This window comes from Lutra lutra, chromosome 6 (assembly GCF_902655055.1).
Source record: "Lutra lutra chromosome 6, mLutLut1.2, whole genome shotgun sequence".
NCBI lineage: Eukaryota > Metazoa > Chordata > Mammalia > Carnivora > Mustelidae > Lutra > Lutra lutra.
The window spans coordinates 115,453,578-115,525,666 of record NC_062283.1 but is presented as its reverse complement, the minus strand read 5'-3'; positions in this window follow the sequence as shown (position 1 = coordinate 115,525,666).

Genomic DNA, 72,089 nt, shown 5'->3' with positions numbered 1-72,089 from the left:
AGGAAAAATAAAAACAAACTAAATAAAACATGACTTTAAAATACATCTCTCAACCTGAGATAAAGAAGTATCTAAATAACTGAGCATGTAGAAGCCCTAAACAGTATAGTCAGTAAGGGAGATTACACACACACAACACTGGGGAACATATGTATAAGTAATGAATGTACCTTCTTTCAGGTGTTCATGGAATATTTGTAAAAATTAATCCTATTTGATTTTCTATGTGTCAGTCTTTGTTATAGCACAAAGAAAACTTCAATAAGATCCGTAATATATGTCATATAAACAACTTTTTTTTTTACAAACAACTTTTTTTTTTTTAAGATTTTTATTTATTTATTTGACAGAGAGAAATCACAAATAGTCAGAGAGGCAGGCAGAGAGAGAGGAGGAAGCAGGCTCCCCGCTGAGCAGAGAGCCCGATTCGGGGCTCGATTCCAGGACCTGGGATCATGACCTGAGCCGAAGGCAGCGGCTTAACCCACTGAGCCACCCAGGTGCCCCACAAACAACTTTTTGATGCCAATGCAATAAAACCTAGAAATTAATAACAACTTAAAATTAAAAAGGTACCTTCATCTGGCAATTACAAATTAATGTCTCTTAAATATTTTTTAGGTCAAGGAAAAATAATATGTGGTTAAAAAAATACAAACTAAGCTTACAAAATTTCTAGACAATAATTACGAAGTTATATATAAAAATTTATGGGATAGCTAAAGGAATGCTCATAGGAAATTGTATAGATTTAAGTAATTATATTAATGAAGATGAAAGACTGAAAAATAACCAGATGAAACATACAACTCAAAAAAACAAAGTAAGCCAAAGTTAGGGTTTAAAATCTGAGATCAAGGAGGTCAAAAATGTAGAAACAACAAAACTAACATAGGGGTTAAAAAGCCAATTCTTTGAAAAGATAAGCAAAATAAACAAACTATTATTAATTAGTTAAGCTAATCAATAAAAATAGAATAAATTAAAAAATGAGAAAAGGAGATGATGTTTGAAGTGGAACAACTAAAAATATCACAAAAGTCAGCTTTATACAGCTTCAGGCAAATACTTTTTAAAACCTGAAAGAAATGAGTAATGCCAAGATAGTGGTAGGAAGAGATGGCACACTGGGACTAGGTAAAGAATATAGTGATCAAGCAAGAGTTCTTGGAGTAAATTTTATGTACTTTCTACTTTTTAACTAGAGTAATGTTTCACATGAGAAAACATGAAAGTAATATCTGTATTACTAACATCTGTAATAATGGACAATTACAACTTGCTCTAAAACATTGACTAAATAAAACTCTATGAGTCTTCGGAGAAATTCCAAAAAGAGAGGAAATGAAGGAGAGCTATCAAATGAACACCTTGAGCCAGCTAAGCTTGAAGACAGTTGTCCACCCCTGGACTTTTAATTATGTGAGCTGTTATTTTCAACTTCTCATGTTGAGCAAGTTTGCACTTGCTTTCTTTAAATGCAACTGAGAGTTTAGATTAACATGAGGGTTTATTTCAATATATAAGGAATTATATTTACATCTCTCTTTTCTGCGTATCATGTTTTAGGAAAAATGATTAGCAAGACAAGTTTATTCTCATAGTGAACCAGATGCCTGAAGATAGAATACTGAACTACTATATATATATATAAAACAGTGCTGGAGCATTCTATTTTGTACCCATTCTATTTTGTACCAAGCTTTTCACAAGGGAGAGATTTTCACAAGCACCATGCAATTCCCTGCAATTTCAACCTATACCTGCTCTGAGCTGCTCGAAGGGTTTGAAGGTATTTCATAGTTGACATATAAAAGCAGCTGATGGTGTAAGAGACATCAGCAGACATGTGGTCAATACCAGCAGAATTTTAGAAGATAGATTTCCCCAAGGTATACCTTGTGATTTTCATGTCATATCAAAAACTAACTCTGGATCCAAATTGCAATTTCTATAGAAGTGTCTCTACAACTATCACTAAGAAGTTAGACGAAGGATCTTGCTAAGGAAATAGAGTTTGAAGTTTCAGCAATAAGTGTTGTAAAGTATGTGGTTGCCTGAGCAGGGAGAAACCAGCTATGTACTTCGGAGCAGTTAACACTAACCGCTCTGGAGAGAGGTAATAACAAGGACACCTAGGGTGGAAACTCTCAGACACTTGCTGCCTATACCTACTCTTCAAGATAGAGTTAAATAGTGGGTAGTAAACAAAATTTCCCTTTTTTTTTTTCCTTCTCATATCTTAAATCAATTAATTACTTAGGTAATGGAGCTGTTTTTGCTCCGTTTCCCTCTCAAAGAACGCTTTGCCTGCAATACTCCAGGCAATTCCAGCCTGGAATTTCTCCAGAGAATATAGTTCATGCTGAGAAATGCTGCACTGTCGGCATGTTCAGTAATATAGAAAAATAGATACCAGAGTCATACAGAATCATTGGATCAATATATAATATAAATTTAAATTGCAGAAGATCCCAAACTTTAATATAAAGCTCCACTATGAAGCTGCCTTTCATAAATAAAAATAGAATAATGCAAGTAATACTCAAAGGTACCTTAGATAGTCTGCCCCACCCCCATTACAATGTAGTGAGGGCATTGGGACGTTATCTAATAAACTGTGTATCCAAGACAGAAAGGAAGAATGAAGGATAAAGGAATGGAAAGCAGGAAGACAGGTAAGACAGGAAGGAAAAAAGAACAACAGGCAGGCACAAAGGAAGGGAAAAAAAAAAAAAAAAACAAAAACAGAAGACAAGAATTTTAAAGTTCTTGAATGATCTTTATTCTTTCTTAAAGATAGATAGATTGACTGATTGATTGATTTATGACCGAGAGAGACATAGCGAGAGAGGGAACACAAGCAGGGCGAGTGGGAAAGGGAGAAGCAGGCTTCCCGCAGAGCAGGGAGCCCAATGAGGGGCAGGATCTCAGGACACTGGGATCATGACCTGAGCCAAAGGCAGAACCTTAACAACTGAGCCACCCAGGAGCCCCATATTTATTCTTTCTTTAGCTTAGAAATAAACTAAGGGAAGTGGTTGAACAATCCCACTGTAGGAAAAAAAATTAGAACAATATTATTTCAAATTTAAAGTTAAAATCACTTAGAAAACAATAGCTCATAATCTAGAAAATATTATTTTGTGACAATAAAACTTTTCTGGATTATTTAGTTCCTATAAAATATAGTAATGTGCAAAAGATCATCTGCTGAAAGTTTTAGAGTACAATAATCACTTAACTTTTATAAGTTAGAGCTGTAGTGGAAATTCCGTATCAAATGAATTTTGTCATTCAGATGTGGTTGAAGTGCATTTGGATCCCTGGAAGTCATAATTCCAGGAAGTTTTTGAATAGCCAAGTAACTTTCAATCATAGGCATTCTAAGCTTTTTTTAAAAATTGTGATTCTTGTGTACCCTGAAGTGAGTTTTGATGCCAGGAAGACTTCCTCTTTCTGAAAAAACAAGATTCTTTCTTGAAGACAAAATAGTGTATATGTGAACATAAAGCTACAAAAATCATCCAATTTTATTCCTTATGTTACTGCAGACAGTTTTTTTGAGGATAAGACATAAATTAGAGACACACAGCTCCTTTAGAATTGACTGCTTGAAAGATGATAGTTGTATTTGTGATTTAATCTCTAAAGAATATGGGGGGTTACATTTTTTCAAAGACCTAAAGGATTATTTACTATTCAGATAACACCCTCAGTAATGCATTTTTACAAAGTTTCCTGGTAAATTGATAAATCGTTCATGTCAGATTTACAACGTTGTTAATGTCAGGTGTTTGAGTATTTGATGTAGAATTCTCCACCGTCTTTTCACTGTCTAAGGGAATTCTATTCTAAACTATTACACTCTAAATAAGTGATGTTTTCTGGCATGGTAAAGAGCAACAGAATATTAACCTGATTAAACATTTATAAGCACATGACTGTTTTCTCACTCTATAGAGTCATCTTCCCTGAGCAACCAAGCTGTAACAACTACTTTGTGCAGAAAAATTCTATGATGTTCCTAATAGAGTATATTTCTACACTTGAAAATGTCATTATTACCCATCCATCAACCCTACTGAAGTTATGAAACTTCATTTCACTAGAGGCCTTGACATTACATTGCTCACTGTTTGTTCTGCTTGTCAGCACTTTATGTCACTAATGGACAAGCAGTCGAATCCAAAATCTCAATTTTTTTCTTAATGGAGATTTTTTTTTCCCATTCAATCATCTGCTCATGTGGTTCATAATATGCCTGAGGGTACACAGCTGAATCTAGGTAATAAGGTCTGTTGAGCTTGACTGAAGAATGGTATTGGCTGATGGGGCTAGTTTTTGTGTCCCCGATAATGCAATATTCTGTTATATTTATATGTATGCAGTTAATACAAAAGACAAACCTGGATATGTGCATTTGAATTTAACTAAAATAAATAGTTATATAATCAAAATTATTCCTTTATTTTGTATACAGAATTTGGACACCATTGAGGGAGAGTCATTTTATTACTGCAAGTAAATGAATATTTAGAATAAGGAAAAAAAATCTCCAGAACTCCTGCTGCAATAAAGACAAGTAATATTTAGTAAAGTTGTTCCTAAATAACTGTTTTAACATTTGAACTATTTTACAGAAAATATTTATATTATAACTTAAAGAAATCAAGAGCGAGTATAGTTTATGTACACATACTCACGAGGTGTTCCTTCCGAGTTTCTGAATATTATTTTGATTTTATCCAACTAAAATTTCATGTCCACTCAGATTTCTTTTTAAGACAGATTCTCAAATCTTTTCTTTTGTATTCTCAGTTAAGGGATAAAGTATGTGACTCATACACCAAAAGCACAGGAGGAAATGGTATTAAAATGATGTATTAATTAACAGTGGTTAATATTTAATGGTTTATACTTTTTAAAACTATTTTATTTTATTTTATTTTTTTTTAATTTTTTAATTTTTTTCAGCATAACAGTATTCATTATTTTTGGACCACACCCAGTGCTCCATGCAATCCGTGCCCTCTACAATACCCACCACCTGGTGCCCCCAACCTCCCACCCCCCACCCCTTCAAAATTCTCAGATCGTTTTTCAGAGTCCATAGTCTCTCATGGTTCACCTCCCCTTCCAATTTCCCTCAACTCCCTTCTCCTCTCCATCTCCCCTTGTCCTCCATGCTATTTGTTATGCTCCACAAATAAGTGAAACCATATGATAATTGACTCTCTCTGCTTGACTTATTTCACTCAGCATAATCTCTTCCAGTCCCGTCCATGTTGCTACAAAACTTGGGGATTCATCCTTTTTTTTTTTTTTTTTTTTTTTTTTTTACAGCTTTATAAACATATATTTTTATCCCCAGGGGTACAGGTCTGCGAATCGCCAGGTTTACACACTTCACAGCACTCACCATAGCACATACCCTCCCCAATATCCATAACCCCACCCCCCTCTCCCAACCCCCTCCCCCCATCAACCCTCAGTTTGTTTTGTGAGATTAAGAGTCACTTATGGTTTGTCTCCCTCCCAATCCCATCTTGTTTCATTTACTCTTCTCCTACCCCCTCAACCCCCCATGTTGCATCTCCTCTCCCTCATATCAGGGAGATCATATGATAGTTGTCTTTCTCCGATTGACTTATTTCGCTAAGCATGATACCCTCTAGTTCCATCCACGTCGTCGCAAATGGCAAGATTTCATTTCTTTTGATGGCTGCATAGTATTCCATTGTGTATATATACCACATCTTCTTTATCCATTCATCTGTAGATGGACATCTAGGTTCTTTCCATAGTTTGGCTATTGTAGACATTGCTGCTATAAACATTCGGGTGCACGTGCCCCTTCGGATCACTACGTTTGTATCTTTAGGGTAAATACCCAGCAGTGCAATTGCAGGGTCATAGGGTAGTTCTATTTTCAACATTTTGAGGAACCTCCATGCTGTTTTCCAGAGTGGTTGCACCAGCTTGCATTCCCACCAACAGTGTAGGAGGGTTCCCCTTTCTCCGCATCCTCGCCAGCATCTGTCATTTCCTGACTTGTTAATTTTAGCCATTCTGACTGGTGTGAGGTGATATCTCATGAGGAAAAACATTTCTTCAGCATGACAATGGTCAGAGAAAAGGGGTATGCATTGCATGCCTTATTCTAATATAAATAATTTAATTTCAGATATTTTAATGCTTTTATTTTAATGGGTCTATGAGAAAAGTGGCCTGCTTCAAACAGAATTATCACTGACATCACAATCTTGTCCTATCCAATACCTCCTGCTCCTGATTGGATACAAGAATTGGCATCATCACTTATGCAACTTTTTAAGAAGCACAGACTTGGATTATCCCTTCCTTCCTTCCTACCTTCCTTCCTGCCTTCCTTCCTTCTTTTCTTTCTTTTTATTAACATATAATGTATTATTTGTTTAAGGGATATATGTCTGTGAATCATCTGTCTTACACAATTCACGGCACTCACCATAGCACACCCCCCCACAATGTCCATTACCCAGCCACCCTATTTCTCTCACCCCCTTCCCCTCCAGCAACCCTCAGTTTGTTTCCTGAGATTAAGAGTGTCTTACAGTTTGTCTCCCTCCTCAGTCCCATCTTGTTTCATTTTTCCCTCTCTTCCTCCATGACCCCTGACCCTGCCTCTCAAATTCCTTATATCAATGACATCATATGATAATTGTCTTTCTCTGATTGACTTATTTCACCTAGCATAATACCCTCTAGTTCCATCCACGTCATTGCCAATAACAAGATTTTGTGGGGGTTTTGATGGCTGCATAGTATTCCATTGATGTATATACCACATCTTCTTTATCCATCCATTGATGGACATCTAGGCTCTTTACATAGTTTGGTTACTGTGGACATTGCTGCTATAAACACCAGGATACACGTGCCCCTTTGGATTACTACATTTTTATCTTTAGGGTAAATACTCAGTAGGGCAATTGCTGGATCATAGGGAACCTCTATTTCCAACTTTTTGAGGAACCTCCATGCTGTTTTCCAGAGTGGCTGTACCAGCTTGCATTCCCACCAACAGTGTAGGAGGGTTCCCCTTTCTGTGCATCCTCACCAACACCTGTCATTTCCTGCCTGGTTAATTTTAGCCATTCTGACTGGTGTGAGGTGGTATCTCAGTGTGGTTTTGATTTGTATTTCCCTGATGCCAAGTGATGTTGAACACTTTTTCATGTGTCTGTTGGCCATCTGGATGTCTTCTTTGCAGAAATGTCTGTTCATGTCTTCTGCCCATTTCTTGATTGGATTATTTGTTCTTTGGGTGTTGAGTTTGATAAGTTCTTTATAGATTTTGGATACTAACCCTTTGTCTAATACGTCATTTGCAAATCTCTTCTCCCATTCTGTTAGTTGTCTTTTGGTTTTGTTGACTGTTTCCTTTGCTGTGCAAAAGCTTTTGAACTTGATGAAGTCCCAATAATTCATTTTTGCCCTTGCTTCTCTTGCCTTTAGCAATGTTTCTAGGAAGATGTTGCTGTGGCTGAGGTCAAAGAGCTTGCTGCCTATGATCTCCTCAAGGATTTTGATGGATTTCTCTCTCACATTGAGATTTTTCATCCACTTTGAGTCTAATTTTGTGCGTGGTATATGGTCATTCTTTTGCATGTGGCTGTCCAATTTTCCCAAAACCATTTGCTGAAGAGACTGTCTTTATTCCATTGGAAATTCTTTCCTGCTTTGTTGAAGATTGGCTGACCTATCTCTTTCTTTTTAAGGCATCTTTTCTTTTTGAGTGTGCTTTTTTGGAGGAAGAAGAAGGAAATGACAATGATGGTGAGGGTGGTGGAGATATTGGTTGCAAATGGGGATGATAATGTTATTGAACACTTTACACATAAGTGTTCTAAATATCTTAATTCTTGGGTGTCTGGGCAGCTCAGTGGGTTAAGCCTCTGCTTTCACCTCAGGTCATGATCTCAGGGTTCTGGGATGGAGCCCCACATTGGGTTCTCTGCTCAGTAGGGAGCCTGCTTCCCCCTCTCTCTGCCTGCCTCTCTGCCTACTTGTGATCTCTGTCTCTCTCTTTGTCAAATAAATAAATAAAATCCTTGGGGGGGGAAATAAATACATATCTTAATTCTCTTCATTCTCACAAAAATTTTATAAAAGAGGTATTACTATTCACTTTTTTTAAATAGTTGAGGACATTAAGGTATATAGAAATTAAGTAATTTATCCTCCTAAAAAATCTTATCACCAAGAAGCAAATCTTTCCTAAACATACTTTAACCATATCTTACACATCTTGTTGCCTTCAGTTGCCTAATTTATCAATCTGAACCTTTATCTTCTCTTTTCAAGGTCCTTTATAATTTGGCTTCATTTTATTTTTTTAAGATTTATTTTATTTTAGATAGCACAGTGGGGACGGGCAGAGGGAGAGGAAGATAGATCATCTCAAGCAGACTCCCTGCTGAGCTCTGAGCATGGAGCCCAAGGTGGGGCTTGATCTCACGACTTGAGATCATGACCTGAGCTAAAAACAGAGTGAGACATTTAATGAACTGAGTCACAGAGGTACCCATTTTGCTTCCATTTTATATATTCAAATTTTTCCTACACAACTTTCCAGCATGCACGCTCTGCAGATAAGTCCCTTCTTTTGCTTATTTATTAATTATGAAACACAGTGTGTGAGATATACAGTTCTTTATCTTCATAGCATGCACAGACATACATATACACAAAACAAACAAAAAATGAAAGGTTGTTTTGTTAGAAGAAGGCATGTGTGGAAAGATGATATTTCACTGGGTTCGCTGGGGATATTACCAATTCTCTCAGTGTGACAAAGTCATTGTGTGACACAGTGTATGTCATGCAAGGTAGACCTTGGTCCCTCTGTCAAATACACCACACATGCACGCAGTCATTTAACCCCAAGGCTTATACAGGATGGCTTGGTTGGGAGAACTTCCAAAGAGATCTGGTCTTTATAAGAAGGAGCCACCATCTATAAAAGTTCATATTCTAAAATTGCATCAGAAAGACTAGGACAGGCTTTCAGTCTCTCTTATGGTAAGTTTCATTAATGGGTGGGTATGAACTCTTTTCCTTTTTTGCCATCTTTAGAAATGTTCAAACATATTGAACCTCAAAGGGAACAGCTCTTGACCATATTCTTAGAAAGTCACCCTAGATAAATGTGCATACAAATGCATGTAGCCTAAAAGGCATCTGCTTTATCTGCTACCCATAGTTAGTCCTGTGCTTTCCCTGGAAGCAAGGAGCATCTTGATACACTCAGTCCTCTAGAATATCCCTATGAAATTTTTTTACATCTCAGAACTAAAAGGGGACAATAAAGATATTTTTAATATAGATAAGTTTCTCTTCTTTCAAAATGCTATCTCTATTGCTATGAAGAGGAAATGTTCAGGGGCACCTGGGTGGCTTAGTCAGTTAAGTGACTGGCTCTTTATTTTGTCTCAGGTCATGACCTCAGGGTCCTGGGGTGGAGCTCTCCACTTCCCCCCAGAGCTCCCTGATTAGCACAGAATTCACTTGAGGATTCTTTCTCTTTCTCCCTCTCCCTCTGCCCTTCCCATGCATGCACACACATACACTCTCTCTTTCTCTCTCAAATACATAAATCTTAAGGAAAAAGAGGTAAAAGTTCAAATTTTTGTGGCCAGAAAGTATTAAAAGAATAGGTAATTGATAGAGATGGAGTATTATTAAAGGATTGAATTAGAACAGGATGTGGTATTTCATTTGAAATACTCACCTCTATTCATTTCACTCACCTCTATTTACTGGAATCAAGATAGCCAGTTCACAGAGACTACCATGCAGGGATGGACTAAGAAGAGGCAGCATTGTTTGGAAATATCACATTATCATCCTCAGAGTGGTGCTTTTATAGAAATTTAAATGTGAAATTAAAAAATTTAATGCCAAAATAAGGGAGAAAGAAAAGTGAGGGGTTGTGTTACACAATCTGGTCATTGTGTGAGCACAAAAGGAAGTGGGAAAAGGTCTTTAGAGAGTTTCTTAAGAGTGGAGTTGACGCTATAACGTAACTCTCAGAATTTCCCCATTTCTCAGAATGTTTCTTTAGTTTTACCAAATCTGGTGGTATGAGAGTCTGGGTTGAATTTTGGATCCTGGATGATGGAGTATTTCAGCATAAGGCAAGGTTCCTGTATCTTTAAATCTTATAACACTTTAATGTGTAAGCTAGAGCACTTCCCATTGGTGATCTTGAGGATTTTCAGGAAAATGTTATATATTTATTAATTTAGTACATATTTTCTAACATTTCTATGGCTCCCATGGGAAGGCAGAAATTTTTAAATTTTTAAACTTTTAAATGGCATTAACTTTTGAGTCAAGGGAAGGCAGAAATTTTTAAATTTTTAAATGGCATTAACATTTGAGCCAAGGTTATTTTCAATAAAATAAATATAAATACATATTTGTAAATATTCTCTCTTTTATTATAATTCTTAATTGCTTAATAGTGAATTTATTACTATCCAATTACTAGTTAATCAGACATTTCTATCATACTTTACTAAAAATAACTGCCTTGATGATTTTGCTCTTACAATTACTAAATCTAAGAATTTGATTACATTTTGGCTTGGGATGCCTCCTAATATTTATAATGCATCTCTAGGTCAGGGATCAGGGAGGCTAGCTTCTCCCATTCTAGCATTTGCTACATTGCCAATGTGTATAAATATAAACCAGAAAAGTGATAACATCGGGAAATGAGTTAAAAAACAAATTAAGTAAAAAGTAGAAAGAATGCTCCTCTGTATATGATGTAACTTTGAATCACATTTATATTTCCATTTATACTAATAGCAATCTCATTTTCTTGGCTATGAGAGGCCAAGAATGCCAAATATCACCTTTGTAAATGGCACGGAGGTTCATGAGAGAATATCTATGCAGAATTACACACTATCCTAGAATTACTGTGCTTTTCTTAAATTTTTTTTTTTTTAAATCCTAAAAAGACACTGGATCTAGGCTGAGCTTATAAATTAGACTGGCATAAGGGGAAAATGGACTCTGAGCGTCACTACAAGAATCTCCACCTGAAGGTTTTTCAGGAAACCTTCGAAGGATGGAAAGCACAGTGGAACAGTAAATAAATGTTTTTCATTATGATAGCATACTGCTTCCTGAAAAGTGAAAGGCATTAATGCTGATAAACCCAGACACCATCTGATGAAAATCAAAAGAAGTACATCAAAATATTTGTGAGTAGAAGAAAGTAAGTGGTTCTGCCAAATTATTGATGGGAGAAAGATGGCAGGCAATAGAGTCAGAAAGTCAGAGTAGACCACCCTTCTTTCTCTCTCAATTCCTGCCCTCAGTGGCCACTGCTAAAGGCCTGGGTAAAGAAGTTAAGCCACAAACATGGCTTGTTCAGTAAACCAACCAGGAAACAAGCCTGATGGTGTTGAATAACAATGAAATGCATTGCTCACAGGTATGAAACAGAATTGGTGAAGCCAGGAATGTAGGTGATACTTTTATAGTTGTAAGGGAACAACTGTCCCATAACTTTCTTCTCACTTTACTTCCTGCATCAGACTTCAAAGTTTTTTCTTGTTTAACATAGAATATTTGGTGGAAAAAAAAAATAGATGACTTCTGCCAAGTGAAGTTTGTCCCAATTGGATATAGTTGCCTAGTAGAAAGCCTTCAGAAGACCAGGGTTGGATCCCAGATGTGCTTTCACTTATGAGGAAACTGGAATAAATAATGAGTTCTCTCTGAGGCTCAATTTTCCTATTTAGAAAATAGAGTAGTATAAATACCTATCCTATAATATTGTGAGAAGTATGAAATGGGTTAAGTACCATTCCTGGCAGGTACCTTTAACCTCCCTATAGTTATGTCAACTGTACATTGAGCGCCCAACTTCTCTAAATTATAAGAGGGCATTTGAACATCCTTCGACCTACTTTGGGGACTTCTTAGTAATCATTTTCATGATATGAATTTATACTTTACTGATTTCTGTATTCATCCCAAATGCAGAGAGATTCATTTGACTACTTTTACATGGACTTTTTCCTCCTTGACCAATCAGCTATAATTCTGTGCTGTGTGCAGAATTGAAAGTTGATACTGATTTTGATATTGGAGAAACTATTTGTAGAATCTTTTAAAAATATGTATTTAAGAAAGAGTTGTTTAGAGTTGGAATCCCAAGTCCTGGTTCATATTTTGACCCCAAAGCAAGAAAGATAGATATATTTTTTCTACCATTAGTTTTGGGTGAAAACACTTATTTCAGCAGGAAGTATTTTGGTCAATTTTTAAACTCTAGTGATTGGTCAACTTTGGTGTTAAGATAATAAGTTTGTCCCGTGCCTGGGTGGCTCAGTGGGTTAAGATAATGAGTTTGAAGTGTTAAATGAATGAGCACAATTCATTGAAACTTTTCAGTTTTGCTTTTACTTTTCACAGAATCATGCTATTTCTTGTTAATAGTTTATGTTGTTTTTAGTTATTACAAAAGCTTCTGATGATGGCTCCATATTACTACTAAGTATTGGGGTTAAATCGAGCATTTTATGATTAGTAGGTTCATCCTTGCTTTCCCTATCCTGATGAACACCATTGGCTTGTCACCTTCCTATTTTTCCAGATACATCTTCAGTCCACCCCAAAATGAAAGCCAATAGCTGTTAAAAACATTGTAATTAACTTTTACTCGAAGAAGGGTATAAACAAAGAGGATGCCATATCTTTCTGTTGTATTTGATATATTTTTCAGGCATAAATACAATTTAATATATGCATTTAATGTACTATTTAATTATAAAAGTATGTGCAACAATTAGGGTGAACTTTTGTCCTAATAGAAAATAAAATATTTTAAATGAATTCATTTAAAAGCTTTAAATAGCTTCAGTTAAAATTTTGGTATAAAATTTTACTGAAGTTTAATGCTCTTTTATTAGAGAAAAGAACAAACTATATTTTATACATTACTCAATTAAACCAATGAAGTATTTCCATTGTTCATCTATTTAAATTGAAAAGCTATCAAGTATGAATAATTATTCTATTTTTCTCCTCTATCAGCCTTTTAGGTATCATTTTTATTATTCTTTTAATGGTTGCCCTAGAGATTACAATATGCAGCCTTGACTTATTACAGTCTACCTTAAATTAGTTCTTTAACTACCTCCACAAAATGTAATCCCCTTAGAAGATTAAGTACATTTTACCTTTCCCATCTTTGTGCTATTGTTATATATTTTATTTCACATATAAACTCTTCAGGACATGATGATTAGTGTTTTAAGCATCAATATTCATTTTTTTTCACCTGTATCATTACCTTTCTTAGTGCTCTCACTTCTTTCCAGTGTCTCCTAGCTTCCATTTAGTATCATTTTCCTTCAATGTGTAGAACAAGCTTTGGTATCTTTGTATTGCAGATCTGCTGGCAATGAATTATAGCGGGTGGTGTGTTTCTAAATATATCCTCATTTTTATATCGGTTCTGAAGAATATTTGCCAGGTATAAGATTCTAGATGGGATGAATGGCTTTTTTTCTTGAAAAATTGTAAAGATGCTGTTTCTTTTCTTTTGGTTTTTGTAGTTTTCATTGGAAGGTCAGTGATCAATTTACTCTTGTTCATTTGAAGATAATGTTTTTTGTTTGTTTGTTTTTTGGCTTTTTGTTTTTTAATTTTCTGGCTTATCTTCATTGCCTTTTCCCCCCAGGAAGTTTAATATTATGTAGCAAGATATACTTAACCTTTATGTTTCCTGCTAAGAGATCATAGTTTAAGTCAGTGAATTGACACATCCCATTGATGTAGAAAGATTGACAGCTCTTATCTTGTCAGATATTGCTTTTTCCCATTCTCTTGTCCTCTTTTCCATGGGACTAGAGTCTCATTATTTTAGAATTATTAACTGTGCCTCACATATTTCTTTTATTTTCATTATCTTCTCTTTCTGTATATTAGCTTTGATATTTTCTTTAAAATTTGTTTCCTGCCCACTAATCCTCTTTTTTACTGTGTTCAGTTTGTCGTCAAGTTCATCCAGTGCTATTAATTCCAGATATTTTATTTTTCAGTTCTAGGACTTTGATTTTTTTTTCTATAGAGCTAAATTTACCATTAAAATTTTCTATCTTTACATTTCATTAATTTTCCTCTCCATTTTCCCAAATATATTGATCACGGTTACAGTCCCTGTCAACTACAATATCTATTTCTATGCCTGTCTTATTTCATTTTAATTTGTGGTCATGTGTTACTTGATATTTAGTATGTCTTTCATATTCAATATTCAGTATTAAACATTATTGATAAAAACTGAAGAGGTTTCTGATGATGGTTAATTTTTCTTTTGGCTGTCAAGACAAAATACTGGTGGACTCACTTGATCCTCTTAAAGGTTAGTTTTAAGCTTTGGAAGAGTTGATTTACTTCAATTTTGCCCTTACTCCTAAGGCATGTGCCTTACTCTGGATTCTGGTTCTTATTTCTGGGGTATAGTCTTTATCCTTAATGCTTAAGCTTCTGAAATTTAAACTGAAACTTGAGGTATTTATCAAGGTCATTCCACCTTGTTGGAAGTAAATTCCAGAATTTCTGTTCAATATATGAAAGGAGCTAAAAACCCTGCTCAGCACACTAATGTTATGAATGTTTTCTGTTGGGTTTCGGAGTGATACTTCATGAGAGCAATTTAAGATCTCACCAATGATTTTAGGAACACTGTAGATTTGTGAACTACTTCTCTGCTGCTCATTCTTTCTGACATATTCCTTCTCATGTCCCTGCCCTTTTGCCATTACTGAACACAGTCTCTTTTCTACTGAGACTTCTGATTTTACTTAGGCTTTTTTTCCCCCTTTGATTTATCATTTGGAAAATGCCCTCATGAAAAAGCTGTGCTCTAAGCCTATGCTTCTTTTCTATATAAAAGTACAGCTTATCTAGTCCTTCCTGTTTAGAAAATTGTCCAGTGCCATATATATATATATATATATACACACACACACACATATATATGTGTATATATATATATGCCATATATATGCCATATACATACATATTTATATGTATATCTCCCCCTTGGCAGTGTTTGTCTGAAGTATTAGTCTGATACAAGCTACACTGTAATAAATGGGACAACAAATTACTCAAGTATGAATAATTTATGTACTCATAAATAATTATTTTCAATACATCTTATACATTTTCTTACTACACTTTTCCAGTAGTGTGTCCATAAATATTTTGCTATTATAGAAATGAATTAAATTCATTTTTGCTTCTATCTTAAAAACTCTAGAATCTTCAGGAATTTAGGCTTAATTTCATGTTTTGAAGGTGCTAGGAGTGTGTTTAGATTTGTTTACTTAAGGCTTAAAGGCCAATATAAATAAAGTTGAGGAGATTATGAGCAAAATGTGTTTTCAGTATCACATAATTATTTACCCTCTTGAACTGGAATAAAATGAGTATAATTCTGCCTTAGAATTCTAAAAAAAAAAAAAAAAAAAAAAACACACACACAATAGTGCCTGCCCCAAGACAACTTTTCACGTAGGCCATGAAACACACTGGCTGAGGAGTGAATTCACCTTTGTGATAGATTGTTCCGTCCTTATTATTTTAAATTAGATTGTACATGGTGTATACCTTTCTAAATTACTTGTAAAATATTTGTTTATTGAAGATATTTAAAGTACACAGAAAATAACCTCACCCAGGATTATAGATGGTGTGATCCTTTATCCCACAATGGATTTTATATGTTACTGGAATTTATTAGCATAGAAAGCATCATTGGTCACTGAAGTGGTGATTTTTAATTTAAAAAATTTAGCTCCTAAACCAAATGATTTTTGATCAAATATTTGTTCTGAATTTCTCCCTTCTTAGTCTATCTCATAATTTTTATATACATGACAAGCAATATAGTGAAATGGAAAAATGTTTTTTTAAGATTTTATTTATTTATTTGACAGAGAGAGAGAGAGAGAGAGCACAAGCAGGTGGAGTGGCAGGCAGAGGGAGAGGGAGAAGCAGGTCCCCTGCAGAGCAGGGAGCCAGATGCAAGACTCGATCCCAGGACCCTGGGATTGTGACCTGAGCCAAACTCAGTAGCTTAACTGACTGAGCCACTCAGGCACCAAGGAAAATTGTTTAAATTATAATCAGCAGCTGGTGTCTCAGTTGGTTGAACATCTGCCTTAGGCTTACGTCATGATCTCTGGGATCAAGCCCCTCATCAGGGTCCCTACTCAGTGGGTAGTCTTCTTTTCCCTCTTCTTCTGCCTCTCCCCCCTACTCATGTTCTCTCTCTCTCTCTCTCAAATAAATAAAATCTTTAAATTATAATAAAATCATATGTATAGTATATATAGGTACATATAAAATATATATGTATCTATATTTTCACACATAAATAGACACAGACATACGGATTTTTATGTTTCTATCAATATATAACTTCAATATGATCTTATTCATTTGTTTGGAAGTTCAAGATGGGTTTCTACTTCCTGCTACATTTCTCTTTTTATATTAATTAATACTTGTATACATTCCCATATTGCAAGAAATTTTGATAAATTTCTTCTCTTTGATGGGGAGCCAGTACTCCACGGAAAATAACAAATACTCAGTATGGTATTTACAGTAGTTAATCCTGTGGTCCTGGTTACTGACCCCTTACCATTTTAGCTAGAACTGAGATGAAATATCTTAAGTGTAGGTAATGTAGATAATGGCCCAATCAGCCCCGGTAGCTGGTTTCTTTGGACAGATCCACTGTGGAGTGTGTTATCAAGACTGGAGTGAGTTTCTTAACTTTTTGTTTTATTTTGACATCCAAGACCATTTTAGGACACAGACTGGAACTAAGGGAAACCATACAGAAATGAATGTATTAATAATTTTAATAATAAAGAAGTCAACTATTATGCATATATTACCCACACTTTTTATCTAAATGACAACCTATATATTATCCATATATTACACTTGGTTTATTTCTCATTTCTCAAATGAATTACTTTTGAAAATTATCCCATAGTCTTGATGAGGACAATAGTCCCTAAAATCATATACAATTCTCAAAGTCCTGTTTACTCAACCAAACTTTGGGTTGAATTTGAAGGTCATAATCCAGAAGTTTTTTATCAATAAATTAAACTTCATTTAATGAAATATAGTACTCCTTCCAAATCGTCTCTTTGTTTGGATAATTGTGTTTATTTCTAAAACTGAGCTGTCCATGATTGCATTCATTAGTTGTTGAATTCCAGAGTGGTGGTTGAAGTATAGGCATGAATACATTTCGAGGAGAAGGGCTCAGTTGAATACTGAAAAGGTAGATCTGATCTGTTCACCTCAAAAAAAAAAAAATGTTATGACATAACATCTCATAATTTCAAACATCTTGCTGCTTTTTTAATGATTCCACTAAACTACATAATTACTTTATGATGGCATTAACAGAATTTTTATTATTATATTACCTATATTGTAGTTATTTGAAAATCTAAAGCAGCATTCTAATGTGTAAGCATGTAACTAGAATTAAGTATCAATTTTAGGGATTTTTCTTCTTAATGCAATGCTAATACCAATGGAATGCCTGGAGATGTGAATTGCCCTTTGATAACAGAAAATATCAAAGAACTTAGGTCTTTAATTGACACTGCTTATGAAGAAATAATTCCTTCACTACCAAATTATTTAAATAATTTAAAACAGGTGATTGAAATTTCTTCATTATTTCTGGATGACCTCTATTAGTTGTAGTGGCCTTAACAAAAGTTTTATAGACTTAACAGTCCCATACTTGCCCATTTATTCTTATAAAACATCGGTTATTACTAGTAACAAATCAATTGCTATTCTATTTCTAATACTTTTCAGAATTCTTAAAAATTATTTTCTTATTAAATTTTGCCTTAAAAGTGTTTTATATATATATATACTATATATAGTTATAAATACTGAGAACATTGAATTTCAGCAATTACTATTTACATAGTGTTTTATTTTTTCACAGAAACTTGTAAATATTAACTTAAAAACTAATTCCCACAATTCTACTTAAATAAGTGAAATAATAAATTACAAGATATAAGGATGTGAGATCATCATAACAAATGTGGAATTTTTGCATGTTATATTTTTTATGAAGAAAGAAACTTATTCAAAGCATTTTCTACATGTCTTCAAATATCTTTAAATAAATACAAAATTTTTCCATATGTTTTACTACTTTGTTTTTTATTCTAGGAATGCAATTATTCATTCTTTTTTTCTTTTTTTTGAAGATTTTATTCATTTATTTGTCAGAGAAAGAGAGAGAGCACACAAGCAGGAAGAGTGGCAAGCAAAGGGAGAAGCAGGCTCCTCGCCAAGCAGGGAGTCTGATGTGAGGCTTAATTCCAGGACTTTGGGATCATGACATGAATCAAAGGCAGATGCTTAACTGACTGAGCCATCCAGGCACCCCTAGAGAACCTTGATTGTTAGCATTTTAACTAAACCATAGAACCAAAACTAAAAGTAGTTTCTAGTAAGGGTGATGTGAGGTGATTTTAGTCGTTACTCTCTTGTCTACACGTGAGCCTTATCTAGGTATGACTTTTTAAACCAGACCATGGATGGTTGTCTGCAAATTTCCTTACAAGCAAACAAACAAACAAACAAACATAAACTTAGTATTTTCAATCCAGCTGGTAAGGATCCTTAAAGTCATCACTCTATCCTAAACAAAAAGGAAAAAAAAAAGGTGAACAAACTGAAAAATCAACTTTTCTGAGATCTATCAGAGAAGTGAGATTATAGGGCAAAAACTACCATCCCTTGAATTGAAGAGACTTACAGGAGAATACAGAAAATTATAACTTAGTGTGTAGCAGAAACCCACAAGCAGAAACCTCTGCAGGAACCAATAACTAGTTTCTTTTATCCAGTTCATTAGACCTGACTATGAAGAAAAAATTACAAAGACTGAATACTAAAAGACAAAAAAATAGTTTGAAGAGTCAAAGCAAAGCAAACCTCAGATAAGGCAGAGATGTTGGATCTACCAGACCAGGAATTTAAAATAACTATGGTTAATATGTTAAGGGCTTAAATGGATAAAGTAAACAGCTTGCAAGAACAGATGGGTAATGTAAGCAGAGAGATAGACATTCTAAGAAAGAATGAAGAAGAAATGCTAAAAATCAAAAACACTGTAACAGAAATGAGAAGTACCTTTGATAGTCTCCTTATTTGGTGAGGCATGGCTGAAGAAAGAGTCTCTAGTTTGAGGATATCTCAATAAAAACTTCCAAAATGGCAAACTAAAGAGAAAAAAGACTGAGGATAACCCAGAACATGATATCCAAAAACTGTGGAATAACTGCAAAAGGTATAACACTAATGTAATGTACATAGCAGAAGAGAATGAGAGCTAGGAACAAAAGCAGTATTTAATGCAACAATGACTGAAAATTTCCCCAAATGAAAGACACCAACCTAATGACCCAGGAAGCTCACAGAACACCAAGCAGGATAAATGTCAAGAATAAATACACCTAGGGGCTTCTTGGTGGCTCAGTCAGTTGAGTCTGCCTTCTGCTTGGGTCATGATCCCAGGGTCTTGGGATTGAGCCCCACATTGGGCTCCCTGCTCAGAGGGAGGTCTGCTTCTCCCTCTCCTCCCCACTTGTGCTCTCTCTCTCTCTCACTCTGTGTCTCTCTTTCTTTCTCAAATAAATAAATATAATCTTAAAAAAAGTGTGACAAACTTTAACAAAGTTATCTTAAAAAAAGAATAACTACACCTGGTCATATCATATTCAAGCTTCGGAAAATCAAATATAAAGAAAAAAATTGGAAATAATTCCTCAGAATTCATGTAAATAAGAAGAGAGTGTAGTGAAATATTTAACATGGCAACAACAATAAAACAACTATTAACCTAGAATTATGTATGCTATGAGAGTATCTTTCAAAACTGAAGGAGAAATAGACTTTCTAAAACAAGCATTCAATTTCTTGCCATTAGACCTGACTTTCATGAAATGCACAAGCAGTTTTTCAGAGAGAAGGAAAATAATGTAGGTCAGAAACAGATTTACATAAAGGAAAAAGCAACATCAAAAAGGAATAAGTGAATATAAAATGAGAATTTTTACTTTTCTTATTCTTAATTGATCTAACAGTAACTGTTCATAATAATAAACAAAATAATAACAAAAACAAATAATAATATAATAATAAACATAAATAATAATAAAAATAATAAACAGTGCAAAAATGCACTGAGTGATATATGCTATTTTTACACACACATATGTATATGTATACATATGCCTATGTATGTTATGTATCTCATTTTTATTGGAAAACTAAGATAGATAAATTCAAACCTCTTAAGATCTCCCTGAGTTACGGAGACCTAAGAGAATAGAATACACTCACACACATACGTATACACACACAGACATGTATGTATACACATAAACCTATATATGCACACATACACATATATATGATTATGTATGTTTATGTATATATGTATCTTACATATAGATGCATCGATTAGAATGGGTATTTGTGGGTTTCTTACAAAACTAAATATATTCATACATACTCTTATCATATGATCCAGCATACATATCCCTTGTTATTTACCCAGAGGTGCTGAAAACTTATCACACAAACCTTGCACATAGATGCTTATGGCATCTTTATTCGTAATTGCCAAAATTTGGAAGCAACCAGGATGTCCTTCAGTAGGTAAGTGGGCAAATAAATTCTGGTACACCTCGATAATGTAGTATTATTATTCAGTACTAAAAATAAATGAATTGTCAATCCATGAAAAGACTTGGAGGAAGCTTAAATGTATATTACAAATGAAAGAAGCCAATCCTAAGTTGCTACACATTATATGAGTCTAACTATATGACATTTTGGAAAAAGCAAAACTATGTAAGACTATAAGAAGACTGGTAGTTACTGGGATCAGGGAAAAGGGAGGGTGAATGGCAGAGGATGGAGGAATTTTAGGGCAATGAAAGTTTTCAGAATGATTCTGCATGACAAAATTTGTTGGATATAAGTCATTATATATTTGTTAAAATTCAGAATGTACAGCACCAAGAGTGAATCCTAATATCAGCTATGGAATTTGGGTGATGATGATATGTCAGTGTGGGTTCATTGATTATAACAAATGTTCCATTGTGGTGTAAGATGTTGATAGTGGAAGGAGTTGTTTGGGTGTGAGGGCTATGGGTACATGGATATATGGGAATTCTGGGCTTTCTGCTCAATTGTCTGAAAAATAAAGCCCATTATTTTATTTAATATTTATAAAGGAAATTACCTTTATATTTAAGATACTAAGTAATATACTCCAACAACCAAGGTTATATTTCATAATCAAAATCTAGAGCCTATCACTGAAAAATGACAAAACCCCACAAAAAACAACATCAGTTAATCGATACTTTTAAATAAAGGAAAGGGCTATCATTTTACCTTTATGTTTCTTAACAAAACTAAGACATAGTAAATAAACCGTGTGATTAAGTTTTATAATGGATATGTGATCTATTACCTTTCTATAGATGCCCTATGGAACAACTGAACATGGGAAAATAAACTGTCTTTTTCTTTTAAAGGCTGATAATTTAGTGGTAAATAAATCTGAGGCCTTGTAAACAGTGACAAGTATAAGTCTGAATTTTGTTTTTAATCTGGCTAAAGTTTAAGAAAAAAATTATAATTAACTTAAACCTTAACTTTTAGAGTTGAATTTGTCCTTTTTACTTAAGATAAAATTTAGGAATTTTTTAATCCCTCTATATTCACGTGACAGTGGGAAATCAGTAGAAATTTATTAATAAAATGCAAATATTAAAAGCTTGGTATTCTGAATCATATTTTGGCACAAACCATGCCCAAGAAACACTTGAATTTTTCAATGATTATAAAACTCTTATAAATGGTATCTGTCATTGGAACATATTAGGTTCAGTTAAAGTATGGTAACAATTTTGCCACATTTAATATATTCTATTAAAATTTATTCCATATTCATTAAATGTTTGCTCATCTAAAATCTACCTCAAAATCAAAATTCATGAGTATGTAATAATTTGTTTTTCAGGCATTTGTATAAACTTTCTGACATAATGATTATTAGTTTTCATTAATAAACCAAAACCATGAGCATGCTATATCTAAACTTTTAAAATGAATGCTGGTTTTTTTTTTTGATGAAAATAATGAAAATCAGACAGATTTAATGATATAACTGGTAGTTGAATATGAAACACATTACCAGAAACCAAAAGAAAATTCTGATGCTTAATTAGTTGTAAGCATAATTACTTTTGTTCAAACAAATAATGAACAAAAGCAGAGGAATTGATGCATTGCCAAATACAACTTTTCCCCAAGATGAAAATATTTTTTTTACAAAAAGAAATTACATATTCTAGACCACTCAACTCTAGCTGTGATAATATCAGTTACCCATATGGAGTAGACCAGAAAGAAATGTGTTTTGTCTTTGTTGTCGTTGCTCCTAATTTGAAAGATAAAAGTTCACTTGTAACATACAAAGGCATATGCTGCTCTGGAAAAGCCCAGGTTGTGACTTTTCAATGCCAAACATTTGGATGAAAATGAATGATAGAGTCAATTTACTAGTTGTATCACCTGTATGAACCCAAACTACCTGTCTGATTGGTTGACTCAACTCATTGCTTTTATTTTCCTTGTATAAGTAAGGTTTGTGGTGAGAACAATTGGTAGAGGCTATAATGAAGGTATTTCTACACCCCCTGGCGATGACTAAATTTAAAAAAGAAGTCATAGTTGTTTGTTTCTATAGCCAGCCAAGCTCCCCAGAAGTAGTGTTTTTTGTTAAACCATGCATAAGTTTCCCTAAGATAGAAATTTAGTGAAATTGTTCCCAATTCTTACATTGTGTATTAACCATAAGGAACTCAGACACTGGAGAAAGAATAAAAAAGGAACAGGAATCGTGATAAAATACAAAGCTGTTCATTTCTTCTCTACTCTTTCAACTAATATTTTGATTTCTAAGCATAGTTGAAGATGGTCTTTAAATTCTTTTCTTTTTAAGATTTTATTTATTTGAGAGAGAAGGAGAGAGAGAGCATAACTGGGGAGGGGGCAGAAGGAGAAGTAGGCTCCTCATGGAGCAGGGAGCCCAATGCGGAACTCCATCCCGGAGCCCGGGATCATGACCTAAGCTGAAGGCAGACACTTAACTGTGTATTGTCACCACACACAGAGAAAATAAGTGACACAGGAAACTCTGACAGGTTGGATATGTTTATTACCTTGATTGTGGTGATGGTATTATAGGTGTTTTCATATGTCCCAACTCATCCAATTGTACACAAGAAATTGTGAAATTCTTTGGTATCAATTATGCAATAAGGCTGTTTTTTTTAAAGGTTTAATTTATAAAGTCAGACTTTATTTCTAAATCTTGATTTTATCACTTACTAGCTGTTGATACTCAATTTTTCATTTAATCCATCTCTGCTCATTTACTCATATGTTTAATAAATAGAATAATAACAAATTGAGTATAATAAGTCACAATGTTGGAGCCAAGCCAGGCAGATAGCAGGTGCTCAGTAACGTTAGCTCCTATGATACCAATGGCAACACTGATGATGATAATGATAATCTTCTACACATCTCACTATGCCCCAAAGTCTCTCAGATGCCTTACGTCGCTCCTGGATTTTATGTTGTTGGTTTTTATTTCCTGTTTACTCATTCTTAAATCTAACCAATTTTTGTGTTTTTCCGGATCTGTGGTGAACTCCAACCCTACTTCCTGAGAAAACAATGATGGCATAATGGAAAGTAAATAGAACAAAACGTGATCTCACCAAACTGAAAAATTGTAAGAGGTGAATGCCGGGAGGGGATAGATGGGAACTATTGTACTTGCAGCATGTTACTATTGCAGATAGAAAAAAAAAAAATTGAAAAATGGCTGAGAACTCCACTGTCAGAGTTACTATCCCAAACAAATGGGCGGCAAGTATGGATATTATAGCTACATGGACCTGGAAGTTTCCACCACATGTTTGTAGTTAGATTCGTGGTTCTCAGAGTAGGTGTGACACATAGACATGTTATCGTACTTAATTAGGGCATTTCCTGTAAATGGGATTAAGTTCTTCATAAAATGTCCTGTCCTTTCTATATAAGGTTTTAACTTTGAATCTATTTTCTATCTTTGAAATGATTTCCTTTTGTCTCGTTTATATAGCATTTTAGTCACTGTGGCTTTGAATTTGGTTTTTGCTACCTGTCAGATTCCAAGGACTTGAAAATACTAGACTCTCTATATCTCCCTGAGACTGCTTTAATCAGGACCCAAGCTTCATCTAGATTTTGCTCTATGATTCTTTTTTGCTGATGGCTACAAGTGAAGGACAAAGCTACTCTGTCTCCTGAACACTCCATCAACCAGGGAGATCAAAGCAGAGACCAGAGTGCATTTCACTCTTCCAGAAAGGAACATGAACACATTTAGTCAAGTTTATTTCTGCCCAGAGTGACATGGGTTATAGGGCTATTCTATTTTCAAATATCTGGAAAGTTATTATATAAAGTAATCACCCAAGAAAACAAGAATAAGATAATGGGGAAATGTGACTTGGGAGTTTAATATAAGGGACACATTTTATTTTATAATGATTGCCACATTTTTCAAGGAAAAAATGTATATTTATAAAATACCATGTTTCCTGTCCCTGGAAGTATTATGGAAGGGACAGTGCGAGTTATCTGTCAAAAGATGTTTTAGAAAAGATCCCGAGATGATTGGGCAGATCAATAATCATTAGATTGTGCTCTGGGGAACATCAGAGTTCTGCTGCAGGGCATGAGGATGAAGCCAAGCTGACTTCCTCCTCTTAAACCAGAGCCTCCACACTTTCCATCTGTTTCATATTTTGGGGTTCCATATACAGTGTAATTTGGAAAAAGGAGTTTTGCCAGCATAATAAAGTTATAACTCTCTGAGTTAGGTGACTTTTAAATGCCCTTCCATTTCCAGTAGTTCTATAATAGGATTTTAAGTGTGTATGATTCAGTGTTCTATGTGAAAATAAAAAGTTAAGGAACAGTTACAAAGGTAGGCTTTCTCTTTGCCACTTTTTAAATTTAATAACACCTTATCTCAATAATATTATACCATAGAAATAGTTAATAAAGTTTTCAGACGGTGTGGCAAATGCACTACCTATATTAAAGGAGTTTTAGTTTAAATTTTGCTTCTATGTCAACAGATAAGTTAAGAAGATTAGTAAGAAGTCACCAAATCCATACAGTATAAAATTTGTTCCCTAAATAATTATCTATGTACAATATACCCATAGACACTCAATATATTTCTTAAGACATCCTTAATAAATATTTAGATCCATTATGATTCAATTTTGAAATAATGGGCTTGTTTTCAAAGGAACTATCATAATATTTGTGACAAATACATTTTCCTTATAATCTGAAATGCTCATAAACTATGCATTCATACATTCTGTAACACCAAGATCTGGTGTCTCTTTACAAAGCTCGAAATAATAAAAACTAGACTTTCATGCTGGTATACTTGAGGAGTAGAAATTTCCATATGAAAAGCCGTGATTGTGGATTTCAATATGAGTAAAATTCCCAGTTCCATGAAATGGAAACATCCAATTACTTAAGTGTATTTGTCATAAGGAAAAAATAAAATAAGAATTTGACTCTGTATTTATTGAGTACAGATGACATAGAGGAAGTATGGATCCTGTTTTCCATTTTCCTATTTTCTGTTGGTAATATGAAACATTCTCAGTGGCACTTCAGCTTCTGTATGTTACAGAATTTCTACCACTCTGCTACCAAATAACTATGGGGATCCTACAGAGATGAATAGCCTATGTTCTTGCGTGATCTTCTTGCACTGATATTCTCCATTATGGTCCCAGAACTATCTTTGCATTCTCGGAAGAAACAAAGACTGGAGTAAGAAAGTAGTCATGTGTCCATAGAAATAAAATTCTATTCTGTGAATCTATATGATTAAACGATTGCTATAGCCATGAAGGACCATGTCCAAAGTAAGAATCTCAATACCCCATTTCAATGTAATTTCTGAAGCCTCAATGTTGAAATGTTTATTCTTTTATATAAGTTTAAAGTGGATTATCTCTTGATAGAGATCTGTAAATGCCAGTAAGCACTAATGTTTATTAGAAAATAATTCTGGTACTTCTCATGCATTGTTTTTTCTCCATTTCTCTTTATGTGAAAACTTTGGAACTTTTGGATCAAGCCAAAGAATATACAAAACATAAGACCAAAAGAAAGATTTACTTGATGACCGCTTAGTCTGTCATAAGTTGTTTTGAACCAAAATATGTTTGCAACCAAACAAAAATATGTAGTTAACTGTGCAAGACTAGATTTTAATATCAATCATGTTTGCCCTACTTAAGACAACTTGACCTTTAAATGAACTGCTCATATTACTATGAATAAAATAACCAAAGTGATAATTTAGTAATTTTATCTGTTTCAGTGATCAAGTTAAGTAACTATCCCACTGATCTTGTCATCAATAGGAAAGTGTTGGTACTTTATCTGATTGTATAAGTACACGCATGCATGAAATTGTCTTTTTCTATTAATTTATTATTACATATTAGGATAATGCTATATTCAGGAGACATTTCCAGAATACATATTTGTTGAGTACCTACTATATGGAAGGTATCAAAGCATTACCTGTCCCTGAAAATCCCAATAAGAGATAACAATCTTAGAAGGTGCTCAAATGGTTTTTATGAGAGGATTAGGTGTTCTAAAAGGGGAACATAGAGGCTCCTGGGTGGCTCAGTGGGTTAAAGCCTCTGCCTTCAGCTCAGATCATGATCTCAGGATCCTGGATCAAGCCCCACATCGGGCTCTTTGCTCGGCAGGGAGCCTGCTTTCTCCTCTCTCTCTGCCTGTCTCTCTGATACTTGTGATCTCTGTCAAATAAATAAAAATCTTTAAAAAAATAAAAAATAAAAAAAGGGGTAACATACCTGTGAATAATTAAAATAAATAAATATCTAGGACTGAAGTTAGTTCAAAGAAGTTTCTGTAGAAGAGATGACATTAGAATTTTGCTAGAAAGAATAAAAGAATTTGGAAAAAGGAAGAGAAACGATGAAGAAAGAATTGTAGGAATAAAACATGGTAGGTAAAAGGTGCTCCAAATAAATTTCTAAGCTGACAATGCTACATGCTTCGCTATATCATCTACAAAACCAAATCCAATAAGAGGTAGGGAGTTTTTAATACACGATTTTAAAAGAGAGTTGCTTTCTAGGACCCATATCCTGCCCTTTGAAAGGAGCTTCTATACAATCTCTCTAGGAGTCAGTCTGCTTTGGAAACACACCACTCTAGATATGGCACTAAATCCTGAATGCAAACCCCAATCTGACAAAATTATACAAATAAATCTATTTTAATTTCATGTTTATTTGGAGTTTACAAAATAAAACAGCACACTGTATAAGAGAGAGATTTCATAATAATAAAGCTATAAGCAAAATAAGAAAGAACGCTTTCTGTCAGCTGTAAGCCATTTTTTTTTAAAGATTTTATTTAAGCTGTAAGCCATTTTAACAACTATATTTGCAAATGCTCTAAATTCTTATGGGGCAAACATTGGTGGGCATAAGGATTGACTTAGCCAAAAAGTCATCTTGATTATTCTTGGTAGGGGGAAAAACGTTAAGTGATGGCATAAGCAACTCATTTTAGTGACTTTGGTTTGATTTGTATTTGCAATTGCTATTTTACTCAAACATAAACATCTGAATTCTACAGCCAGGTAGCCCTATGACACACATGCTTTATGCCTACTCAGTTTTTGCTTGTTCTAAAAGTACTTTAGACAATTAATCTTAAACTTTAAAATGAAGGTCACCTTATCAACATATCTGTGCTTTCACTTATTTAGTTATAATCAAAACCTGTTCTGACACATGAAAGATGTTCTCATTATACCAAAAAATCTGGACTGGCATATTAATTTGAAAGCTACTCAAAAATCTTATTTTCATGCATAGCACTGCAGCATGGCCTTTCCCCCAACCCCCATCATGATTGCCTCGGTGTACCTGAAATGTGGTGTATACACCACACTAATCTCTTCTTTCTTTCTTCACCAGGAGGAAAGAAGTCTCATCAACAGCAAGATCCATGCAAAGCTTTCCTTATAAAGAATTTTATTTCTCTAACAGAAAACAAACACAAAAGTCATTAAAATAACATCTTGTACAATTTATCTTTTAATAATTATCAAATCCCTGTTAAGATGGCAATTTATCTTTTTTCTTTCTTTTTTTTTTTTAACTGCTGAACTATGAGGACTGGAAAAAAGAAAAGAATAAATAAGATATAGGAATAAAATAATCCAAAGGAGGAAAAGAATGAGAGAGATGTTAGAGGAAAAAAGAATGTCCTAAAATGATGTCTCATATCCATATACTCTTCTCAGCAGTCTCCAGTGACTCCTTCTTTAATTTTTCTTTCTTTTAATACTGAAGTAGTATTTGTTACATTACATATCTAAGCATACATTGTACTAAAATAGCCATGAAGTGATGGTTCAAAGCAGTTCATTTACTTCTGAATTTGACACATTCTGACATTATAGTACCATTCCCATGAATCTGGTAGATTATAGACTGAGTGACCACTTTGCATGATACAATTTTTTTTTTCTAAACAATAAGGAGGGTAAAATGAAGGAGAAAATTTCCACACATAACGGCTTTCTGAGTACAATTTTTTTTTAATGATGTAAGTCTTAAATCAGTAAATTCTTTGGGACTGTTCTTGAATGACATAATCCAAACATAATCAGAATTAGTCAACTACAGTGAAATTACAGCTGCTCTACACAATAGTATACACATGGTTATACATTTTTTAAAAAAGACAGGCTCTGATTCAAGCTTATGTTTCCCTTTAGTGAAAGAAAAAAAGAAACATGTTTCATCTTTGGAAAGAAATGTACAAAAATTAACAATATTTGTAAAAAATATTCCCCCGCTCTATCGATCTTGTGGTTGAATAATGACTCAGACCATTGTTTCTCAATTCAGCATGAAGTATAAAAGCACTATGTACGAGATCACTAACCTGAAGAAGATCAAGAAGGCATACAATATAGAGAAGAACCATTAATTCCTCTAGAAAAAGATGTTAGCTACAATTTATTGAGAACTAACCCTCTGTTAGATATAGTACTAAATATTTTCTATCTATGACATTGTTGAGATGAAATTACATAGTGCCAGAGCTAAGAGGTGGCAAAATGGGGACAAAATCCACCACATCATTTGTTTGCTCAGAACCAACTGGCTTTGCTTGCTCAGCCCAGTGCTTCCTGAGTAGAATCCACAAGGGATGAGAGGGTAGATTGGGGTACAAAGTGCTGCCCAGTCAAGCTGACCCTTGCAGCAGGCTCTGACATTTTCAGAAATATCTGGGATGGAGGGAAGGGAGTAGACATAGGAAGACGGAATCAATTTATACTCCTAGGCTAATTGTTTTAGTGCTCACGTAAGTGGCCCAGGGGATATGGCTGGGATGATACAAGCCTAACTTCCAACAGATTAAGAGCCTGTGGCCCCCACTCCCAGCTCTACCCCCAAATAGAGTTTCTCAGCCAGAGAAACAGGGTTTTATCAATGACCAGAGATTCAAAGGTGCGCCCAGCATTCTGACCACCCAGCACCATAGTCTATACATACTGACAATATTAGACTGACTGGCCAAACACCTTACAAACTTCTTCTCTTCTATCGGCTATGGATAAAATGTCCAAGTATCTTTCCTGAAAGGTCAGTTGGCATGATTTCTACTTGATTACATCAGCTACTGGATGAACAAGCTGTTGGTTGTCAGAGGATACCTCTGCCTATGAATATACCAGGCAATGGGCAGGTAGTATGCATTTAAAAGACTTTTATGAATATCTGAGTTTACATTTGTTTAATCTTTGAAAATTAACTTAGAATTTTCATATTAAGAATAAATATTCTGAATTCAAGTGTATATTAAAATAATTATTAGAAAAAAATTAAAAAAATATTAGTATTATTTTTACTGATGAATCTGGGCAAGACCCTGATGTTATACAGAATCTGCTTATCACCATCCAAAACTTTGATTGAGTCATGAAATCTTTCTTTCTTTCTGAAGAGTCTGTTTATTTCATGCCATACCATTTTATAGGGGAAGCCATTGAAGCACAGAGGGATTAAAGGATTTCTTTCAAACAAAACCCAAATTTATCTCAGCTTCCCTTTTGAACTCTGGATTTTGAACATACAATTGAAGTAACTCTTGACAGTGGGGAGAGACAGACATTGCCACCACCAGTGGGTTGGGGTTGATGAAAAAGCACCCTAGAAGTGAACCCCAAGGTGAGAATAGCAATGAGGATTTTGTAAAGTGCCTGCATATTCTTTTTATTTATTCCCTTTTCTACATAACTAAGCTTTAAATATTCTGATTTTATCGAAATCATGAAATAGGAGAGGAAGTCCACAAGTCTGTGCTTGAGTTGGGAGGTACTGACATGTAGCCAGCAATGGTGGGATGTGTCTGGTCATCAAAATGTGTCAAAAGAAGTTGAACCTCATGAGATGAGAGTTAACATTCTCAGGTCCTGCCACAACTCTTGTGCAGAGGGCACATCTTAACAGGGATATATTTGAATTGTGTTTTATTATGAGAAATAGCTGTGGGCACTGATACTCAGACTTGTGGTACACCCAATGAAGCAGTAAACTTTGAACCTGGAAATCTATAGTCTGAGGGATGAAAGAATTTCCTTATATGGAAACAAGGCCTGCCCCGAATGCTGGCACTGTCCACTCTAGCCTAGTGGCAGTAAGTTAAATCATTCTCTGTTCCTCATAGCTATAGATTGACAACTGAACTTAAAACATCCTTCAAAAGAAATAAGGGGACACTAGGCGTGGGACTATTTGTGTATTCTCAATTTGGAATATAACACTTGAACAAACAGATAGGAAATTTGAGTGAACCCAACTAAAAAAATGGACCTGAATCATCATTCTTGCTAATAGTGGAACCAGAGACCAGCCTTTGTGGTCTATCTTAGCTGATCAGCAGTTTCTTTTCAACTTCTATTTGAGCAGTCTGGAGTCTATCCAACTTCAGTATTTTATTATCTCACCACTATTTTGGCACTAATCTCTTGGCTTCTGATCTGGCTATAAATCAATTTAGTTCATACCTGACTCTTAGTTAAAAGAAAATTTTTTCACTTGGGAATTACGTAGAGACAAAACAAAACAAACTTTAGTCTGAAGGAAGAGAGGCAATATTTTCTTTATTCATTAAAGCATCAATTTGAACTGTCTTTATGAAGCTATCATTTATTATCAATATGTGAAGTCTCTGTGACTCAATCCATGTACACACCATCAATAATCTCTCGAATTTAGGAATGCCATGCTACTTCCAGCTCCTTTGCAACATTTTTCTATAGTTTCAGACCACCTGGAATGCTACTTTTCTAATTACATCAGACACAGCAGAGTTATAAACTTGGTGTCATTTGAATCCCAACAGAACTGAATCCAAGTCGTTATTCAAATGAATGAATGTATTCTATTTTATCTGTTACCATAGCCATATCTTGAAAATCCAAAGATTATTTTGATGTAGGATTTAAAGGTAACTGTGGGGAAAAAAAAAATTGAACTTGATCTTAAGTGAGCCAAATGTTACTTACATTAAGGCAACATTTGAGAGCAATCAGGTAGCGTTTTATAAATTCCTGCCTAAATCCTGTGGGATTTTAATTTAATACTAAAGTGGATGTCCTCTCAAATTGAAGTTTTTTCAGCATTAGGTTTAGACTGTGAAACAGAAATTTATTTTACTGCTGTAACTGAGTTTAGAATGCATAAAGAATCTAATAATAACTCAGCCCAATAACACATTTGAAGATGTTTTATTCATTCATTTCCACCTATATGTTCAGAGTTAAATATTAACGTGTGTTCTTGATAAGCAAACTAAGAGCACATAATTTTTAACTTTGATCCTCACTAGCAGATAAACCATGTTGAGATATATTGAATGAACACCTGAGAGAACCTTGTCTTTTCATAACTAATAATTAAATCTACTCTTCAACCATATTGGAAAAACTTCCTGTTTTTCTACTGAAGCACAGAAAATATCTAAAAAATATTTTATCTTATTGAAAATGAACAAAAACTTTCAACCTGGTTTCTCCATTATAAATCTTCTGCCCAGTTAGTGAAAGACATAGAGCTTTATCTCTACTTAATTGTCTAATGCAATCTTTATCTTTGGTTTCCTGGACAATTATCATTGCTCTTTCTTCCCCATATTATAACCTAAACTTTGGAAAAGTAGTTGGTAAGGAAATTAGTAAGAATTCAGGACTCAATTGTTTGATATGACACTTGCTTCCTTGGCTTAAGTGTGAAGAGGAGAAAGCCAGTTTGAAGTTTAGCATAGTTTTTTTCTTTTAAAAAATAATACTAAGACAAAGGAGCATAGATTTTAATCTAAATGTAATCTTCTCATATGAGTTGAGAAAGCAGTATTATAATTCATGGAGACTTAAGAAATCAGCAACATCAAAATATGCACAAGACATGTAGAAACTGTACAAGAAACAAAGGAGGAAAGAGGGTCATTTTTCCTCACCTAAAACCCAGCTCCTCAGGGGAAGCGAGAAGAGTGATGGGAAGGAGAAAGTAACACAGTCACTTGTCTTTTATACCAAAAGGAGTTGATGGAAAATTAATTGATATCTTCTCTCTCTCTCTTTTTTAACTTTATGTTTTCACTGCCACAGACACAACAAAAAAAATTGTAAGATAATTTTCCCTCCAACCTATTGGCAGGGCCATTAGGGCTTTTTGTTTTGAATTATCCAATTCCTGGCCTTCTGTAGAATGGATGTCTGCCTGGATTTGTGTGGCATGGCAGGTGGTAGAGACCATACTCCCACACTGACAGAGAGAAGGATGTCAGAGGAGATGGCCGTTCAGTGTGGTATGTGCAGCATCAGTGCCAGACTTGGTAAAGGACAAGCAGGGGCACTGCTTTGTTTCAGAGAAGGAGGAATGGGAGCCCTGTGAGCCATTGCAGATGGCCAACGTGGGCTGAGGGCAGGATGGGCAAGATGAGTGGGAGAAGGGCAATAGTCAGAACTGATATCAGACTTCTCACTCATTCTCTCAAGTAGAAGCTCAGAACCAGATTTAATTTGATTTTGGCAAAACGAAACAAAATAAAATATATTCTTATAAAGTGTCCTGGAGCAATTCATACTGTTACACTGTGAATACCTCATTAAACTGAGTTGACTTTCATAACTAATTCAGAAACAGACCTACTTTTCCCTGAGTTCTGTGGGTTCCCCCCCAAAATTACATTCTTTAGCATGTTTTTAGAATGTTTAGGAACTCCATATCTTAGGAATAGTTCCCAGACATCAGAGTTTCTATGGGCAAATTGTCTCTATGTTTGTTATTATGTTTGACAATTCAGAACAGAAGAGTCTCCGGCCATAAGAACTGAAGCAGTAGGAGCAACATTTATGTTCTGACCCTCCCCTGTCTTTATGTTTACTCTGTACCTCTTAAATTCACTGTTCCTGGAGGCTTTTAAGTTTGTGATAGTTTTAACTGTGGAAACTTTGTAAAATTATTTTCAAAGAAAGAATGTGTATATGTTCCAACAATGGGAATGATAGGTCCACTCTAACAATTACAATAAGCCAAATAACAGGCTTAAGATAGGGACCCTTATGCTTGTTATACTTGTTAAGATGGCAAATAAAGATCCAGGACAAAAGAAATGACACCATGAAAACAAAGTTCTGCTTCACACCAGTCACAAATATCCTCCAATAATGGCATTCATTATATAAGGTATATAATAATACAATGCTGTCAGTGTGAATTTTTTTTTAGATTATTTATTTATTTATTTATTAGGCAGAGGCCGGCAGAGAGAGAGAGAGAGAGAGAGAGGAGGAAGCAGGCTCTCCACTGAGCAGAGAGCCCGATGTGGGGCTCGATCCCAGGACCCTGAGATCATGACCTGAGCCGAAGGCAGAGGCCTTAACCCACTGAGCCACCCAGGTGCCCCTGTCAGTGTGAATTTTGAACCATGTACACAGTTCTTTTCTTCCTCTACCAATTTGGATGTAGATCTATTGAAATATGTGAATGGTCAACCAACTTTGTCTTGAAATACTTGTGTGCTATATATACAAGGTGGCAAATGCCAGAATAGAAAGTGTGCTTTTTCCTGCACTGATGGAAATCAGGCAATGATTGTTCAATGAAAGTGTAAGAAAATGCATGTGATTTTTCACTGTATTGATTCCTCTCTCCCTTGAAAAGCATACTCCCACTTTATTATCATAAAACAATTACAGATTGCTCTGTGTTATATATAGCACTATTAATTTGTGCTTAGTTAAGGGTAACTATCCTCTTATTGGATATTAAAACAGAGCTCAATATATTTAAGGCATGTGAATAATTTTTTACAAAAATCTTTCTGTACATCTAAAATTTAATGAAATAAATATTTTCTATAGCTATTCTTCATTAAACAAATAACCAAGAGAATAGATGATATTTATAATTATGATCTAATAAAATGTGTTTTTTAAGCTGCAATAACAATTATTCAATATGTCTCATTCAATGGAATGAAATAATTTATAAAAAGGGACGTTGGTTTTCCTTGTGTATAGTTTTCACCTACATAAAATCCTGACCTAATGTCTGACTTTTAGCAGTTATTTATAAATGAACTATATTCACAGAGAAGTTATGCACACCTGGTAAATTATGAAGTCAATTGTTCATTTTGCCCTCTTATTGAGTGTCGCACGATTGCTGAGCAAGCAATTCAATTATGCTTCGGGGCTGCAGGTGAAAATAAAGGTCCACTTGAGGTGGTTTCCATGCTTTGGCCCCATGACAAAAAATAATCAAGATCTTATATTCAACCTTTTCCCACTCAAACCATAGTTTTGAATTGAAATTGAATGTACAAAATGTGAAATTATGTTGCCTTTTAAACTTCAGGAAAAATATCATATTGCAGCCTATACAAACATAACATTGCTTGCTGGGTGGTGTTATGTTGGGATTCTATATGTGAAGTGACAAGCAAAGAAACATGACTCCACTCTATGTTCCTATGTCCCCAAAAATGCGCTGCACTGATTGAAAAAAAAAAAAAAAGTTATTTTTAATCTTCATTCCAGCACTCACTGGAAAAGAGTCAATACCCACCTTCTTTTTTTTTTTTTTCCTAAAGAAACTTGACAGTATTGAGTAACATAGACAAGGCATATTTTAACTTTATATAAATCATAAATTATATATATATGTATATATGATTATTATCAGAAAAAGAGACTAAGTTAAAGCTTTCTAGGTAAACCACTTCAGAATTTTTTTAAGTCAGGAACCACTAACTTTTATATTCTTGAGAAAAAAGATATTTTTAATTCCCCTAAAGCTTTCCCACCTTTCGGAGATACATATATTCATGAACAATGAGAAACAAGCTTCTGATGCTAATTCTGGTAGGTAGGTTTCAAAATGGAAAGCATGGCTTAACTGAGAAGAGGAAGCATTTACCCTTCTTTCTAGAGACCCCTGAGAAAGTAAGCAAAACTGGTCATGGGGATGGCACTGACTTCCAGTGAGTGTTGTTAGACAGACCATGAGCTATTTGCCTGGAGCTCAGGTCTATGGATGTGAGTGCACGGAAGTGTAATGCAAATATTTTTAATTATTATTTTTTAATTTAAAACTCATATACTATAATCTGTTTTTTGACATAGTATAAAATAAAGCTCATTTTTTTATTATGATGTCACATCTAATCTTGCAACTCAAAATTCACTCCTAATACTAAGGACTGGAATCTTGAAAAATTGAAATATTTATAAAAGCTCCTAAGCCTTAGATCTTATATTAATATGTAACTGCCTACTGGAATTGTCACCTCAAAGTGTCAAGTCTAATAGTGGATTTTTATTCTTGCATGCATCTACCTGTTTTCCTAATTTATGTATTTATCATCAGAACTTCTTCTCTCCTACACATCATCCCTATACTTCCATTCAACCCTCTTCCCTACCCTACCCTCAAGACTACCAGTCATTTCCTATCTATTTTTTTGTCATGGAAAGCATTCAGTTTCACATATTTCTCTGTTTTCATTGTGCTCAGTACTGCCATATACATTTTGTGAAAAAATTACACTTTGTAAAATTATTACAAAATTAGTACATATTCATTATGAAAGCTTGAGCCATGCAGAAATTTATAGGGATAAAAATAAAAACCTAGTGCAATGTCAACTGAGAGAGAAACAATTGCTTTTCATATATACATATTAGATTTTGGATAATTAGACCCTGTATAACACAGTTCCAAATCCCAATTTTTTTGGAAAAATATTTTCCTGTCATTGTTATTATTATTAGACATCATTTAATAGCTGGTTAATATTCTATCTTGGGGATGCACCACAGATTTTTAAACCATTATCTTCTTCTAAAGCAAACCTATTTTAGGTTTTGGTTATGAGTAACTTTATAAGGAACAATTTTAAAACAAATTTGTTTGAATTTCTGATTACTTAGGTTTGTTTCCTAGAAATGAAATCACAGAGTTGAAAACTATGAATGTGACCAGGGTATATAATTAGTATAGTCTATAATACTACACTAATAGTATGCATCTTAAAGTTGTCAGTGTGAAGTTGGGAGTTTGATTATAAGACCCCTTGCAGAGAAAAATGACAACCACAAGAATGAACATTCATTGTTTTTATAAGATTAGGATGAAGAAAACAGTTGCTCAGGAAATCCATAGCTTTTTCAGAGACTGGGTTCAGAGTGGAATGGTCATTCTTCAAATGCAGGATACTGGGATCTAGTGCCTAGTGTTCCAGAAAAATATTTCTAAAGTAAAGGAAATAGAGGCGCCTGGGTGGCTCAGTCAGTTAAGGGTCTGCCTTTGGCTCAGATCATGATCCTGGGGTCCTGGGATCCAGCCATGTATCGGACTTCATGCTCAGTGGGAAGCCTTCTTCTCCCTCTCCCACTCCCCCTGCTTCTGTTACCTCTCTCACGGTCTCTCTCTCTCTCTCTCTGTCAAATGAATAAATAAAATCTTTGAAAATAAATGAAGTAAATAGTGAATTGTAGGGTTTGTTTCTTAGAACTTCTATCAGTGCAGTAAAATTACCTCCATAGGGGCCATGTGCAAAGAAAATCAGTCTTTGGAGGTATATGGATTTGTAATAATCCAAAGAGCAGTCCTAGACTAGAGATTGAGGAAACGGTTCTCCATAAATCTCACCTCATAAACACTCTTCTGCGGGGAGGTAACGGCAAAGAATTCCGACAGTAGGACTAGGAATGCACACAGTTTATACTATAAAGAGCTACATGGAGCTTCCGTGGCTATCTAACCCTGGGCTGTCTCTAGCTCTGGAAAATCCAGAGGAAGGAGAAGGGGATAGTAAGGAGGCCTCTATGCCATGGGTCCCACAGAATTTTCTGCTCTTGAAACACCTGGTGGTAAAGTACCCAGGAAAACAAAAGTTTTCCTACAAAAAAACAAAAGTTTTGACTACAAAAGTTGCTTGCAAGAGTGCGCCCTCTCTTGGAGGAGTGAAGAAAACTCACTGTTAAGGGGTCTGGTACTCAGGCACCCCCATAGATCATGTTACGTCTTGATGGATGATAGAACTTGAATTTCTGACTGGCAGACATTCCTTCCAATGCCTGCTGTGAAACAATGCTCAAGGACCTCCAAACAGATCTGCATTTCAAGAGCCTAGCTATTGCAGGAGGTAAGTGAGGCCTATCTAGTTGGCCTTTTTGAACAAAACAATTTTTGTGTTATCTGTACCAAATGTGTAACAATTATGCCCAAAGACATCCAGCTAGTAGCTGCATACATGGAAAATGTACTTAAGAATTCACTATGCAGGGGAGTGCCTGGGTGCTCAGTGGGTTAAGCCTCTGCCTTCTGCCTAGGTCATGATCTCACGGTTCTGGGATCCAGGCCCATGTCTGGCTCTCTGCTCAGCGGGGAGCCTGCTTCCCCCTCTCTCTCTGCCTATTTGTGATCTCTCTCTGTGTCAAATAAATAAATAAGATCTTAAAAAAAAAAAAAAGAATTCACTATGAGGGGAAACATTTCATTATTTAAAAAAATTCTTTTCTTCCTGTTACTGAATTTTTCCCCCATGAGGTCAAAAGGTACCTAAATATATATAACTGCAAGTGGAAAAATAAGGGATAGAAATTAGGTATTGGCAGTTTTTCCATTTTTCTTTGTGTATAGATTTTTAATATAAATGTTGGGATATAGAACATTAATACAAGTCAAAACATTTCAGTAAACAAATTTTAGCAGTTCAACTCTACAATAATTATAAATCAACCTGTTATATTTTTCTGAACAATTTTAGCATTTAGATTTTTTCAAAACAAGTATATTTCTAATTGACAGCAAGTAAATGATATTTGTAGTATTTTTATCAGACAGATTCTATTCATTTATTGCATCTGGGTGGCTCAGCTGGTTCAGGGTCTGCCTTCGGCTCAGGTCATGATCCCAGGGTCTGGGGATAGAGCCCTATAAACTGTTTTTAAAAAACAGCTGCATGGAGAGCAAGCTTAAAGCTCTCTAAAGTACTTAACCACACAATGCATTTGATAGAGTGACCACTTGTACAAAGAGACAAAACAAATCACTACATATATGTAAGGATAAAACTTCTAGAAAATTTACTCTGGATCCACACTAACACACAGAATAGGGCAGGAAAAAGTTCTAAATTTGTATGTCACTAGAAAATAGATAATAATTATAGTCTGAAAAAATATGAAATTATGTTAACTGTAGCCATAGAAAATTTTCAATTTAGCACTCATAGTATTTTTCACTTAATCAATGTGTCTTTTGTCAAATGCTGTTAAGATTTGTTCTCCTAGGAAATCAAGTCATTGGATCAATTCAATATCATACACTAAATATACTTTTGGATTAAGAGTAGTTGTTCCAAATCCAGTATGGTAGTGTTCAATTCAGTAAAAGCAATTTGATAAGGGACTTCAGTAGAAGAACCTGTAGCTCTTTGATGGTTTTGACTCCAGTTAGAATGGATCCAAAGATTCTCCTTGCACTCAATAATAAACCCATAAACCCTGCACAAACAGAACTTTTATTCTTTTGTTTTTAAAATCAGGAAAGAAAGCATCAAGACCAGTATGAAACCAGGCCCCTGGGTCCCTAAGAGCCTTGTTTCTGGTGTTCTCCACTATGTCCCCCATGTTCTGGCTGGCCCTACAAACATAGATTTTTTTTTTTTCTGTTTGTCCTTTTAAATAATATTTTTAAATAAAACTTAGGTTAAAAAAAATAGGAGACTCCAAAAGTATTCCTGTGACCATATTATGTGACCGTTCCTACTAGTTGTGACTCTTCCGCTGGTATTAACACCCAGTTCTTTTATAACCATCAAGGGACACAGGTTAGAACTGAGCTAAGGTACATCACCAAATCATGGCCACAGTGTTGAGTCCTCAGAAAGATCACCAACTTCTCCAAATATTTTGTGATGATTTTAGACTATTTACACAAGGTTTTGGAAAACATGGGAATTGTCAGATGAGAGATAATGTAGCTTTATTTTGCCCACTCCTCAAGTGAAATATTGACCCAGATATGTAAGGATTTGTCTAGAAGCAAACAGGCTCAAGACTTAGAAGTAAATTAAAATAAATTAATGGGAATTTATCTAGAAATAAAATTTACTCCATTAAATAACTCATCCAGGCAGAATTATATATCCCTAAAAGTGGGTGTCATAAAGACCCTGTTTACCGTTATATCCTCAAGCACAGGGTTACCCTAAAATATATTAAACATTCAATAAATATTTGCTGAACAAAATGACAAAATAAATGTGCATTCCTTAAAGTCTACAGAGATTAATAAATTGCTGAGGATGAGAAGACTTCACAATTTACAACTGTTTAAACAAACTTGTAACAGAGCATTTTACTCTGAGTTTTAGAAGCAATGTATTATTTTTTAATTGAATTTGCAAATTTGATCATAGTGGGTTTAAGCTTTATGGGTATTATCAGTTTGTGATTTTTTTTTTTAAGATTTCTTTATTTACTTGAGAGAGAAAGAAAAATCACAAGGGGGTGGGTCAGGGGGAGAGGGAGAAGAAGACTCCCTGCTGACCCAGGCTTGATCCCAGATCCTGAGATCATGACCTGAGCCAAAGGCAGATGCCTAACTGACTGCGCCTCCTACACTTCTGGTTTGTGTTCTTTTTTAGGAATTGTGATTTTTTTGCTAGTTTTTCTTAAGAAGTTCTTAGTAAAATTTCTTATCAGTTTTTACATAATTAAAAATTATTTTTCTTTACTTTTCTATCGGGCCTTTCCTCAGTTTTGAGAAAATAATATTAATTTTTATATTAGCTTGGTTAAAATAAATTCAAGGGGTGACTGGGTGGCTCAGTTAGTTAAGTGTCTGCCTTTGGCTCAGGTCATGATCTTAGGGTCCTGGGATTGGGCCCTGCATTGGGCTTCCTGTTTGGCAGGAAGCCTGCTTCTCCCTCTCCCTCTGCTGCTCCCTTTGTCTGTGCTATCTTGTTCTCTCTCTCAAATAAGTAAATAAAATCTTTTTAAAAATTATAAATAAAAATAAATTCAAAAGCGTCTAAGTAGCATTTGGATAAATTTCCCACAATTTTTCATAACTTTATTGATATAATATAAATTATAGCCTTAGTTGCTAATTCATTATTGAAATATATTTCTATGTATGAATGTGTAAAGTGTACAACCTGTATCATTGTGTAAAAATTATCATCTATTTGTATTAAATTTGAGTACAGTAGAAAATTTAATTTTTATATTACCTCATAACAAAATCCTTTGCTAAGAGAAGTCCTTAAACTTACTTGATTATGGATGAATTTTAAAATTTTTCTTTTCTGGACAACCTATGGAATGGGAGAAGATATTTGCAAATGACATACTTAATAAAGGGTTAGTATCCAAAATATATAAAGAACTTTTACAACTCAAAATTAAAAAAAAAAACAACAAAAATAATCTGATTTTAAAATGGGCGGAAGACATGAACAGATATTTCTTTAACAAGGACATACAGATGGCCGAAAGATACATAAAAAGATGCCCACTCTCACTCCTCATCAGAGAAACACAAATCAAAACCACAATAAGATACCATCTCACACCTGTCAGAAATAACAAAAAAAAAAAAAAAAAGCAAAAAACATAATAAACAATGTTGTTGAGGATGTGGAGAGAAAGAACTCTTATGCTCTGTTGGTAAGAATACAAACTGGTATAGCCATTGTGGTTGGTGGTTACCAGAGGGGAAGTAGGGGGTGGTAAGTGAAATAAGTAAAGGGGATTAAGAGTACACTTATCATAATGATTACAGAGTAATGTGTAGAATTGTTGAATTACTATATGGTACACTTGAAACTAATATAATATTATATGTTAGCAGTACTGGGATTAAAAAAAAATCTTTTTTGTAGACTACATGTGTATTGAGTAAAACAGAATACAAGAACTGATATAAACCAGACAAATTCCTTTTGATCTTGCCTAGAGTGTACCTTACAAAACAAAGAATCATTACTTCTGAGTTGATATGATTCTAAAACTGAATTCCATAAGTTTTGCAACTAAGAAAAAGACTTAAAATAAAGCTCAAAAAGGGTACATTAAAAGTTAAGTAATCAGCTCTTTTGTAGCCTTCTTGTTTTGGCCTATAGTACATTTCAATTATTATGTTTTAAATTAATTGAAATCAATCAAATTTTTGTAATTATAATATTAATTTTGTTTATTCTAAAAAGAGGCAAATTTAGTAATTCTGTCTTTTTTGAAAATCTAGACAATTTTCTCAGTATAAAACTCTCCAATTTCAGCCTTTCATTTCTTTTCCATGTAAACACAGTCAATTGAACTTAACTTGGTATTTGCATATTTTTACATATGAAGGAAAAAAAATAACATTCTCCTTTAAGGTTTTGTTTTTGTTTTTTTTTTTAAATTGACTAATGCAGAGGCACCTGGGTGGCTCTGTGGGTTAAGCCTCTGTCTTTGGCTCAGGTCATGATCTCAGGGTTCTGGGATTGAGCCCCACATTGGGCTCTCTGCTCAGCAGGGGGCCTGCTTCCTTCTCTCTCTCTCTGCCTGCCTCTCTATCTACTTTTGATCTCTATCTGTCAAATAAATAAATAAAATCTTTAAAAAAAATTGACTAATGCACAAATCACTAAATGTGTTTCATTTTCACTATCAAATTCTAGGAAGTACATGAAGAGGCACAAGAGACTTTTTTCCAAATTACAAAATAATTACCACATCGATAATAATAATGGCAAGAATTTGTTTAGATTTCCTGTACCATAGATCCTCTTCTATTTGCTATGTACATATATTACAGCATTTGACACTTCAGGAAAACTCATAGGATATTGTCATTTTCTGCATCCTGTTCATGGTACTAAATAGTACAGCCTATATTTGCATGCATGTCTACCTGATTTCAAAGCATATGCCATTTCTCATCCATGCCATTCTTTAATTCTAAATTGTCCATTCACGTTAACATTTAGTAGAAAACTAGAGGTGATGATCTCAGGTATATAAGAAGACAAAATCACATATTCCATCAGAGATTTCAGTTAGAGAGGAATTGGTGAGCAGTGCTGATTATGGCAACAAATTTTATCATTCTTAGTCCTTCTACAGGTGACAATAAACCTAGACTTCAGATGGCTATCTCTCAGAATGGGTGAATTGAGTTTCCAAGTAAAAGAAATAATAGCCTTGTTATTCTCCAAAAAGGTAATCTTTCAAAGTAGCCCAACAGAGCCACAGAGAATCAGAATACAACTCTAAAGCTGAAACCTAATGTGACTTGCTAGGGACTGTGGGCATCACAACCTGCATCCACTTTGCGGGTAAAACAAAGGACTCATGCCATGTTCCTTTAAATTCTCAAACAATGACAACATTTCAAAATGTTTTTCATTATAATCTTCTTGCTATGAAAGTGAGAGATTATCACTATGATATTAATCATTGATACAATCAATATTTACATTGATTTTGTACACATAAAGTTCAAAGAAAAATGCACCTTAAATATGAACAATGGTATTTCTCAAACTGATATTCTATATATTAATCAAAATAATGGGTCATAGTACCTGGAATCAGAAATGAAACGTGGGTTGTGTATATCTGCACATCAGGACTTAGACAAACCAATAAAAAATCCAGTATCCAGGGGCATCTGGGTGGCTCAGTGGGTTAAGGGTCTGCCTTGGGCTCAGGTCATCATATCAGAGTCCTGGGATCAAGCCCCACATCAGGCCCTCTGCTCAGCGGGGAGCCTGCTTCCTCCTCTCTCTCTGCCTGCCTCTCTTGCTGCTTGTGATCAATCTCTCTCTCTCTCTCTCTCTGTCAAATAAATAAATAACATCTTCAAAAAGAAAAATCCAGTATCCAGAACAGCAAAAGATGTTTCATGGAAAATCAGGACAGCAGAAGACAAGCAGTCAAATATCTAAAGATATGCTTAAGTTAATAGCCAATAGCAAATAAAGAATGCCATATTTAGCTTTGCAATACTATTTACAGATAGACTCCTAAATGCAAATTTCCAAATTAATATAAATTGATTCTAATGCATTTTAAGTGAGTAACTAGAGATGAGAACTTCCATTTTAGGCTCACATTGCCCTTTGTTTTTAAGTATAGAGATTTAAGAAAATACTACATATCCTTTAGTGAAAAACAGTAAAAGTAAGACAAATTGAAATCTTAAATGTGGATTATGATATAACATACCCAGAAAAGTCAAGAGATTTGATCTACGCATATTTGCAAAGCTGAAAGAAAATTTAGTCACATGTTATATTAACAGCAGTGCTGCTGAATATAATTACCCAAACTACGATTTAGTTTTTGAAACTGTTAGGATCCCAATACTGTTTTACAAAAGCAAATCATTTAAAGAAGAAAAATTACCACTAGCTGAGTACCCTTAAATGCTGTCAGGTTATGAAATAGTCTCTGAAAAACCACTTAGTCACTAATAATGACAAATCTTACTTATGTACTTTCACAATATAGCTCAGTTTATTTCTGAATAGAGGCTCTTCATAATGACATTCAATATTGATTAAGCACACAATTAATAAATCAATTTAATTCTAAAGCATTGATATTTTTTTCCAGTAAGCTATCTTTTTTCAATTGAGAAATATGAATTTAATGGGGCGCCTGGGTGGCTCAGTGGGTTAAGCCGCTGCCTTCGGCTCAGGTCATGGTCTCGGAGTTCTGGGATCGAGCCCCGCATCGGGCTCTCTGCTCAGCAGGGAGCCTGCTTCCCCTCTCTCTCTGCCTGCCTCTCTGCCTGCTTGTGATCTCTCTGTCAAATAAATAAATAAAATCTTTAAAAAAAAATATGAATTTAAGATTGCCTGTCATTTGTCCTCAGAAAAATTGATAAATGATTTACAGCTTGTTAAAATTTGAGTTTTCTTTCTAACAAAGGGATCCCTTTCCCTCCATGGAAAATATATTTATTTTAAAACTATATGTACATTATATACATTATATACAATATATAAAACATATGTGTTATATAGAGGTAATATATACATAGGTGTATAGGTACATACACAACTTTTTTTTAAGATTTTTTTTTTAAAGATTTTATTTATTTGTCAGAGAGAGAAAGAGTGAGCACAGGCAGACAGAATGGCAGGCAGAGGCAGAGGGAGAAGCAGGCTCCCAGCTGAGCAAGGAGCCCGATGTGGGACTAGATCCCAGGACGCTGGGATCATGACCTGAGCTGAAGGCAGCCGCTTAACCAACTGAGCCACCCAGGCGTCCCAAGATTTATTTTTTTAGAACAGTTTTAGCTTTATATCAAAATGGAGAGGGAAGTACAGAGACTCCCTCTTTACCTCCTGTCCCTAAATGTGCATAGCCTCCCTCATTATAAATTATTATAAATATCATTATAAATATTCACCAAAGTGATCCATATCTGCAATTGATGAAACTACACTGACACACCATAATCACCCAAAGTCCATCATTTACCTTAGGTTTCATTTTTGGTGTTGAACATTCTATGAATTTGGACAAATATGTAATGACATCCATCCATCATTATACTATCCTAGAGAGTATTTTCACAGCTCTAACAATCCTACCTATTCATTTCCCCACTTCCACCCTTACTCCTGGCAACCACTTATCCTTTAACTATCTCAGGAGTGTTGCCTTTAATAGAATGTCATATGACTGGATTCACACAAAATGTAGCCTTTTCACATTGATTTCTTTCATTTAGTAATATGCATTTAAGGTTCCTCCCTGTCTTTTCACACCTTGATAGCTCTTTTCTTTATTTTTCCCCCCTTCTCCTCCTCCTTCACCTCCTTCCTCTTCCTCTTCCCCTTTTTCTCCTTCTCCTCCTCCTCATATTCCTCTATCTCCTCTTCTTCTTCCTCCTCCTCCTCCTCCCCTTCCTCCTTCTTCTCCTCCTCCTCCTTCTCCCTCTCCTCCTTCTGTCTCTCTTTTTCTCACTACTGAATAATAATCCATTGTCTGGATTTACTACAATTTATTTATCTATCTGTTCACCTACTGAAGGACATCTTGGTTGCTTCTATGTTTTGGCAAATATGAATAAAGTTGCTATAAGCATCTGTGCACAGGTTTTTATGTGGACATAAGTTTTCAACTCCAATGGGTAAGTACCAAAGGGTATGATTGCTGGATCATATGATAAGAGTATGTTTAGTTTGGCAAGAAACTACCAATCTCTTCTTCCAAAGTGGCTATAATATTTCACATTCCCACCAGCAATGAATGACAGTTCCCACTGCTCCACAGCTTCACCAGCATTTGGTGTTGTCAGTGTTTCAATTTTGGTCATTTGAACAGATGCATAATGGTAGCTTGTTGTTTTAATTTGTATTTCCCTGATGAAATATAATGTAGTTTATCTTTTCATATGCTTATTTGCCATCTGTATATGTTCTTTGGTGAAGTGTCTGTTAAGCTCTTTGTTTTTTTTTTTTTCTAATGTTGGGTTATTTTGTTTTCTTATTGCTAAGTTTTAAGAGTTCTTTGTATATTTTGGATGACAGTCCTTTCTTGAATTTTTTTTGGCCACTATTTCATCCCAGTTTGGGGCTTGTCTTCTAATTCTCTTGGCATTGTCTTTTAATTTTAGTAGAGTCTAGCTTATCAATTCTTTCTTTCATATGTCTTTATGGGTCATGTCTTTGGTGTTGTATCTAAAAGGAATCACCACACCTATGATTTTCTCCTATGTTATCTTCTAGGAGTTTTAGTTTTGCGTCATACATTTAGAACTATGGTCCATTTTGAGTTAATTTTTGTGGAAAATATAAGGTCTGTGTCTAGAGTCCTTTCTTTCTTTCTTTCTTTTCTTTTTTTTTTTTTTTTTTTTTTTTTGTGCATGGATGTCCAGGCTTTCTAATACCGTTTGCTGAAGAGACTATCATTGCTCTATCACATGTACTTTTTTTGTAATAAAGTGATTTATTTCAGCCTTACCAAAATCAGAGTGTTGGTAAAGACATCCAAAAATACCTTTATCTATTATAACAACAGTGTTCAGGAAGAATAGCTGGTTTTAGTGTTCAGCTTTTTTATTTTTCTCCATCAATAGTAGATAATCAATTTGAACCGATTTTCTTCTTTTCTAATGCATTTATTTTCCGGTGATTTATGTGCTCATTCCAAACAATTGGACCAAAGAAACCTCCACCCCTGAGCATTAAACATTTGATCAATATAAGAGTTTCATTGTAGAAAGTAGTGTTAAAAGTTTATTCATTCAGTGCACTCTTTAGAGATGATTAACTGTCTTTATTATATTAAAGCAAACCCAAAGCCATCTGCCAAAGGCGATTGTGTCCAAGCACTGAAACCATTTCATGTGAAAACTCATTTTCAGGCTCCTAATTATTTTTCATTATAGTGGCAGTGTGGAATAGATTGGAATTGGACAGTAATTGCCAGGTCTGAGCAGTGTGGACCATTGCAATGTATCAGTTTAGATGAAGTGTGACAAGGATACATCTAGCTACTATATAACTTCCATTAACCAACTTCCCTGTCCCTGATCATGTAACACTTCATAGAATGTGGTCAGCACAAGGTCATAATAATGGCTTTCTGACTGACTTCAAGTATTTTGTATAAGTGCAAGCTGTTAACCCCCTGTGTTAGCATTGTTCTAGCAATGTCCAGTTATTACAGTTGTCAAAAGTATCTATTTCTTCAAGATGGACAAGTAAACTTTTTTAAAGTACAAAGTTCAAGCTCAAGTTTGACTTCTTTCATATATAATGATTCGAAAGGGAAAGCATGACAAAAATTTATAATAATTTCATATAATTTTAAATGATCAATATTATTCAGTCAGTCCAGTATACTGATCATAAAAATTCTATCCAAGTAGAAAACAGTCTCAAATTATTTCTCAATAGGCAACCAAGCAGATCATTTTTAAACAAACTTACTAGTAAAGTGAAACAGCCATACCTACAGATAGACTCTTTTCATAAATAAGTTTTCTGTACGGGGGTAACACTAACAATATTTGAGTGACTCTCAACTGGGTGATCATGTCCCCTTCCCCCCACCCACCAATGTCTGGAGACATTTTCACTATTACAGGGGGCAGTGATCCTATTTGCATCTAGTGGACTGAGTCTAGGGATGTTACTAAACATTGAAAATGCACAGGATAGATTTCCCACAACACAGACAACAGATAATTATCTGTCCTAACATGTCAATAGTATCAAGATTGAAAAAACTCTGGAATATACATATTAACTTCCAATTTGTTGTTTCCCTGTTCCCCAAAATATAAAGAATATTTTTTAGTGATTGGCTTTTTAAAAATATTTTCCCTCTGTAGAACATTAAGTCATCAATATAATTTAGTAATAAATTACCCTCTATATTATATTTTATTTTACCTAATATAAATTCATGCATATTACATATTAGGATTTTTAACTCATGGTCCTTTTCTGCCCCTCAGTTTTATTTCAAGATAATTGATCTGCTTCACTGTGTAAGTTTAAGGTGTACAGTATGATGGTTTGATTCACATGTATTGTGAAAAGATTACCACAGTAGATTTAGCTAACATGCATCTTCTTATATGGATACAATGAAAAAAAGAAAAAAAAATTCCTTGTGATGAAACCTCTTAGTATTTACTATCTTAACAACTCTCCTAGATATCAAACAGTAGTTTTAAATACAAGCATTATGTTGTACATTATATCCCTGGTATTAATATATCTGGTAGCTGAAAGTTTGTACCTTTTCACCACCTTTCCCCTACCCCTATTCTTTGCCTCTGGTAGCTAGAAGTCTGATCTTTCTATGTGAGGTTAGATGTTTTGTTTTGTTTTGCTTAGATTCCACATTTAAAGTGAAATCAAACAGTGTTTGTCTTTCTCTGATTTATTTTGCATAGCATAATGCCTTTAAGGACCATCCATGTTGTCACAAATGGTAGGATTTCTTCATTTTTTTTATGGCTGGATAATATTCTATCTTGTATATATACCATGACTTTTTTATCCATTCATCCATGGATGTGACTTAAGTTATTTTTATGTGTTGACTATTGTAAATAATGTCACCATAAACATGGAAGTGCCAATTGTCACCTTCATGAGGTGGGGATCAAAGCCGAATAACAGGGACTACTGACTGATGATCAGTAGATGACTTTATTTCTCACAATCATTTCTTTTATACTTTATACAAGATCTGGTTACAAACAGGATATAGATTTACATGTAGGACATGAGCTACATGTGGTTTACGTGGAGGACGTTGGCCACATGCGGGATGTTGAGTAGGTGCAGGCAATCAGGTGTGACAAGTGAACAACAATGATCATCTCTTAGCTTTAAATGACAAGAGAAATTTAAGGATTCTCCACATTTAGTAGATACATCTAAAGGAGGACATGAAAGCACCCCGGGGATCCTCCCAAATTTATTCTGGGCATCAGCCCAGGACAACACTTGCCTCCTTCTCCTGGAGTTTTCTCACAGGATCCGACATGACCCCAGTCACATTGGTGAGGATCTGGGTTGTGTTCCAACAGCAGGTATCTTTTCAAATGATTATTTTCACTTTCTTTAGATATATTCTGAAAACTGGAATTGCTGGGTTGTATGGAGTTCTATTTTTCATTTTTTGAGGACACTCTCTACAGATTTCCATTGTGGCTGTATCAATTTACAATGCCATGAACAGTGCACAGGATTCCCACTTTTCTACATCCACACCAGCATTTGTTATCTCTTGTCTTTTTGATGATGGCCATTTTAACAGGTGTGAGGTGATATCTCATTGTGGCTTTAATTTGCATTTTCCTAATGTCCAGTGATGTTAAGCATCTTTACTATGTATCTTACTGTGTATCTTCTTTCGAAGATTTGCCCATTTTAAAATTGAGTCCTTCTTCTTCTCTTTTGCTATTGAGTTGTATGAGTTCTTTACATAACTTTGGGTATTAACCCCTTATCAGAAACATAGATTGTAAATATTTTTTCCCATTTCATAGGTTTCCTTTTCACTTTGTTGGTATTTGTTTGTTTATTTATTTATTTATTTATTTATTTATTTATTTATTGCTGTGCAGGTGCTTTTTAGTTTGAGGTAGTCCTACTTGTTTATATATGATTTTGTTTCTAGTGCTTTAGGTGCCATATCCAAAAAATCATTATCAAGATTCATGTTAAGGAGCTTTATTTTTATGTTTTCTTCCAAAAGCTTTATGGCTTTAAGTCTTATGTTTAAGCTTTTAATCAATATTGAGTTAATTTTTGTGGGTGCTATAAGATATAAGATACAGGTCCAATTTCATTCCTGTACATGTGAAAATCCAATTATCCCAGCACCATTTATTGAAGACTGTCTTTTCTCTATTGAGTATTCTTGGCTCTCTTGTCAGATATTAGTTGATTCTATATGCTTGGGTTTATTTCTGAGCTTTCGATCCTGTTCTGTTGGTCTATTTGTCTGTTTTCATGCAAGTATCATACTCTTTTGATGATGATAGATTTATGATATAGATTGAAATCTGAAAGTATGATGACTCCTGCTTTGTTTTTCTTTCTCAGAATTTCTTTCACTCTTCAGGATCTTCTTGGATTCCATATAAGTATTAGGAGTGGTTTTTTTTTTCTACTTCTGTATAAAATACCATTGGAATCTTGATAGATATTGCTTTGGATCTCTCGATAGTTTTTGGTAATATTGACTTTTTTGTGGTTTTCTTTTCAATACTTTCATCAATGTCTTAAAGTTTTTAGTGTACAGGTATTTCACCTCCTTGGTTAAATTTATTCCTAGCCATTTACTCTTTCTGATGCCATTATAAATGAGATTATTTTCTTGACTTATTTTTCTTATATTTCATTACTGGTATATAGAAATGCATCAGATTTTTGCATATTAATTTTGTATCCTGTCACTTTACTGAATTCATTTGTTCATTCTAACAGTTTTTTGATGGTGTCTTCAGGATTTTTCATTTATAGTCTCAAGTCATCTGCATATAGTGATAATTTTAAATTTGCATTTTTTTTTTTTTTGCTTCTAATTGCTATGCCTAGGATTTCCAATACTATGATAAATAAAAAGGACAAGAGTGGGCATTCTTATCTTATTCCTGATCTTAGAGGAAAACCTTCCAGTATTTCACTATTGAGTATGATATTAGCTGTGGGTTTGTCATATACAGTCCTTATTTTGTTGAGGTAATTTCCTCCCTACCCACTTTGTTGAGAGTTTTTATCATAAATGGACATTGAATTTTATAAAATACTCTTTCTATATGTGTTCAGATGATTGTATCATTTTTATCTTTCAATTTGTTGATGAAGTACATAACATCAATTGATGTACAGTTGTTAAAACATTTTTGCAACCCTGGAATAAATCCCACTTGATCATGGTGTGTATAATCCTTTTCACATATTATTTAAATTTGTTTCTTACTATATATTGGCCTGAAATTTTTTTCCCTTCCTTCCTTCCTTCTTTCCTTCCTTCATTCCTTCATTCCTTCTTTCCTCTCTCTCTCTGTCTTTCTTTTTTTCTTCCTTTCTTCCTTTCATCCTTCCTTGTCTGATTTTGGTGTCAGGCTAAGGTTGGCTTCATAAAATGTGTATAGGAGTATTCCCACCTCTTTGATTTTTTGGAAGATTTTGAGAAGGGGTGGCATTAATGTTTCTTTAAATGTTAAAATTTGCTGGTGAACTTATCTGATACTGAGCTTTCCTTTATTGGGAGATCTCTGATTCCTGATTTGATCTCCTTACTAGTAATTAGTCTATTCAGATTTTCTATTTCTTCCTGATTCCATTCCATGTGTGCTTGAAAATAAGGTGTATCCTGGTTTTGTTTAGAATGCTCTGTGTGTGTCTGTTTGGTCCACTAGGTTTGTACTGTTGTTCAAATGTGCCGTTGCCTTAGTAATTCTCTGTCTAAATGGTCTATCCATTGTTGAGAGTGGGATATAAAAATTCCCAACTCTTATTGTAATATAGCTGATTTATCCTTTTAGCTCTGTTAGTTTTTGCTTAATATATTAGGTGCTCCAATGTTGCTCCACAAATATTTATAATTGTTTTACCTTTCTGATTTATTGATCACTTTATCATTATATAATGACTTTCTTTGTCTCTTTTTACTGTATTTAGTGTAAGGATTATTTTGTCTAAGTAAAGCTTACCTGCTTTTTTTTTTGTTTTGTTTGGTTTGGTTTTTTTGTTTGTCTTTGCTTTAAATGTTTTATTTTTTTTTTTCCATTCCATCATTATCAGTCTATGAGTGTACTAAAGGCCAAAGTGAGTCTCTTGAAGACAACATATTGTTGGATCTTGCTTATTTTTTTTATCCATTCTGTGATTCTATACTTTTTAATTAGATAACTTAATCTGCTTATGTTTAAAGAAATTATTGATGGGTGAAGACTATTGCCATTTTGTTATTTTACTACTGTGCTTTGTTGTTGTTGTATTGTTTTTTTTTTTTTCTTTTCTTTTCTTTCTTTATTTTTATTTTATTTTATTTTTTGGTTGCTTTGGTGATTTCTTTTTCCTTGCCTTTTGTCCTGCAGTCTTTTTTGATGTTGTGATGTCCTTTGGTGTCACTGTGCATTGACTTCTTTATTCTGTTCTTTTGTGTAATTACCATAGGATCTAAGTTTGTGGCTACCACGAGACTAACATAAAATATCTTAAATTTATAGCACCCTGTTTTAAACTGACAACTTAACCTCAGTAGAATATTTAAGCTTTACACTTTTTTCCTCCCCTCCACATTTTATGTTCTTGCTGTTACAATTTACATGTTTTATATATTGGGTAACTAATAGCAAATTATTGCAGTTATAGTTATTTTCATTATATTTATCTTTTAACTTTTAAACTAGATTTATAGAGGCACCTGGGTGGCTCAGTGGGTTAAGTCTCTGCCTTTGACTTGGATCATGATCTCAGGGTACTAGTTTCAAGCCCCTCATCTGCTCTCTGCTCAGAAGGGAGCGTGCTTCCACCTCTCTCTCTGCCTGCTTCTCTGCCTACTTGTGATTCTCTCTGTCAAATAAGTAAATTAAATCTTAAAAAAAAAAAAACAAAACTAGGGGCGCCTGGGTGGCTCAGTGGGTTAAGCCACTGCCTTCGGCTCAGGTCATGATCTCAGGGTCCTGGGATTGAGTCCCGCATTGGGCTCTCTGCTCAGCAGGGAGCCTGCTTCCCTTCCTCTCTCTCTGCCTGCCTCTCTGCCTACTTGTGATCTCTCTCTGTCAAATAAATAAATAAATAAAATCTTTTAAAAAAAACTAGATTTATAAGTGAATTATATTCCAATGTTATTATATTGCAGAATCTATGACTCTATATTTACCATTACCAGTGAAATGTATACTAACTTTATGTTTTTATGATGTTAAGTGGTGTTCTTCCACTTCCTTTGAAAGAACTTTGTTAAGCATTTCTTGTAAGACATGTCTGACAGTAATGAACTTCCTCAGTTTTTGTTTGTTCAGGAAAGTCTTTCCCCTTGCTCATTTCTAGCTTCACAGTATACAGAATTCTTAGTCTACAGTTATTTTGTTTCAGTATTTTGAATGTGTCATCCCATTCTCTTCTGGACAAAAAGCTTTTTGCTAAAAAAAAATCCACTGATAGTCTTATGGGGGTTCCCTTATACATAACTTCTCTCTTTCCTCTCACTATTCTTAAAATTCTTCCTTTGTCCTCTGACTAATTATAATGTGTCTCAGTGCAGTCCTATATAGGTTCAATGTATTTGGAATCCTTTAGACATCATAGATCTGGATGTCTATTTCTCCTCCCAGGTTTGTTCTTAGCCATTATTGTTTTAAATATACTTTCTGTCCCTTTCTCTTTCTCTTTTCCTTCTGGAATTCCCAAAATGCAAATATAGTTGTTGTTGTTTTTTCCTCATTGTTACCCATGATTCCCATAGGCTTTCTTTACCCTTTTACATTCTTTTATCTTTTTTCTCTGCTAACTTGGTAATTTCTAATGCATTATCTTCCAGGTCACTGATTCTTTCTTTTGCATGTTTGAGTCAACTTTTGAAACTCTATTGAATTATTTAGTTCAGTTATTAAACTTTTCAACCCTGGGACTTCTGTTTTTCCTAGGACAGGACTCAGGACCTATACAGCTTATTGTATGGAGACCCAAATCTGGTCAGTGTGTGTACTGAATTCTCTGGTCAGGTGACGCCACGTTTTGCTCTAAAGATGTAAGAAGCCACAGGCTCCACTTTCAGTTCAAGTACCACTGTAGGTACTGTTACTGAATGAGCTATGCAGCTTCCTGTGGGTACTGGTTAGATTCTATGATCAGACAGACTAAAGGCTGTATTCAGTGATGAACAGGGCTACAAATTAGATTCCCTCCCAGGCACAGCAGGAAAAGCAGCTCTAAAGCTAGTAAAGTTCTTTCTTCACTTAACTCAAGCCAACTCACATCCCAGGCTCCCTAACTGAACAGGGCCACTGGCTTTGCTCTGCCAACTATTAGCTCTGCCTTCCCACCTCTCAGCTTAAGAACCACTGGGCTGCACATCTTCCAAGTGTTGTGGCCAGCCCTTCTGGTCAAATGGAGCAGAAAGACACGCTGTGCAGCAGATGGAGCTATGCCTTTTCTTCCATACCTTGAGAGAAAGGGCAGGGACCACACCAGGCTACAATTTTCCAAATAGGCTCTCTTGTTGGGAGTGGCTGGGACCTGCTCTTAGCCTTGGTCTGAATTAATTTTCCTACCTGTGTGTATTGTGGAAAAGCTCCACACCCAACACTGGATTTGATCTAAGTGAGAGCAATTGGTTCTGCCCACCTGTCTCTTAGCTTGAGTGTTGCTGGGCTGCATTGCTTCCAGACTTGTCACCAGCTGTGTGGTCAAGGGGGGGTGAGAGACACTTTCCATGGTGGGTGGGGCTGTGCTTCAGCATCTTCCCTGGGCATTGGTAAATCAAGCTCTAGGGCCAGCAAACTCCTTGTTTGAGGATTCAAATCAGGCAGAGCTGCAACCCCCCCACCCCCAAGTTTCCTGGTGAAAGTGCAACACTGACTTTGTTCTGTGTGTGAACAGAAACACTAGGTGGGATTACTCTTTAGACACGGTGGATATGAATTTGTCTGCCAAGATCTCAGCAAGTCCCTCCCCACTTCCCTGTCACAGTCAGATTCCCAGGAGTTGAGCCCTGCAGGTTCCTTAGCTATCTCTTTGGTGTGAAATCAGAGTAGGGGTTGCCACATTGCAACCCACAATGCTAAGGGAATCATGGTTGTCCCACTTGTGTTCTCTTTCCACACTGGGGGAACTGCAGGCTCAGTGAGATGTCTCTGTGTGATATTGCGCTGGCCTGGGAAGGAGGTAATGTAGTTGATGTGTAGCCCTTTTTTTTTTTTTTTTTCTTTTGCCCTTCTCATGCAATCTGTCTTGGTCTCTGTGGTGCAGGGTGGGAGGATTGAGCCTCACCTTTGTGTTCTAAGAGTCTTCAATCATGTCCTATTCTTGGACAGTTGTTAATTGTTCTTGTGTGGGAGAGCAAAGTCAGGAACAACCTATGTCAACATCTTGGTAACATCACTTTCATCATGATCCTTTAATTGCCTTTCTGAGCTAATCATTTCACATGATGCTGTATGTGTACCAGCAAGAGCCTCCTAATGAAATGCTTTCTTTTCCAAATAGAGTTGAATCACACCCATCTGAGAGAAGCAGTCTTTCTAATTTTATGTGGGTCTGTAAGATGCTCTGTAAGTGGTGGTATGGAATAATCTGAATTTAGGTCCTGCATGTGGCCATGGAAACAATCTTGTAACTTAGGTATTTTTTTTTACAATATTTCTTTTTATGTATTTCTGTAATAGCCATATAGCCAAACACATAGCTATCCAGCATTATAAATATTTATTTTATGTGGTTGATATCTTAGAATAGTTATTTTCTAAGTAGAAAAAAAATACTTTGTCAGTTATTCTATACTCTTTAAAATGACCAGCATCTTTGTAAGCATTTCACAGGATGTTTACATTTATAGTCTCCTCTACTATGCTTCAAATTCTTTTAAAATATTCAAGGCACCTCGATATAATTATCTTAAAATCTATTTAAAAAGCTAGCACATCCCATGTAGGTTTATAACTTAAAACATGCTAAATTTGAGAAATGATTCACAAATCTATAAATGAAATATTTTCCCCTCACAAACAAACTTAACAAAATGCTCAGATTTATGTAATTGCAAATATTTGAATAATTCAGTGAGAAATGAACTATTTGAACCACTAATTGAGGAGACTAGGTTTGATGAATAGAATTGCCCAAGTTTGAGAGCCATAAATCCCCACTTTCATTTAGTATTTCCAACTCTCTTCTTGACCTCGTGCTCTGTTCTGGGCAGTCTATTATGAGTTTAATCATAGGTTATAAATATATGTCACAACTGAGCTGATTAACACGTGGATCTACCTATGTATAGCAGAAAGGAACATGACCACATGACCCAGCTGGAGTGCTCTAGTCCACGAAATGCACACCGTAGACCCTGTACACTATCTAGTCACTTTTAATTCCATTTTATTCAAATAAATCTAGTCATACTTCTTGATGTAAATTTTATTTGTTTTATTAATTTATAGCTTATGCATTCCTCATCATTTCTATATACATAGGTATGTGTGCACCCATGTGCACATGCACACACATGCACAAACACACCCCAAGTAACTCTCTGTGCTTGGTACTGTGTTAAGCAGTTTAAAAAAGCCTAGTTTCCAACCTCTAAAATTCCCAATCTATAAGATAGAAGTAATGTCGTTAAGAAGGGTAAGACTAACAACAATAAAAAAGTGAGTGAAAAGATAGTAATTTAAGACAAAAAAGGAGTTAATATCAATATATTTAACACATTTACTCTTACACATAAACAAAAGATAAACAGTAAATAGAAAAATTGGTGTATAATATGAACTGTGTTTTCTAAGTATAATAGATATATATGGCAAATAAAAACATGAAAATAATTTATATCACACTAGTAACCAGTAAATTGCAAATTAGAATTAAGGGATAATCATTTTTATTCATTAGGGTTACATTACTGAAAAGATAAATACTAAGTAGTGTTTGATTGACTATAGGGGTATTAACTGGTAAAACAGTAGAAGCAAAGTAACTTGAAAATATATCTATCAAGTGTGAGATACATATAATATTTGTTCTGGATAATGTAGCTCTAATAGTGTATTTTAAAGCATCCTTACCCATTTTCAGGGAGATTCTTATCAAATGGTATTTAATGCAGCATTGTCTGAGCAGCAAAATAACAACATAAAAACCCGAAACAACCCAAAATGTCTTTCAGTTAGATAAAAGTCAAATAAATTATTGTCTAATGGAATGCTGTACAGAAATTTTTAAAATAAGTATATGTTTCAGCAAAACTGTTAATATTTTTAATGGCGAGGAGAGGAATATAGAGTGAGAAAATAATGGTAAAGAAGAATGTTCTTTATTAGCTAATAAATGTTTATAAATGTTTATTTATTAGCTCTCAATTTTAGTTTTTTTTTCACAGTGAGGTTGTTTAGTGTGCTATATTACATAATTTAAAACAATAGATGAAAATGGAGGAATGCTGTGATTCTTATACTTGTAAATGTGATTTTAATGATCATATCCAAATAAAAGGGGTAGATTGTTACCCTGAAGGTTTTTTAAAAAAATTTTTTTGGCTTCCTTTAACCCTTTAAAGGGCAGGGGCTTGATGGAAGAGTAAAATCCCATGTTCTTCATGTGTCTGTTTCCTAAAGCAGACATTTCCTACTGATAGGTCAGCCTGCATCTCTATCCTGGTATTTCTTTGCTTTAACAGTTCAACATAACTCTTCATGTGTAAAACCACAAAGCAATATTGAAAGACTATATACCCAGATATACAACTCTTCCCCCCACCATTTTTCCCCCATTTTTAACTGTTATGGGGCACCTGGCTGGCTCAGGTCATGATCCCAGGGTCCTGAGATCGAGGCCCATATCTGGCTCCCTGCTCCGTGGGAAGCCTGCTTCTCCCTCTCTCACCAGCACCCCCACGCGTGTGTTCTCTATCTCTCTGTGTCTCTCTCTGTCAAATAAATAAATAAAATCTTAAAAAAAAAAAGAAAGGAAGAAAGCTAAAATTCATCTTGGTTTTATTTAAACTTTAGTAGAATGCTTCTTTGTAATTTATCTTAAATCTTAATTTAAGATTGAAAGCTCTCTCTGGATCTACAGCTTTACTTATAGATAAAGTTGCCACTAACCCTGGTATTAAATCAGAGCACAATGTCCCCTTTACAACAGCACTTGATTGGCAGTATTATGCTATACTTCGACTTTTTTTTAAGGAATTTTTTTTTTTTTTGAAACCGCTAAAAAACAAATCCCTAAAAGGATAGAAGAAGTAACTAAAAATGAATGCATTATTATAAGGAATATCTCCTAGCTCTTAATGTTTCAGAAACAGAAAATGAATAGAATTGCAGGGGATGATCTGACATTCAGTTGAGCTTCTAAGGAGGACATCATAAACATGGTGCATGTAAGTAACTCTCTGAGGCCTGAAAACTGAATTTTAATTCATTGAGTTCCTTTGTCAGAACTTGGTTCATAGATGGCCCCATTCCTGGGGTGATTGGTTGATCTTGACCAACAGGGTGTCCAAGACTCACTTCACCATTTGTCACATGTAGCTAACACCATGGGTGCTTCTGGGAGTATTACGTTTAGGGAATTGTGAGCACTATTTTATAAACATATTATTATTACAATGATTACTCTAAAGAAGTTTAAAGCTAGAGTCAAATACATTTTCAAATGCAGATTTCCATTAAAGCAATGGGGGAAAAATCTGGGAAAATATATTCTGCCTCTAGGGTACCATCCTAGAAATGGATGGTTTTACATCATAGAATAAAGAATTCTTATATTTGGGATGCCTGTGTGGCTCAGTGGATTAAGCCTCTGCTTTCGGCTCAGGTCATGATCTCAGAGTCCTGGGATCAAGCACTGTGTGGGGTGCTCTGCTCAGCAGGGAGCCTGCTTCCCCCTCTCTTTCTCTGCCTGCCTCTCTGTCTACTTGTGATCTCTCTCTGTCAAATAAATAAAATATTAAAAAAAGAATAATTATATTTTAGAATAAATAAAACTCATGACTAAATACCCAGTTATTTAATATTTACAAACTTCCTAGAAAGCATTGCAATCGCTGAATAAAAATAATCCCAAATTTGAGCAGTATTGCACCTTTTGGGAGATTAAAACAACAGCAAACCACTACCACCACCAACAGCAGCAGCAGCAAATGCTGGGCCCTAACTTCACATCCCGTGTGGACTTGAAATGTGTAGTAGTATTTGATGCCAATGTAATTATAACCAGGTGCTAGTTTACTTCTGAATTTATGTAACTGTACTTAATCAGAAGGCAGCTCTCCTGATGTTAACCATTTATATTAGGTTTTTAGGTAGTTAAGAAAATGGACTATACATTTTAGAGTTTCTTACAGCTTATAAATTGTTCTTGGGGATACTGGTCTTCTTCAGCAGAGCTTCAGTGGGTTATCACACCAACAGAGTCTGTCTCCTTACGGTTTTTGTAAAAGTTACTCTCTTCCTAATAGGAATATGACAGATGCTGTCTGTAAATAATCCTACAGACCCAGCCCATCTCTTTAGTGATATGGTTAAGAAGGAGAGTCAGGGCAGAGCCTGGAAGGAATGCTTAATATCTTGCAGACCTTTTTCGAGGTGGAAATGGGTCTCTGACAGGAGGGAAAATGAGCAAAAGAAAATATCTGAAGGTAGAATGGAGAAGTGGGAGAACAGAAGGGAAAAAAAGGAACTGTCAGAAGCTCTGTCTAGATCTATATGCATTAAAAGGCAATTTGTAGAATCAGTGAAGATATAATTTGGACCGTTTTCTAGTTTACTCATGATTGTCTTTCTACAAAGAGATTTCTTGTTTGTTCATGATTGTCTTTCTATGAATAGATTTTAACTGTAGGTTCTTCAAGACATCAAGGCATAATAAAGAGATTAGGTAGTTTAAATGCGCCAATAGAATATTTGTTAACTAAAACATCATAGAATTTTAGTCCTGAGAGAACTGTTATCCTTAATTTAAAAAAAATTTATTTCTTTTGGCATTCTGCAAATCCATGGATTGGGTAGATTAATTTAAATAAATATTTAAGTTTTACACACAGAAACTGTTTTCAGAGAAATAAAACAGTTAACTCCAAAACTAGTATGATCTCACTCTGATGTGTAGCACATTAAACCACAAAAGCAATTGGTGATAAAGGGAGCAGGCTACGATGAGAGCTGGGCCCAGTTTACTCCATTCTCTAAACGTTAGTTCTCTGTCCATAAAGTGAGATGAAGATACAATTTACAGGTTTGTTATGAAGGAAGAGAAGAATAATGTGTGTATGTATATATGTATATGTACCTATGAATATATATATACATATATATATATATATACACATATATATATATAACATGTTTGATATACAGCATGCTACTGAACCACCTGGCAGATGAAAGAACTTCAATAAACTTTAAATTATTCCCAATTTCTCTCCTACAGCAATGATCGATTTGTCATTAACTACCTGACATTACATAGTATTCTTCTTTGGAAATAATCTTTATGAACATTAAAATGTGTAGACTTATCATGTTCTTATTTGAAGAATGAGTATTTTTACAAAGAATTTTCCTTTAAGGGGCACCTGGGTGGCTCAGTGGGTTAAGCCGCTGCCTTCGGCTCAGGTCATGATCTCAGGGTCTTGGGATCGAGTCCCACATCGGGCTCTCTGCTCAGCAAGAAGCCTGCTTCCTCCTCTCTCTCTCTCTCTGCCTTCCTCTCCGTCTACTTGTGATCTTTCTCTGTCAAATAAATAAATAAAAATCTAAAAAAAAAAAAGAATTTTCCTTTAATTTGGTTATAATAATGGTTGAAAAAATATGGATTTTAAATTCAGTTGCCAATACATGCATTTTCTTTAATCTTGAAGACTGCAAAAACTGATCCTAAAACAGTTAATGAAATAATCAGTCATCAATGATCCTGCAAATTGGAGATATTCACAGATGTGCAAGATAGCTTGTGAATTCATTAAGATATTTTAAATCTATGATCAGTCAATTTTCTCTGTAGTTTAACCACTGTAGCACTTTTAGAAAGCCCTTTTTAAGTAGATAATTTCATTAGTAAGCATTTACAAAAAAGTTATTTAAATGAGTCAGAATACAATTATAATTATGTAGTTATTATTAAATCATTTCTGAAAAGCAGTATTTTCTAACTTATCCAATATAAGAATATTAGAGAAACCTAATTTTATCTGTTCAAAGCTATTAGTTAATGACTATATTCTTCATTAGGAGAATTTAGTTTAGATTCTGTATCCTCAATACGTTAATGAACCCAGCATCATTTCTGAAAAAATGCATTTCCTTATTTTAGAGAGAGATCGCTTCTCGGCCTTTTGGCTAAGATCAAGTGTACTTATTTTAGAGATGTCTGCCATCAAGATTAAAATTTAAACAACAATTAATGTATGAATGAGTAATATTTGTCTATTCCTCTTAATAAATACACACTTACAAAACTGAAAAAAGATGTTTCCAAAATTTCTAAGAAATTACAGAATCAGCTACTAATATTCTCCACAAAATTCCAAAGCCATTATATAATTTCAGGGTTTCAATTAATTCAAGTGTAAATATGGAGAAAGAAAAATATGTTCTGTGGTGACCTTTATGCTCAAGGGGCTTATTCAGCCCCTAAATAACCTAAACTTAGAATACTGTTATTTTTTAATACACTCACACCTAACAAATGAATGCAGTGGTATAGAATGCAATCTTGTAATAATTACAGTTCCAGAGTGCTGAATAATGGTAATAGTTGTCACCACCAGCACCTTTGCCTGAGAAAGTCAACCACTGAGGGCATTCCATCTCTGTTTTTAACCTTGGAAGTAAAAATATTATTTTGGTCAGCATTAAGCCTTTTTATTCTTGATTAGCTTCTCTTGGAACTGATTCTGTATTTCTTCATCAAAACTGTTGGTATAGCAAATGTCAGTGCAAAATTTATATAGAGAGAAATAGTAATTTGTATCATTTTATTCTACCCAAAGTATTATCAGCATGACCCTTTCATTTTCCTCTGACCTAATTGTTCTATAACCTTGAAAATTCCCATGTGTTCTTGTTTATATTAAAATCAATTGTATGTGCCCACCAACAAGATATCATGGTTTACATGCAAAATAAAATCCAGTTTCATACTTTTAAAGTTGGCTTTAAGAAAAATTAAGTAAAAAAATGTGTGTGTGTGTGTGTATGTGTGTGTGTGTGTGTGTAATTTATCAAAGTCAATAAGTCTGTTATCCATAGGGATCTTCCACAGTCATAATCCAGACAGCTGTATATACAATGTATATGTTGAAATTTCTATTAATTGTTATTCTCAGCATGTATTGAGGGCTAAATGTTTTTCCTATAGCAGTTCTTCAAAGTCCTGCAAATTTTCCAAATGAAAAATGAAGACTATACATTTGAGTTGATTAAATTCTATATCTATATAAATAGGGCAAGCCAAAACAAATATTGATCTTCCCAAAACCAAAAAGTTAACTCCTTGATAATGAAAATGATAATTTTCATAGAAGACTGACTTTAAATGGAAACATAATATCAAAAGTCACAATAAAACATTAAGACAAAAGCTTATGAAAATGGGAAGAAAAATATAATTGCATTTGAAAATAATTTCCTATGTAACAAAACCACATTTTAAAGACTTGCTATTTTCTGTAAAAATATTACTGAAACAAAAATAGTGTTGCTGCTTAAAACTTTACATAAAATTTTAATTTTGTTTCATAAGCACATGAATATCAAATTTATTAGATAATCTCAAATTCATGAAATCTCGTGTTTTTAAGTATTAAGATATATATAGTATATTTTAATATATAATTTATAGTATATTTTAATATAGTATATTAAATATAGTATTCTTAATAACAACTTTCTATTTGTTTACACTTATCTTTAAAATGATTGGAAAAATCCTAGATATGTTTGTTTTAAACTGAGCCCTGAACTTCATTATTTAACTGTATTTTAATATCTTTTCACATGACCTGTTTTAGTGAAACTTCATGGCTCTAATAACCACTGCTTCTACACTTATTTCAAACTACTTCCCAATTAATACTGTATTCTTATGCTCTGCATTAATTTTTAATATAGTATTGAAGTACTCCAACTGAACATCTTGCCTTCACCTCAAAGTCAACAGTTTCTGACCATTCTTATCAAATCCTCTTAAAACTAGTTGTTAGATTCTTTATTTTTGTGATTGCATTGCTTCTCTTTTTTTTTTTTTTTAAAGATTTTATTTATTTATTTGACAGAGAGAAATCACAAGTAGGCAGAGAGGCAGGCAGAGAGAGAGAGGAGGAAGCAGGCTCCCTGCTGAGCAGAAAGCCCGATGTGGGGCTCGAACCCAGGACCTGGGATCATGACCTGAGCCGAAGGCAGCGGCTTAACCCACTGAGCCACCCAGGCGCCCCTGCATTGCTTCTCTAAGCCACAGTCTTAATTAATTAATAAGTAAGTAAATAAATGAATAAATAACTTCTAAGTCATTTTAATATGACCTTATCAAACAGTCCATTGGAAATTGGGAGTAGACCTCTATTTATACTGTTTTTATATTATATTACATTTTAATATAATGGAAATACAAGTACACACAACATACATAGTGTCTGGTAGGTCTTTGTATTGGGTTGGTTTAGCTAAGCTGAATCCAGACACTAGGGAAACAGACTTATATAGACTGTTTAATCAGCAATAAGTGTCTCCATAATCCCAGAATTCTCTTCCCTAAACAGTGCTCAGTTAAAGTTGGTTGCAAGAGATATTTGCACAGGATTTGGAAAGTGGAAACGTTCTAGTCAACATGTTTATGCTCAGAAGGTCTTTGTCCATTCAGGCATTGTTGCAGTTGACCTACATTGTGGTGAATGTGCTAGAGCAGATAGCCAGCAGGCAGCAGCCATGTCTGCAGGTCCTGCAGCTCCAGCCAGTTCACCTTCAGCCTCACTGGATCACAGGCCAGAGCCAGTGGAGCTTTGTAAGGAATACGCCAGTCCTATTGCAGATCTGCCTATCTGCATCATCCACAATGGAGGCTTAAAAGCTGGGACAGGTGGATATAGGCCTCAATGTGTCCTCCTGAGTTCCAGTTCATACCTATAGGTTCTGCTTTGTCCACACTGTCTTCCATTTCACATTCAGGTGTAGGGGGCAAAAGACTTCCATGGATTGCCTAAGCAGCTTCCGGGATCTTGTCAAAATGAATCCCTATGATAAATCCCTTGTATCACTCATGATGTCCTTGCTTCTCTGGTTAGATTATAACTGAAATATTTGCTCAAAAATGTTAGTAATGAATGTAGACAATTTGGATTTTAAAATCACTCTTCTATGTTATTTTGAGTCTATCCTTTCCAGTCATTCCCATGAGCAACAACCTTAGAGTCTGATCATCTTGTCACCTGGATGATTCTGGCAGTTTCTTAATATAACTATCTATCTTCCCTTCTTTTTTTTTTTTTTTTTTTTTTTTTTTTTTTTTTTTTTTTTTTTTTTTTTAAAGATTTTATTTATTTATTTGTCAGAGAGAGAGAGGGAGAGAGAGCAAGCACAGGCAGACAGAATGGCAGGCAGAGGCAGAGGGAGAAGCAGGCTCCCCGATGAGCAAGGAGCCCGATGTGGGACTCGATCCCAGGACGCTGGGATCATGACCCGAGCCGAAGGCAGCTGCTTAACCAACTGAGCCACCCAGGCGTCCCTCTATCTTCCCTTCTTAAAATTAGGAATAGATAAACAGAATCCCAATAGACAGTCTTGGAGGATTAGAGGTCACATATGGACTTAAAGCCATAACTTAAGGACAGTCACAATGGACCCAACCATGACCAAGTGGGTAATGAGAATCATCTGCTGAAAAATTAGCTATCTTTTTGGTTTTCAACATGTTAGTAAAAGAGACAGGAATACCAGTGTTTTAGTAGGAAGACAAACATCCTGCTTGAGGATCCAAGAACAGATCGATGTTTTATCCTCACAGAATATCATGAAGAGCTTTGCGTACCTGTCTAATCATTTCATATCTATATTGTGTGATGACCATGCTATGATGTTTTTGGTTAAATGATCAGTAAACTGTTCCTTCATTGTCAGATATCCATAAATATCTGTGTTCTTTTCTGTCATCTATTCTCAGAGTTATCTAAAAACTTTTGTCAGAGGGGAAAGGGGTGGAGGGATGGGTGAGTAGGTGAAAAGGATTAAAAAGTACAAATTCATATTTATAAAATAAATTAGTCACAGGGATGTAAAATACAGTATACTGAATATAGTCAGTACTATTTTAATAGATTTGTATGGTGGCAGATTGTAACTATACTTATCATGGTGGTCATTTTGTAATGTGTATCAATGTTGAATCACTATGTGGTATACCTGAAATTAGTATGTCAGCTGTACTTCAATAAGAAACAATATAAAACAAAACAAAAAACAAACCCTTTTCCCATATCTATTTTAAAAATATTTAAACACCAACTAACCTCTTTAGCGAGGCAGATTAATACACTTGTTTTCTTTCCATTCACTTGGACAGATCATTTCTTACACAGGCAATGTTCTCTGCTCTTTCCCTGCCAAAACATGGCTCAAAGCTTTCATCACAAATCATTGGTGATTGACCCAAATGTGAGAAGTATCTGACACAAATCAATGGGCATATGAGTTTATGTTAGAGAATATGAAGAATGATGAGAAAAGAAAGAGAGAAATTAGTTACGTTATATCCTCATTCATTAGTCTTTATTTCAGCTGAAGTTTATAATCTTTTGATATACATTAAAATGAAAAATTACAGAGATTTTAAATTAAAGGACTAGCACTAAGAACTAAAATTAATTTTAATAAAAATAATTTTTTAAAATATACAGAGAGGAAAATCATAGAAAAGTTGTGTACCAAAGAAGTAATTTCTTGGGAAAATATTAACGTTCAGATATATATTTATTTTTTCTGTATAACTCCCTCTCGCAGGATGGATTGTGACAAAAGATGTATGTTCAATAAACACTGGCTGACTGAATGACTGAATGGGTAAGTCAAGTAGAGCTAAGTATAAATTAATCTTGTAACCAAAATTAATGAAATGACAATTACTTAAATTTGGGCTGCAAATATAAACATCAAGAGCTCCTTTGTATGGTGACTTTCCACTGCCTGTAAAATAAATCCAATGCCTTAGCCTGGCATCCAGATCTTCCTGTATCGTGGATCTAATTTTATGTGACTCTTCCATTACTCTCTTGGCTAGTATTTAAGGGCAACTTCCTCTCACTTGGTCATGTCTTGTGTCATTCAGCCTTTACACGTGCACTCATTCTGACTGCTTTACCTCCATCCTCCTATGACTCTTACTCACTATATAAGAAAAGCTTTAAATTATATATGTATATATGTGTGCACCCACATGCACATGTGTATTTGTGTATTGATGTATTTATAGGCTTGATTTTATTTATACAGTGTATTTAAAGAAATCGATAGTCAGAAAGCAATTGAATACATATAAGAGCAAGAGAAGGAAACAACTAATGAATGATTTTTGAGGATTTAGGAGAAAATGAAATCAAAAGTATAAAAAGGATAATTAGCTTTGAAGAGTGGAAGTATTCCATTCAACTGAGACTAATAGGCAATGACGGGGATTGGGGAAGATATGGAGATCATTAGCTTGGGAATAGGACTTTCACAATATTAACTCTGAGAAATGAGTTTTTGTTTTCTCTATGAATTAAAGGAAATGTCCTCTTTAGAGTGAGTAAAGCATAGATGGTCTTAGATAGTATGTTGTCACTGAGAAATATCTGGAAAATATTATATAATGTCTTAAGGGCACAAAAAACTACATATATTAGAAATGAGTTAAAAATTTCCCCTAAAATTTTTATATTCTGATTAATAACCTCAGTTTCCATTCATTCAAATCAGAAAATTATCACAGGCCATTGCTTTTTTCTTACCTCCACATTGAACATAAATAATGGCATTTATTTTCATGGATCTATAGATTGGCTGAGAGGGGTGCTGAACTGGTCAGGGCATCCGTGGTTAGTTTTGCTGACCTTGGCTATGATCATTCATGTGTCTGCAACATGGTAGGTTCAGCTGACCTTGCCTGGATGGATTCGTTTCATGTGGTTTTCATTCTCCCCTGGACCTATAAGTCATTCTTGTGGTACTGGCAGAGGTGCAAGAGAATAAGACTAGCCATGCAACTGTTTCCACCCCCATGCCTATTAATATTGCACTGAGCAATGCAATTTACATGGCTGAGACAAGAGTTGAGATGGGGAGGCCTATAAATATGCCATGCAAATGTCATGTAAATGAGCCCTAAAAAGTTACATGGCAAAAGTTATACGTGCAGGAAGCAGTAAAGAAATGGGAGCTACATGGTAAAGGGAAAACACACAGGAATCAATGAAGAATTGGGTATGTTAATATAATTTACCACTAAGAAATAGATCACACTTTCATTCAACATGTGTGCTATAGAACATAAAGCTGAAAAGATCAATGCTTTTGGAATTTGAATAGACCTGGTATTATATTTTGGCTCTTCTCTTTATTTGCTCAGTTTTATAACTCCAAAATGAGGATGAGTAATAATACCTACCCTATTATTCCTCTACAGTTTTGTTGAGATATAATTGACATATAACATTGTGCAAGTTTAAGGTGTACAACCTGTTGACTTAATACACGTATATCTTGGAAAATCGTTGACACCTTAGCTCTAGCTAACACCTCCATCATGTCACAAAACTACCATCTTTTTTTAAATTTGAACATTTATGATCTACTTTCAAGAATATAATACAGTATTATTAGCTATAATCACCATACTAAAGCTTAGATCTCCCGGACTGGAAGTTGTACTCTTTGACCAGTATCTCCCCATTTTCCCTACCCCTTGGCCCCTGATAATTACTATTTTTCTCTGTTGCTATGAGATCAGCTTTACAGATTTAATGTGTAAGTATCATACAGTATTTTTCATTCTCTATCTGGCTTAGTTCACTTAGCATATTATCCTGAAGGTTCATTCAAATTGTCACAAATGACAGGATTTCCTCCTTTCTTTCTTTTTTCTTTTTGTTTTAAAGATTTTATTTATTTATTTGACAGACAGAGATCACAAGTAGGCAGAGAGGCAGGCAGAGACAGAGAGAGGAGGAAGCAGGCTCCCCGCTGAGCACAGAGCCTGACACAGGGGCTCGATCCCAGGACCCTGGGATCATGACCTGAGCCAAAGGCAGAGGTTTTAACCCACTGAGCCACCCAAGCGCCCCATTTCCTCCTTTCTTATGGTTAAATGATACCATATACTTTATACCACAGACCTCAGTACGTATACCTCAACCTCTTTATCCATTCATTTATTGACAGATTTTTATGTCATTTCCATATCTTGGCTATTCCGAATAAAGCTGCAATAAACATATCTCCTTGAGGTCCTATTTTCATTTCCTTTGGATAAATATCCAGAAGGAGAATTGCCAGACCATTCGGTAGTTCTATTTTTAATTTTTTGAGGAACATTTATACTATTTTCTATAGTGGCTGTACCAATTTACATTCCCATCAATAGTGCACAAGGGTTTCTCTTTTCTCCACATTCTCTCCATCACTTGTTTACCTCTTGACTTTTTTCTGATAGCCATTTAGCAAGTATGAGATAATATTTTTTATGGTTTTTATTAGTACTTCCCTGATGATTAATGATAAGCATCTTTTCATGTACCTATTTATGTGTCTTTATATAGCCATTTATATGTCTTCTTTTAAAAAAAAAGTCTATTCAGTCTCTGAGCCCATTTTTAAATTATATTGTTTGTTTGTGGGTTTTTTTTGTTGTTGTTGTTATTGAGTTGTATGAAGCCTTTATTTTGAATATTAACCCCTTAAGAGATATATGATTTGCAAATGCTTTCATTTTATTGATGTTTTCTTTTGCTATGTAAAAGCATTTAGTTTAATGTAGCTCCACTTATTTATTTTTGCTTTAGTTGTTTGGGCTTTTGGTGTTATATCCAAAAAATCATTGACAGTACCAATGTTAGGAAGATTTTTGTCCATGTTTTCTTCTAGGAATTTTATGGCTTTATATCTAATTGTTTAAACCATTTTGAGTTAACTTTTGTGAGCTGTGTAAAAAAGGTGTTCAGTTTCATTTTTCTGCATGCAGTTATCCAGTTTTTCCAACACCCTTTATTAAAGAGACTACTGTTTCCCACTGAATATTCTTGGTTCCTTTGTCATAAATTAATTTACCATGTATGCATGGGTTTATTTCTCATTCCCTATTCTGTTCTCTTGGCCGATATGTCTATTTTAAGCCAGTGCCATACTGTTTTGATTATAATAGCTTTGTAATACAGTTCAAAATCAAGAAGTGTAATGCCTCCAGCTTTGTTCTTTCTTAGAATTGCTTTGGCTTTGTGACTCTACACAAACTTTAGAATTGTTTTTCTATTTCTGTGAAAAATGACACCAGATTTTCTTATAGGAATTGCATTGAATCTATAGATGGCTTTAGGTAGTGTGGACATTTTAACAATAGTCCTTCCTTCAATCCTTGAACACAGTTATCTTTTTATTTGTGTTTTCTTCAGTTTCTCTCATCAAAGTCTTTGTCTTATAGTTTTCATTGTACAAATCTTTCACCTCCTTGGTTAAATTTATTCCTAGGTATTTTACTGTTCTTGATGCTATTGTGAATGGGATTGTTTCTTTTGTTTCTTTTCCAGTTATATCGTTGTTAGAGTATAGAAATGCAACTGATTTATGCATGCTGATTTTGTATTCTGCAACTTCACTGAATTTATTGATTAGCTCTAATAATTTTTTAGTGGAATCTTTAGGATTTCCTATATGTAAAATCATGTCATCTACACGGGTACCTGGTTGGCTCAGTCAGTTAAGCATCTGCCTTGGGCTCAGGTCATGATTTCGGCATCCTGGGATCAAGTCCCATGTCAGACTCCCTTCTTGGCAAGCAGTCTGCTTCTCCCTCCTCCTCTGCTCTCCCCCTCCCCTTGCTCATATTCTCTTTCTGTCTCTCAAATAAATTAAAATCTTTTTTTTTTTAAATCATGGCATTTACAAACAAAAATTGTTTTCCTTCTTCCTTTTCAATTTTGATGTTTTTTATTTCTTTGTCCTCCTGACTGCTCTTACTGGGAATTCCAGGACTATATTATTATCTTGTTCTTGATTCTAAAGGAAGAGCTTTTCAACCTTTCTCCATTGAGCATAAGATTGTCTGTGGCCTTGTCATATATGGCCCTTGTCATGTTGAGGTATGTTCTAACTCAATTTGTTGAACATTTTTACCATGAAAGGATGTTGTATTTTATCAAATGGTTTTTCTGTCTCTGTTGAGATAATTGTATGTTTCTTCTATTTTTTATTTTATGAATGTGGTGTATCATATTTATTGATTTGCATATGTTGAACCATCCTTACATTCTGGAGGTAGGTTCTACTGGATCATTGTGTTCTGACTTTTTTAATGTGCTATTGAATTTGGTTTACTAACATGTTGTTGGTAATTTTTGCATCTATATTCATCTAAGATATTCATCTGTAATTTTTTTTCCTTTTTTTTTTTAAGACTTTATTTATGTATTTGACAGACAGAGATTACAAGTAGGCAGAGAGGCAGTCTGAGAGAGGAGGAAGCAGGCTCCCTGCTGAGCAGAGAGCCTGATGTGGGGCTCGATCCCGGAACCCTGGGATCATGACCTGAGCCGAAGGCAGAGGCTTTAACCCACTGAGCCACCCAGGCGCCCCCGTAATTTTGTTTTCTTATAGTGTCTTTATCTGGTTTTGGTATCTAGATAATGTTGGCTTCATTAAATCTTACCTCCACATCTAATTCATCTTCAGATATTCTTATATTTTTTCTAACATGGCCTGCTCCTGCTACCTGTCTGCACACTGCTTTCTGAACTCTCACTTCTGCTTTCACGGATGTATTATTCCTGCCAAGAGTAATTGTTAATCCCTAATTCCTTGTTGTCTCATTTTCTACTGCAAGCTCCTTATCTATGTGGTGTACCAAATATTCTTTCCAAGAGGAATTTTGCTAACAATGGTTGAGATAATACATTTTTGGCCTTTGATAACATTTGTTTATGTGCCAATAACTTCCATTTGAGTTTGTCTTCCTTAAGGGGTCTTTGTCATCTCATATGTTTAGCATCGAGCACATGGTAGATAGTCAAAACAACTGTTAAATAAGAAATAAGAAATATTCATTTTTCAGGTCTAATGTTTCAGGTCTAATTATGTTGCCAGAAGATATTATGACACTACAGTTAAAGTAAAAAAACAAAACAAACAAAACAAAACAAAAACTCGCACCATGCTGGTGAACTATAAGCAAGAAGCCACTTTCTTTTTAATATCTTTTCTGGATTAAAACACTTTATCTTGCTAAATAGTGGACTCTATTAATGATCAAGTCCCACAACTTTTAAGTCACATTAAGTCAATTTTAAAACTTTAATTTCTACCTCCAGGAAAAGCTAGACCTTTAAAAGAGAAGTGGAGAGAAGGGTTTTATTGTTCTCCAAACATTATCTTATTCTTTTTGCCTATGCCTCTCCAAAGATGTTTCCTTTTGTTATTGCCCTTGGCAAGTAAGCTGTTCTTTTCTTTTTAATTATTCCTAACTTTAACTGACTTATTTTAAAAATCCCATATGAGTGACTGTGAAGCTGCTGGGCCTTTTTGTTTATTATTACTGTCTAGTTATATGGGTAAGCATCAGACATAAGAGAGTCAATTCTGAACAGCTCCTTTTGGCATCTGTGGTCTCCAATGAAGATTCCTTGTGACTTAGCTGCCTTCTAGCTGACAGCATCAGTCCTCCTTTTCCTAATATCCAAATAGCTTCCCTCCATTTTCAGTGATCTCCACCAATCCCATAGTCCTTGTTTTCATTGACTTTTTGGGAACTAAAAACCTGAC